At 42.5% G+C, this 60,948-nt stretch overlaps 1 protein-coding gene and 2 long non-coding RNA genes across 3 annotated transcripts; 1 reads left to right on the top strand and 2 right to left on the bottom strand.

Annotated features, from left to right (window-relative positions):
* Window positions 1-13,989: 13,989 nt before the first annotated feature.
* On the bottom strand, window positions 13,990-34,142 carry LOC121569143 (myosin-7). The gene is made up of 40 exons (XM_041879820.2): window positions 34,120-34,142; window positions 33,949-33,994; window positions 32,137-32,345; window positions 31,652-31,795; window positions 29,826-29,982; window positions 29,713-29,740; window positions 29,516-29,621; window positions 29,273-29,365; window positions 28,626-28,689; window positions 28,437-28,535; window positions 27,923-28,026; window positions 27,685-27,823; window positions 27,461-27,579; window positions 26,939-27,088; window positions 26,668-26,838; window positions 26,192-26,501; window positions 26,011-26,084; window positions 25,613-25,818; window positions 25,390-25,513; window positions 21,844-21,980; window positions 21,499-21,754; window positions 21,021-21,263; window positions 20,567-20,743; window positions 20,311-20,456; window positions 20,145-20,235; window positions 19,663-20,052; window positions 19,429-19,555; window positions 19,212-19,330; window positions 18,927-19,123; window positions 18,559-18,742; window positions 18,018-18,183; window positions 16,709-16,833; window positions 16,313-16,621; window positions 16,000-16,203; window positions 15,599-15,895; window positions 15,350-15,454; window positions 15,143-15,238; window positions 14,922-15,056; window positions 14,589-14,637; window positions 13,990-14,118 (listed from the first exon to the last, which is right to left on the bottom strand). Exons 3-39 carry the CDS (start codon window positions 32,335-32,337, stop codon window positions 14,617-14,619), a joined length of 5,814 nt encoding a protein of 1,937 aa, XP_041735754.1. The 5' UTR covers window positions 32,338-32,345; window positions 33,949-33,994; window positions 34,120-34,142; the 3' UTR covers window positions 13,990-14,118; window positions 14,589-14,616.
* LOC121569147 lies at window positions 25,691-37,792 on the top strand. Its single transcript, XR_006001334.1, has 3 exons — window positions 25,691-25,776; window positions 37,283-37,353; window positions 37,721-37,792. It is a non-coding gene; the product is annotated as an uncharacterized LOC121569147 (long non-coding RNA).
* A 3,335-nt stretch (window positions 37,793-41,127) lies between these two features.
* LOC121569148 lies at window positions 41,128-60,046 on the bottom strand. Its single transcript, XR_006001335.1, has 5 exons — window positions 59,978-60,046; window positions 59,798-59,830; window positions 41,750-41,872; window positions 41,384-41,452; window positions 41,128-41,232 (listed from the first exon to the last, which is right to left on the bottom strand). It is a non-coding gene; the product is annotated as an uncharacterized LOC121569148 (long non-coding RNA).
* Window positions 60,047-60,948: the final 902 nt, after the last annotated feature.

A 60,948-nucleotide genomic window follows, 5' to 3' on the forward strand; every position in this document is an offset into this window, starting at 1 on the left:
ACATCTGTGCACAGTGGGTATGTATGTATGTATGTACACTCCACTCTGTAGTTATTTGGACAGTGAAGCTAAAATGTGTAAAAAATAATAATACTCTTTGAGAAAACCAGCCACATGTAAATCTTAAGTTCAGCAAATTTCATATACATACATACACTCGTATTTATTTGGAGAGTGAAGCTAAAACTTTTAATTTGGCTCTTTACTCAAGCATTTTGGATTTGAGATCAAATGTTTTACATGAGGCGAAAGTACTGTCACCTTTTATTTGAGGGTATATTCATAGACATCTGTTTTAAAGCACTTTATGTATCAAGTCACCCCATTTGAATACCTTTTTTTTCATAAGTATTTGGACAAATTCAATTATACTGTAGTGTCTTAAAGTAGTCAAAAGTTGAGAATTTGGTCCCATATTCCTAGCACGCAATGACTACAACAAGCTTGTAACTCTACAAACTTGTTGGATGCGTTTGCAGTTTGTTTTGGTTATGTTTTGCCCAATAGGAACTGAATTGTGAATAATGTATTGTGTCATTTTGGAGTCACTTTTATTGTTAATAAGAATACAATATGTTTTCTGAACACTTGGATGGATAATAAATAATCATGAATAAATAGTGAATAATGATGAGTAAATAATGTATGATGTCATTTTGGAGTCAGTTTAATATTAAATAAGAATATAATGTTTCTGAATACTTCTACATTAATGTGGATGCTACCATGATTACAGATAATCATTCATGAATCGTGAATAATGATGAGTGAGAAAGTTACAGAGGCACAAAGATCATACCCCCCCCCCCAAAATGCCCCTGTTATTGGTAGTGGTGAGAGGTTAGCATGTCTTGGGGGTATGATCTTTGTTCCTCTGTAACTTTCTCACTCATCATTATTCACGATTAATTAATTATTATCTGTAATCATGGTAGCATCCACATTAATGTAGAAGTATTCAGAAACATTCTATTCTTATTTAATATTAAACGGACTCCAAAATGACAATATACATTATTTACCACTAATTTATATTGGGCACAACATAATCTGAAGCACAACCAAAACAAACTGTAAATGCATCCAACAAGTTTGTAGAGTCACAAGCTTGATGTTGTCACACCCTGACTCAAGGGACTCGTATATGTTGAGTCAGGGTGTGTATGTTCTAGGTTGTATATTTCTATGTTGATGTTCTAGTATGTCTATTTCTATGTTGGCCGGTGTGGTTCCCAATCAGAGGCAGCTGTCGCTCGTTGTCTCTGATTGGGTACCATACTTAGGCAGCCTTTTGGCACTAGTTAGTGGTGGGATCTTGTTCCGTGTTAAGGTATGTTGTGTTGCACTGCCTTGGACTTCACGTATCGTTTGTTTATTGTTTTGTCGTTGTGTTTATTCGTTAATAAACATGTATGCATATCACGCTGCGCCTTGGTCCGTCCCGTCTGTATACGACCATGACAGATGTAGTCATTGCGTACTAGGAATATGGGACCAAATTCTGAACTTTTGACTACTTCAATACACATATAAGTGAATTTGTTCAAATACTTATGACACCTTCAAATAGGGAGACTAGATACATAAAGTGCTTTAATTTCTAAACGGTAAAACAGACATGAATGAAAAACCGTCCAATAAAAAGTGAGATTCTGTACCGTCGCCTCATATGAAACATTTGATCTCAAATCCAAAATTCTAGAGTAAAGAGCCAAATAAATACGAGTGTATGTATGTATATGAAATTAGCTAAACTTCAGATTTACAGTGCTTTCGGAAAGTATTCAGACCCCTTGAATTTTCCCACATTTTGTTATGTTAAATTGTATTTTTTTGCTCAGTACTTTGTTGAAGCACCTTTGGCAGCGATTACAGCATCGACTCTTCTTGGGTATGACACTACAAGCTTGGAACACCTATATTTGTTGAGTTTCTCCCATTCTTCTCTGCAGATCCTTTCAAGCTCTGTCAGGTTGGATGGGGAGCATCGCTGCCCAGCTATTTTCCGGTCTCTCCAGAGATGTTCAATTGGGTTCAAATCCGGGCTCTGTCTGGGCCACTCAAGGACATTCAGAGACTTGTCCCGAAGCCACTCCTGCATTGTCTTGGCTGTGTGCTTAGGGTCGTTGTCCCATTGGAAGGTGAACCTTTGCCCCATTCTGAGGTCCTGAGCGCTCTGGAGCAGGTTTTCATCAAGGATCTCTCTGTACTTTGCTCCGTTCATCTTTCCCTCGATCCTGACTAGTCTCCCAGTCCCTGCCGCTGAAAAACATCCCCACAGCATGATGCTGCCACCACCATGCTTCACCGTAGGGATGGTGCCATGTTTCCTCCAGACGTGACGCTTGTCATTCAGGCCAAAGAGTTCAATCTTGGTTTCATCAGAACAGAGAATCTTGTTTCTCATGGTCTGAGAGTCTAGGTGCCTTTTGGCAAACTCCAAGCGGGCTGTCATGTGCCTTCGGTCTGGCCACTCTACCATAAATGCCTGATTGGTGGAGTGCTGCAGAGATGGTTGTCCTTCTGGAAGGTTCTCCCATCTCCACAGAGGAACTCTAGAGCTCTGTCAGAGTGACTATCGCGCCCTTCTCCCCCGATTGCTCAGTTTGGCCGGGCAGCCAGCTCTAGGAAGAGTCTTGGTGGTTCCAAACTTCTTCTATTTAAGAATGATGGAGACCAATATGTTCTTAGGGACCTTCAATGCTGAATAATTTTTTGTGCACCTTTCCCCAGGTCTTTGCCTCGACACAATCCTGTCTCTGAGCTCTACGGACAATTCCTTCGACCTCATGGCTTGGTTTTTGCTCTGACATGCACTGTCAACTGTGCGACCTTATATAGACAGGTGTGTGCCTTTCCAAATCATGTCCAATCAATTGAATTTACCACAGGTGGACTCCAAACAAATTGTAGAAACATCTCAAGGATGATCAATGGAAACAAGATGCACCTGAGCTCAATTTCGAGTCTCATAGCAAATGGTCTGAATACTTATGTAAATAAGGTATTTCTGTTTTTATTTTTAATACATTTGCAAAAATCTCTAAAAACCTCTTCACTTTGTCATTATGAGTTATTGTGCGTAGATGGCTGAGTATTTCTATTTATTTAATCCATTTTAGAATAAGGCTGTAACGTAACAAAATGTAGAAAAAGAAAAGGGGTCTGAATACTTGTGGCTGGTTTCTCACTGTTGACATGGTTTGTTGAATGCCAGGATTCTCAAAACAAACAATTCTCAAACGTAAGAAACAACAACTTTACAGTATTTTTTTTACATTATCAACCATATTTTGATAGTTGTACATTTTATTGTGTAAATAACAAAGGCAACCATGCATTATTGTTGTAATAATCTAATTTCAGTGTAAAGCACTAATATTAAATAATATTAAATACATCAACAACTTCAGGGCTTCAGGGCTGTATTTCGTTGTTCTCTGGAACCAGTTTTGGAATGCATAGTGTAAATTAGCTCTTGGATTATTCCTTAATACTTCACAAAATATACTGTACCATCCGTGGCATAATGGTCATAGCAGACCAATATAACTTTTAATACTTAAAGCTGAAATATGTAACCTTTTAGGCGACCCGACCAAATTCACATAGAAATGTGAGTTATAGATCTGTCATTATCATTGAAAGCAAGTCTAAAGCCCTATTCGGACGGGATAAGTTTTACCGGGGGAGCTCAGGTAATGTAATTATGTGCAAGAGCACAAATCACCACATCTGTAATTTTAGTTCCGTCCAAATCTGCCATGTCAGTAATTTTTACTTGGCAGGAAGGTTTTTATCCCAGCCCTAAAAACCTACTGTTTTTCGGCAAACTCCCAGGTCCTCTGATACTTATCCCATGCGAATCGTCATCCCTGTGTTTTGAGTGACATTACAGAGTTTAACAGGTGCTGCACCCAGTTTGGGTAAGAACATGGGAACAAATTGATGCTTAAAACAAAGTGCTATGCACGTAGCCTACAGATGAATGATCTGTTTTGTCACATATCAACTTTCCTAGTGCCATACTTCTCTTTTAAAAGATGAAGTGGACGATACTGTGCCAATGAATTGATGAATTGCCAAATACGTCAGTTAATTAAAAGTCTGCATGGGTTACAGCTCATGGTTCTTACTGATATGCATTATTATTGTAACTTTATCAGAACTGGCCATTTGGCCAATATTAGGCTATCCCTAGACATCTGAAATATCTTCACACCTGGAAGAGCCTCCAGGCTTCTGTCATAATGGTCAATTTTGAATGAGGAAAAAAATGAATTACAGGGGTAGTTTGGTAAAACTAATCCCGTCCGACTCGTCCACTGGAAAAACGGACATGCTGGGATAATAATAACATAACCAACGTTCTATAGTAATACTAGTCCCGTGCGAATAGGGCTTAAGAAGTGGCAGATCTGTTCTATTTGTGCTATTTCTATGCTTCCCTTTCTTAAGTTTCGTTTTTGCGCCTTTTACTTTCTGTTTTGTACACCAGCTTCAAACAGTTGAAAATACAATATTTTGGGTTATTGAAAATATATTTCACAGCGGTTTAGATGGTACATTGATTCTCTACACTGTACTTGCTTGTTTTGTCACATAAACGGAAATTAGGCGACCTATTAGAATTTTAGCAATCAGGAAATGGCGACGCGTTTTCTGCGTATTCCAACCATAATACTTTAAAAATATATATTATTAAAAACATTGGTCCCAAAAATGTTACCCCAAAGACCTAAATAAATGGTAGAATGTGATGTTAGTATTACTGTTTGTACAGTGGGATCCGAAATTATTGACACCTTTGATAAAGATTAGCAAAAATGACTGTATAAAATAAAATATTCAAATACTGAGCTATATTGTATGCTCAAAAAATTTGGATTTATTTTATAGTAATACAATTGCTCAGAGAAAGAGATTTATTTTAACAAGTAGTACTTTTTTTCTCCAAAAGGTACAGGGTAAAAATTATTGACACCCTGTTTTCAATATCTCACCTTGCGAGGCAAACGGCACTGAGCCTTTTTTTTTATATCATGAGTTGGAGAACACATTGGGAGGGATCTTAGACCATTCCTCCATACAGAATCCTTCCAGAGCCTTGATATCCTTCGTCTGTGCTTATGGACTGCCTTCTTCAATTCAAACCACAGGTTTTCAATAGGTTTCAAGTCTGAAGACTGAGATGGCTATTGCAAAATGTTGATTTTGTGGCCAATTAACCATTTGTTTGTGGATTTTGATGTATGCTTGGGGTTATTGTCTTGCTGGAAGGTCCGCTTGTGATCAAGTTTCATCCTCCTGGCAGAGGCAACCAGGTTTTTGGCTAAAATGTCCTTGTACTGGGTAAAGGTCATGATGCCGTTGACCTTAACAAGGGCCCCAGGACCAGTGGAAGCGAAATAGCCCCATAACATCAAAGATCCACCACCGTATTTTACAGTAGGTATGGGGTTATTTTCTGCTTATGCATTCTCATTTCGACGCCAAACCCACCACAGGTGTGTGTGGCTAAAGAGCTCTATTTTCATGTCATCTGGAGTTTGTTAAACGTCATTGGCACTTGGATTGAAAATAGAGCTCTGTGGCCACGCACACCAGTGGTGGGTTTGTCGTTGAAATGAGAATGCATAAGCAGCAAATAACTCCATACCTACTTTAAAATATTGTGGAGCATCTTTGGTGTTATGGGGCTATTTTTGCTTCCACTGGTCCTGGGGCCCTGGTTAAGGTCAACCGCATTATGAACTCTACCAGTACCAGGACATTTTAGCCAAAAACCTGGTTGCCTCTGCTAAGAGGCTGAAACTTGTCCGCAACTGGATCTTTCAGGAAAACAATAACCCCAAGCACACATCAAAATCCACAAACAAATGGTTAATTTGACACAAAATCAACATTTTACAATGCCCATCTCAGTATCTGGACTTGAACCCAATTGAAAACCTGTGATTTGAATTGAAAAGGGAAGTCCATAAGCACAGATGAAGGATATCAAGGATCTGGAAGGATTCTGTATGGAGGAATGGTGGAAGGTCCTCCCCAATGTGTTCTCCAACTCAATTTTAGAAAAAGGCTTTGTGCCATTCATACTGTCCCCTGTAGCTCAGTTGGTAGAACATGGCGCTTGCAATGCCAGGGTTGTGGGTTCGTTTCCCACGGGGGGCCAGTATGAAAATGTATGCACTCACTAACTGTAAGTCGCTCTGGATAAGAGTGTCTGCTAAATGACTAAAATGTAAGGTGAGGTATTTAAAAGTATTGAAATCAGGCGTGTCAATAATTTTGACCCCTTCATTTAAAAAAATAAATGTTTTACTTGTTAAACAAAATCTCTTTCTCTGAACAATTGTATTAGTAAAAAATATCATAATTTCCCCATTTTGTTTAGCATACTATATAGCTCAGTATTTAAATTATTTCTTTTATACAGTCATTTTTGCTCAACTTTATCAAGAGTGTCATTAATTTTGGACCCCACTGTATATACTGTATATGAGTAGTATACTGTACCAGCCATGGCATAATGGTCATGGCAGACCAATAAAGCTTTAAAATATAAGCAGAACACCAGTAGGCTACCAGATTTAGAGTCATAGATTATAAAGAGTTTATCAGAACAATATGAAGGTCAGCCAACCAATAGAACATTGGAAATAAACCAAAACATGTAAGGTTCACAGCAGACCAAAAGTAGCTAGGTCCACTGTAGCTGAAATATACCGCTTGTGTTAGTGATGACACTGACAACATGTATTTACTGTACAGGAAATATGTATTATGCAACATAAACAAGATGACTAGATTAATGAGTACAGACAACAAAATAAAACTATATGTATATATAAAAAATAAAAATAAAAGATTATTTTTGCATTAGTATACAAATTTGTCAAGCTGTTATAGTTTTCATGAAACACATTTAAAGACTTCACGCAAACCACTAGGAGGCGTGTTGTAGAACCTTAATTTTAGAAGATTATGATCCTTACCTGTTGGTCACCCCTTGGATACGTTTGGTGGAAAAGATCTCTACTGAAAATGAAACTGACATACAAATACCAATATCAGTCAACTGACCAGCTATGTGTGGTTATGAATATTGTTAGGTCCTGTAATGATTATCTTTGCCCTCCTCAGCAGACTGCCTCTATGTGCTTACCTTCAGGATGTCCGGTGCCTTGTGTCTCCCCCTGGTCTGTCTCCCCCTGGTCTCCATCACTCTTTATAAAGAGAGTTGCTCAGCCCTATATGGAGATGGGTCATGTCATGACATAAATTAGACTGATTATTTCAAAAGATCTGTATTTGGGGCTAGAGGTGTATACCTCTTTGACCTATCAGGCTCGTTATAACAACAGGCTATTCAAGGGCGGACAGAGGAGGGGAGAAATTGGCTGCATTGAAAGCCCACTTGATCAGACGGCGGTTTCAGGCACTGTAGTCATCTAAACATTACAAGCATGTATGTTTGACCAACGGGGATTCATCAAATGATGTATGTGACATGCAATGACAGAAAGTAAATTAGCTCCAAAAAAAGCTTGAAATATTGAAACCATTTTGTAAGTAGAGGTGTGTACCTCAGACCTATCAGGCTTGTTGTAACAACAGGCTATCAATGAGGAGGGAGGAGGGGAGCAAAAAAACAGGGTGCATGTAGAGCATCACCCTTTGCTATAATTCCTTTTTTGGAGTGTCACTTCATGAGATGAGGTGGCTACATGACGACATTATTACATTTCAGAGCCTATTTTAGCACCCTCCTTTATAGGGCAGTTTCAGGCTCCATGGACATCCAACAAATATCAATCTTGTAAGTTTGAGCATTGGAAATCCCTTGAATTGAGTATTTTTTTGCAATGTCTGTCATCAATGCCAGTAAGGGGGAGTTCTCGTACATTTTATGAAGGTTTGTTTTGAGTTTTGTGTTTTAGTAAATGTTTGGGAACAAACTAGGATGTCTTTGTGTTGTGATTGCTTAACGTAATTGAGATGACATGAGAAAGTCGTCTTACATGGTGTGAAATCATTGCAAGACAACTGCAGCTGTCCTCATTTGTTCACCAAGGCAAGGTCACTTTCCTTTCTATTGTCACCAAGAGTCCCAGCTACTGTAAGCATAACCCTAGGCCCCATCTTGTTGACGTGGCATTGTCTCCTTTTTATCATTGAGGACAAATATAAACCTGTGAAATTGTTATTGGATTCCTTCAACTGACCATGAGGCACTTCAATGTGCTTGAATGTCTGGGCCTCACCATCTGACATTGTAATAGCTGCAGCCTTCTCACATAAATAATTCCAGGCCACAAATGGAAGAATACCTTTAACAAGGGGGGACTCCATTTACCTCATGAGTTGTTAACTAAACTTTCACCCAGGCGTGTCATGCCTGAGTTGGAAACAGAAGATATTGTTAATTTAACACAAATATCCAATTTACTATCAGTGCTCCTTAAAAAAAAAGGGTACATGACGCTTATGTGCATCCAACATGTCAGATACTGGTAAAACTTTCAAAGACAATATGCTATTGAAACCTTGGTGAATAGCCTTTTGTTTTTTCTCCCTGCTATTTATTAGCGTCCTCTGTGTAAAGTTTGTATCAACTCAGTCTTATTACATTGTATTCACAAAAAAACATGCAGAACCCCTGTGTATTTCTCCATTAGACTGAGTGAATATCTGATGAGGTGCTGAGACAAGGGGCATGAGGTCTTGGATTTGTAAGTGTCACACTGTTAAAGATCAAGATAGCTGTCAGGGCATCATATGTACAATGTGGGGGAAGTGTGAAGCTGTTAACAAGGTGATGATGTACTGGTAACATACCTCCTTCAAGACCTGTGCATATGACCCCTGTATAGTATACTGTATATTGGAGCCCTTTTGACTCTTACATCTTCACACCTTGCACCTCGCTTCAGCCTTGAGGTTCTGCAATTAGCTTCCACAGCTGAACATACCATCCCCTGCCCTTCAATGACTCACTAAGGATCCCATTCCCAGCTGTCGTGTGTCGTGCTTGATGTACTTGAACACATGGATTCACCTTAACCTATTCTTCTGTCATCCTTTGTCTCCATAGATTGACAGACTGCCAGGCCATTTCCACTGCTCCCCCAGGCTAAGACCATATCTTCCCTCACCAAGGCACGTGGGCTCCTTGACAGGGTGTGAAAGAAAGATATAGGCTAGGTTAGTGATGCAGGAGTAGCCTCCACAAATCTTCCTCTAGCAACAGAATCAGCACTGACCAAGGTAAGTCATAATTACATTATCTTTAACTCCTACCGGACTGTCAGCATGCAATATTCAATGTGCAGGTGCAGGGATATTATCTTTTGAGAAATGAGTGTGGATATTATTTGTGTCATAGTCAGTATACGAAAGACTGAGAAAATAGCCTTGATTTTATAGGACCTCGCTTCAATCTCATTTTTGGTGTAGATCATTTGTTGTGAGTTCCCAGCTGGACAATGTGGGAAGTACAGTGTGCAGCCCAAGGGATCACATCACAGTCCTCCCTGTAGTTAACACAGATGGAATATTAGCGTGTTGTTTCTTAATGTATTAGTAGTTAAGTATAACACTTAAAAATCTTGCATACAAAATACATGTTACAATATTTCAGTCATAATGTGGTAACACTTCACAGTAAGGGTACATTAAATTAAAATCCCAATTGTGTCAGTTATTGATGTTGAGTGATCCAAAGGTAAGATGCACAAAATGTAAGCAATTAGGAAGACAACAGATTAGGCAAAATAGTTTTTTATGCAAATAAAATAAAATATAATAGTTTTTTATCCTTTTTCAGCTAGAAAGCATTGTCTAACGACCAGCTTAAATACCAAAAAACATGCAACAATTATATTACTCATAGTTACATTTTAATTGGTGTCTTTCCAAAGCCCAATGAAGAAAACTATTGAGAAGCACCAACAGTAGCCTATACATTAAGTAGAATACAAGACACGGTTGTGATTGAAATATAACCTAAATATGTGTAGGAGGTGTGAAAATCATACACATGAGCCTAGGGAATTTTGACTTGAAATCTACATTTTGGGGGTTTAGAACGGAGCAGAAGACATATGTAAATAGTTTACTGTAACGTACAATAAAGTTGTATTCTATTCTATTCTAATAAGTGGGGTGTAGCTGTTGCTGTCTCTCAAGTTGTTGGCTTGTGGGGTGTAACCTTACCTCCGTCTTGTTTATGCCACATTGTTTCCCTCCCTTTGTCCTTGAGTACAACTATAACCCAGTGAAATTCCTGCTGAGTGCCTTTCCTGTTTGAGATGGACAGCTTGTGAGGTACATTGATATCTAGTGGTCTATAAAAATATCTGTTCACTGAAATTTGGTCACACATAAAGCAATTTAAGATCATTATTATAATAATTAGAACAATGTTCGTCCTTGAACAGAAGCATCACTCCAATTAACTGGAGGGAATGTATTAATTAGTATAAGTTTACTATAACCAATGCATGATTGTGAAGGCCATAGAGAGGAAATATTTCTGAGAAGCATTCATTATGAGAACCAGTTGGTGTGTTTGTTTGAAACATAGTTGGTGATGGGAATGTGGATGCTAAGCTTGAAGGAAGGAGGCTTCAACAGCAAGCAATGGGTTAAGTTTTAGGTCAGGGGTTAATTGCTGCAACGCAACCTTCTTTTAACACCATCTCATGGAGGGACTGCTCCAAAGTACGTTGTTGAAGCCTGTTCACTGAGGAGTGGGTTGTGTTTTATGTTTGTGTTGTTTTGTATATTTCTTAGGGGTTTACAGCGAAGCTGTGAAACCTATTGTTATTCTCTGTATTCTTATAATTTTTTTCCTTCACATGGTCAAATAACTCAAGCATAGACCATGAGTAACTTGGTCAAAAATAATGGCACCGATTGGCCTATGGGTGGCGCTGTTACAAGCAGTCTCACTTAAATCCTCATATCTGTCGCCCCATTTGACCTAGAGATCTGTAAAAGTTTGTGAGGGTCTTATGGGTCAAGCCGAATTTCTTCAGCCTCCTGAGGTTGAAGAGGCGCTGTTGTGCCTACTTCACCACACTGTCTGTGTGGGTGGACCATTTTAGATTGTCAGTGATGTGTACGCCGAGGAACTTGAAGCTTTTCACCTTCTCCGCTGCGGTCCCGTCGATGTGGATGGTGGCGTGCTCCCTCTGCTGTCTCCTGAAGTCCACGATCAGTTCCTTCATTTTGTTGACGTTGAGGGAGAGGTTATTTTCCTGGCACTACTCTGCCAGGGCCCTCACCTCCTCCCTGTAGGCTGTCTTGTCATTGTTGGTAATCAGGCCTACTACTGTTGTGTCGTCTGCAAACTTGATGATTGAGTTGGAGGCATGCGTGGCCACGCGGTCATGGGTGAACAAGGAGTACAGGAGGGGACTCAGGAGGGGACTGAGCATGCACCCTTGTGGTGCCCCTGTGTTGAGGATCAGCGTAGTGGAGGTGTTGTTTCATACCTTCACCACCTTAGGGCGGCCCGTCAGGAAGTCCAGGACCCAGTTGCACAGGACGGGGTTCAGACCCAGGGCCCCAAGCTTAATGATGAGCTTGGAGGGTACTATGGTGTTGAAGGCTGAGCTGTAGTCAATGAACAGCATTCTTACATAGGTATTCCTCTTGTTCAGATGGCGATTACATCGTATGTGGATCTATTGGGGCCGTATGCAAATTTTAGTGGGTCTAGGGTGTCAGGTAAGGTGGAGGTGATATGATCCTTAACTAGCCTCTCAATGCACTTCATGATGACAGAAGTGAGTGCTACGGGGCGATAGTCATTTAGTTCAGTTACCTTTGCTTTCTTGGATACAGGAAGAATGGTGGACATCTTGAAGCAAGTGGGGACAGCAGACTGGGATAGGGAGAGATTTAAAATGTTCGTAAACACTCCAGCCAGCTGGTCTGCGCATGCTCTGAGGACACGGCTAGGGATGCCGTCTGGGCTGGGAGCCTTGTGGGGGTTAACATTCTTAAACATCTTAATCACGTCGGCCACGGACAACGGGAGCCCACAGTCCTCGGGAGCGGGCCGCGTTGGTGGCACTGTGTTATCCTCAAAGCGGGCGAAGAAGGTGTTTAGCTTGTCCAGGAGCAAGACATCGGTGTTCACGACGAGGCTGGTTTTCCCTTTGTAATCAGTGATTGTCTGGAGTCCCTGCCACATACATCTTGTGTCTGAGCCGTTGAATTGCGACTCCACTTTGTCTCTGTACTGACGTTTTGCCTGTTTGATTTCCTTACGGAGGGCATAACTGCACTGTTTGTATTTGACCATCTTCCCAGTCACCTTGCCATGGTTAAATGTGGTGGTTCACGCTTTCAGTTTTGCGCGAATGCTGCCATCTATCCACGGTTTTTGGTTTGGGTAAGTTTTAACAGTCACAGTGGGAACAATATCCCCTATACACTTCCTGATGAACTCAGTCACCGTGTCAGTGTATACGTCAATGTTATTGTCAGAGGCAACCCGGAACATATCCCAGTCCGCGTAATCATAACAATCTTGAAGGATGGATTCTGATTGGTCAGACCAGCATTGAATAGACCTTAGCAGAGGTTTCTGCCTATAGGAAGGGAGGAGCAGAATGGAGTCGTGATATGAGTTGCTGAAGGGCGGGAGGGGGAGGGCTTGTAGCCATCCTGGAAGGGAGAGTAACAATGGTTGAGAGTTTTTGAAGCCTGAGTACTACAGGCAATGTGTTGATAAAACTTTGGTAAGATAATCAACTTACAGCACTAGACTAAACTCCACTTTCATCATCCTTGTGGTATTGAGAGATAAACATGGTAATGCTTTCACTGATTGCACATAAAGGAAGCTAACTCCTACATAATAGAGCGCTTACTTGTTATCCAACTGATATTGTGTCCTTTCTGTCGTCATGTGAACCCCATTCATTGCTGCCATGGTTAAATGTGTTATTTGTGTGTTTCCTAGGCTCCTGCCTTGATTGTGTAATTGCTTGGTCTTGTAATGCAGGGCTCCCTTGAAAAAGAGACTGTGGTCTCAATGGGACTCCCCTGCCTAAAGCGGCACTCCAGTCTCCTTTTCACCTCATTTAACACCTGATTTACTTACATTTACATTTTAGTCATTTAGCAGACGCTCTTATCCCAAAAAAAATTAAAAAATCATACTGGCCCGCCGTGGGACTCGAACCCACAACCCTGGCGTTGCAAACGCCATGCTCTACCAACTGAGCTACATCCCTGCCGGCCATTCCCTCCCCTACCCTGGACAATGCTGGGCCAATTATGCGCCGCCCCATGGGTCTCCCGGTCGCGGCCGGCTACGACAGAGCCTGGATTCGAACCAGGATCTCTAGTGGCACAGCTAGCACTGCGATAACTAAAATTAATACCTGAATGACCACCAACACTGTCTGAATTCCATTGATTATTTGGCTCCACATCACACAATAGTCAAGGGTAGGTTTGTTAGCAGATAAAAACTATGGAAGTTTTTTGCTAATGTCACATTTTTGATTGAAAATTGCACTGTTGGAGCTAGGAACACAAGCATTTCGCAACACCCCCAATAACATCTGCTAAATATGTATATGTGATCAATAAAATCTGATTTGTAATGTTGATTCACTTGTGATCTAATAATAAACCATTTCTAATTAAACCACACAAATCCTTACTTTTATGCCAACAAAATATGATATTGCTCATGGGTGTGGGTAGGTGTTTCACACTCTGTCTAATTAAGTATTTCTGAACAATATTTCTGTTCATTTAGGGGACCCAATTTGGCTCAGAAGCATCTCCAGACGCAAAAGCGAGAGATGTTTGTTTATTTTAATGGTTCTCTGTGAGGTAAGTTATCAGTATATTCTATGAAAACCAGTGTTAACTTAATTTTGTTAAATAATAGTGAATTCCATTCTTCCAAAATCTAGTCTAGAATTCCTGTTTGTAATAGAATCAAGCAATACACAGAGGGGCTATTTGAATGTACTTTATTCTTTATTCTGCTCATGTTACATGGAGAATAGAGAAAAACTAAAGCACTACAGTCAGGAGATTTTCAGAAAGGTCCATCCGAGAGCTTCACTCTTCATCATGTCCTTTCTGTGACAGAAGATGAATGCAGGTTAAAATGTAATAAACCACTGTAAACACTAAAAACATTCTTACAATATTCTGTGTGTCGTCAACTACATATTAAACTTTGGGGCTCATTGTTTGAGTGAATAGAATACACTATAAACATCATGAATTACACCAACTGTGTCTACTAGTAAATGAAAGATTTGACAAAAATATTTCAAGAAGCAACGATGTCCAGCATTTATCACGATAAATCAAAATGTGTCGCTTGCCATCACACAGTAACTCACCACTGAAACCAAAATATATAAAGCTTTTGAAAAAATATTGTTTTACCCATAACAGGGAACAATATTCAAATGTATAGTTATATGAATGATAGTATGGTTATTGGACATCAAATGCTTAAAAAGCAAAAGGTTGGGGCTGTCGTCAAACATGACATGAGTTTGCAAATTATAACCAATATTATTCTGATTTATAGAACTGACCTGGGAGCCGGCATCACAACTCTATACCTCACTCCTCATCCTTTCCTTTCTGTGACAGAGAAGATAGATTGATTATTAGAACATTTTCATTTTACTGTATACAGAAAAACATTTTATACTGCCATATACCGTGTCCTCTGGTTGACATTTTACAATGGGGAACTTCAACAGGTATGTATAGTTACTTGGTAACAAATTATGCATTTATTACTTATTTTCTTCAGGAATACATGGGTGAATATCGAGAATCGAAATTACCATTAAACAGAGTCCCAGATCCCAGAAAGTTTAGGCTTTTGCCATACATTCAATTGAAACAGCAACTTCACTGACCTTGGAACCGGCATCACGACTCTTGGCTCTCATCTTGTTGACCTGAGACTCAGCAATATCAGCCCTCTCTTCTGCCTCATCCAGTTCATGCTGAATCTTACGGAACTTGCCCAAATTGGCATTGGCTTGTTCCTCCTGTGAATTAAAAAAAACATGATTTAAGTTTCTAGTAAACAAAACAATTTGAGAATTACAAATGCATCAGTTAGAAGGTTACTTACAGCCTCCTCTGAAGTTCTCTTGTAGGATTTGACCTTCAGCTGCAGTTTGTCCACCAGGTCCTGCAGACGGCTCAAATTCTTACGATCTTCCTCAGTCTGCACCCAAAAATAATGGAAAAAATAGCGTCATACTGAATACAGTATACATTTTACATTTGATTCTGAACATGTTAATAGTGCACTTTCAACTTAAAGTTTATGATGTACCTGGTATGTAAGCTCCTTGATGCGTCTCTCATATTTACGGACTCCTTTCACAGAATCACTGCTCCTCCTTTGCTCCATTTCCACTTCAGTCTCTAGCTCTCTCACCTAAAAATACATGATCGATGTTAACACACCATTTCCAATTATTTTGTTAGTTACCACTACTTTCAATATTGAAGATAGAAATATGTCTAGAAATATGAAATGTGACATTGAATTAATAGAAGAGAATGTAGCTTAGACACATACTCTGGCCTCCAGCTTCTGGATCTGCTTCTTGCCACCCTTCATGGCGATTTGTTCAGCTTCATCCAGGCGGTGCTGCAGGTCCTTGATAGTCTGCTCCATGTTCTTTTTCATGCGCTCCAGGTGAGCACTGGTGTCCTGCTCCTTCTTCAGCTCCTCTGCCATCATGGCAGCATCAGTAATGGCCTTCTTGGCCTTTTCCTCAGCATTTCTGCACTCCTGCACAGCCTCCTCCACTTCATTCTGAAGTTGGGATGTGTCGCCCTCTAGCTTCTTCTTCTGGCTCAGTAGGCTGGTGTTCTACACATACAGTATATATGACAAATGATTTGTATATTACCTCTACATACCTCAAGTAGCAGATATTTAAGGAGAACCCTAATTGTTCTATATTACTGTCTTACCTGTGAGTGCAGCAGCTGAACTCTCTCACTAACATCCAGCAGTTCCTGCTCAGCCAGTTTGCGGCCTCTCTCAGTCTGCTCCACCAGGGCTCTCAGCTCATCCAGTTCAGCCTGAATCAGGTTGTTGCGTCTCTCCACAATGGCAATGTTCTCCTTCAGGTCATCATTGCTACGAAGAGCATCATCCAGCTGCATTTGAGAATCCTGTAGAGAGAATAGATTTTACTATATTTATTGTATTGTTTCACAGTGTGGTTTGGCTTTTTCTGAATGCACAAGCAATGTTTTTAATTCAATGGTGTGGAAGTATTACCTTCAGATGGGAATGGAGACCCTTAAGTTGCTTCTGGGCCTCGGATGCCTGCCTGTTGGCCTGGCTGAGCTGGATCTCCATCTCATTGAGATCTCCCTCCATCTTCTTCTTCAGCCTGAGAGCTTCATTCCTGCTGCGAGTCTCTGACTCCAGGGAGCTTTGCAGGGTATCCACAACTCTCTGCTGGTTCCTCTTATTCATCTCCATTTCCTCATCCTTCTCCACCAGTTTCCGTTCAATGTCAGCTTTCACCTGATTAAACTCCAGCTGAGCTCTCATGATCTTGCCCTCCTCATGCTCCAGGGAGCCCTATGAGAACACAGCCACCCATAGTTTGTAAAATCTTAAAATTAAATGTTGGTACTTTCACAATCTGTAAATATTTTATATTCTCACCTCAGCTTCCTCTAGAGCAGACTGTATCTCAGCCTTCTCCTGCTCCAGCTGTTTACGGATCTTTTCCAGTTCGTGGATGCTCTTTCCCCCCTCACCAAGCTGCTCAGTCAGGTCAGAAATTTCCTCTGTGGAAAAATATAATTGTACATCGGAATCGTTTTGTGATAACTATTCTTGATTAGGGATCAGGCAAATGGGAAAAAAATGCTAACGTTTAGTCAGAGATTTTGTATCAGTTTTCCGTTAAAACGATAACAAAAATTCATACAATTCCACGTGAATTCACACTGCAGCTGTGTTGCTGCCAGCAACGGTTTGGGTCTCACAGTGCGTCCCTTTCAGATGGTTAAGCATTGCAGCAGTACTACCATTACTGTACCTCAATTCCAACTCGCACAGTTTGCATTTCACCACCTTCTCATTTAACTTGTCAAAGTATTACCATACAGGACTTCACTGCTGTCGCTTGCCTTTGTCATTTTTCAAACTGTTAATGACGATGACGTAGTGGAGGAGAGTCGACTCCAAAATAATTGATTCCTCGACTCGTTGCACTTCATCTCCCGGTGTCAACTCCCATTTCTGAGTGTGAAGATTAGATTCCGCGACTCCTCAACTCCTAAAATTCAGTATTTTTGGAAAGGAGGAGACTGATCAGTTACTGTACTTCCGAGAACACTAGCGAGCTAGCGAGGGACGGAGAGAGAGGGAAGTGGCACATTATAGGCAGGTCCGCCACTAGGCAGACAGTCAGAACCCTGCACTTGGCCTATCTATTGGGTAATCAAAAGCTGGATCTCTCAATGGAATGCTGTATCTCGCAATTTCTTGGCTTGCAATGTCTTGAAACTTCAGTAAAGCAGGGCCTATCAATGAATAGGCTAGGATATTCTACATGCAACAGACCGAAGACTGACACATTCGCAAAGAGAAACAGTAAGCGAGCCAGCGCGAGGGAGAGGACGGGGCAGGTAGAAATAACCTTTCTCATATGTCTTGGTAATCTGTAAATTGACCTAAAGTTTGCTTCTTCCTCTCTGGTTTTATTTAAATTACACAACGAACCCCAGGCCTTTTATAGCTTATTGTCTAGTTTGGCTATAACACGGCAAATAATATGTTTTGTGATAACTGCACTGTGATTTACATTTTGTGGAAAAAAACACAAACCTTGTTTTTCGTTTTTTTTTTTTCTTAACTTAACGTAAACGATCTCAATTCCGTTTTAAACATTCACATCCATAATCTCTATTACATATCGATCTTTCGTTGACTTAGTTATATAGGCTAATAATGCTCATGCTCTGACCTTGGAGGTTCTTGTTCTCCCTCTTCATGGTCTCCAGATGATCCAGAGACTCCTCATAAGAGTTCTTGAGTTTGAAGAGCTCAGTGCTGAGAGATCTGGCCTCTTTCTGGGAGCTCTCCAGCTCAGTCTGAGACTCCTCAAACTTCTGCTTCCAGTCAGCCAGGACCTGGAAGTTATACAGGTATTTTAGGTAGTTAGAATGCAGTATATGATTAAGATAAGATGTTCTTTATTGTCCATTAACTTAACGAGAACTCACAACCCAACCCCCCGAGACACACAGGGTCTGAAGCAATGGGTCAGCCGCAGTGCAGCTGGAGCAATTATAGGGGTTAAGTGCCTTGTTCAATTGCACAATGGCAGGCGATGGTAGTATGTAAGATGATGCCAGAAACATTCTGGTTGCTAGCTCACTCAACACCACATTTTCTCATCTGAGCTGGGATTCAGATGCTTCTTGAACCACTAGGCTACCTGTCGCCCCTCATGTACTATAATGAAGGCTAATAGGACTTGTGTATTACATATGTTTTTTTCTTACCTTGTCAAAGTTCCTTTGCTTCTTGTCCAGAGAGGCAGCAGCTGCATTGGATCTCTCCACATCCACCATGAGATCTTCAATCTCATTCTGGAGTCTGTGTTTAGTCTTTTCCAGGGATGAACATTTAGCATTAACAGCTTCCACAGCTTCCTCTGCATCCTGCAGACGCTGAGCCAGCTTCTTCCTAGATTGGCATAGATGAGAAACACATTTCAGAACAGCTACCTTTTTTCTGTCTGAAATAAAGTATAATGGTTGTTTAACAGATAATCAATGTATTATTTATTCATCATGTACATTTGTGTATCGCCCTATCAGCCAAGGTTCAATAGCCTGAAAAGTAAGAGAAAGTAAGAAAACTTCCTTACTTTGCGTCCTCAAGCTCTTCAGTCTTCTGGATGGCATCAGTTTCATACTTGGTTCTCCACTGAGCCACCTCAGCATTAGCCTTGGACATGCCACGCTGCAGCTCAGCCTTGGCCTCCTGCTCCTCCTCATACTGCTCCCTCAGCAGATCTGAGTCATGGCGAGCAGACTGCACTGCATGGGCAAGTGCGTTCTTTGCCTGGTAAGGACATTTGAGAAAGGATCTGTAATTATGCCTGAGGATAGATGAAGTTGGATAAAGGACACTGCATTCTTTGTATCAATACCTTGACTTCCTCCTCCAGTTGTCTCTTGAGGTCTTCAATCTGCTGAACGTTGGACTGCTTACCTCTGGTCAATTGGGAGACTAGAGAGTCCTTCTCCTCCAACTGTCTGGCAAATTCACCTGTTTTCATGCAATTCAAATTATTTTAAATTATATTACTTAATCTGGTTATTTATTGTGGCTTTTCATGTGAATGTCCAGGTTTGTTTTTAATATACCATTCTCAGTTTGAAGCTTTGCTTTCTGCATGGTGAAATCATTGATGGATCGCTGTCCTTCCTCAGCTTTCGTCCTGTATTCACTCATCTGGTCCTCTAGAGTGCGGCACATTTTCTCCAAGTTTGTCTAAAAACAGATTTGGTTTTGAATGACAGAACAGCGTCACTAGATTGCATCTTTAAAAAGCATGTATAGAAAACATTTTATTTAGATTTACCAATGATACCACATACTTTGGACTTGACAATCTGCTCCATGTTGGAGACCACATCATCCAGCTCCAGCCTGAGCTCACTCTTCTCTTTCTCCAGCTTCTGCTTCACTCTCTGAAGGTTGTCAATCTGTTCTCCCAGGTCAGCTACACTGTCAGCATTTTTCTTCCTCAGAGTTGCAGCTGTAGCCTCATGCTGCAGAGTAGCTTCTTCAAGGTCTCTGCGCACCTTCTGGAACTCAGCCTCCCTCTTCTTGTTCATCTCAATCTGGGCAGCAGTAGCACCACCAGCCTCCTCCAACCTCTCACTGATCTCTTCTAGCTCTCTGGACAAATCTGCCCTCTGTTTCTCCACCTTGGCACGGGCAGCCCTCTCAGCCTCCAGCTCTTCCTCCAGCTCCTCAATGCGGGCCTGAAATGGTAGGAATTCAAATTTTCTGGTAAGATCAGAACATAAACAGTTGTAACAGAAATATTCCCTTTTCAACAATGCTATTGAAATACCTGCAGCTCCTTCAGTTTCTTCTGAAGCTGGGCACTCATGGCCTGCTCATCCTCAATCTTGCTGTTGAGTTGGCTCATCTCAAAGTCCTTCCTGATAAGTAAAGCAAACATTTTAGCACTTTCTGTACAATAACTATTCATGAGATTTTGTGGGTTGTGATCTTACTTCTTCATTCTCTCCTCCAGCTGCTGCTTGTCATTCTCCAGGTCCATTAGGCTCTCCTGGGTCAACTTCAAGTCTCCCTCCAGCTTTCTCTTGGCTCTCTCAAGGTCCATTCTCACCTTCTTCTCTTGCTCCAGAGACCCTTCAAGCTGATAAAGGATATATTAAACAATATTCTGAGTAAGCAATTTACTGTAGTCTATATTTAGGATATTACTAATTTTGTTGTAATTTTTATGAATTACTATTTGATACTCACATCATCAACTTGCTGTTCCAGTTTGGCTTTGGCCTTGGTCAGCGTGTTGACTTTGTCCTCCTCACTTTGCAAGTCATCCAGCGTTTGCTGATGAGCCTCCTGCAGAGCCTTCTTCTCCTTGGTCAGTTTGGCAATGATTTCATCCAGAGCTGCCATTTCCTCAGTCAGGTTTTTAACCTAAGGAAACAGAACAGTGTCCTTACACTTTCCTCCAAGCCACTTAATTCGATTTTTATTTTTAGGAGATAAGAAATCCGATCTTACGTATTTGAGTGTTTATTGACAGGACAGATATAAATACAGAGTGAGAGATAGACATAGAGAGGGGTGCAGAAAGTTAAGGGCAAAGACAGTTGACCAAGCTGGGGCTCGAACCAAGGGGGCATGTGTGGTCCGGATCTTAAACCGCTACACCAGACTCTGTAACAACACAATAATAAAGATAAACGTTTACCTTGTTCTCTGTGGCATGCTTTTCCTTCTCCACTTTAGCCAGAGTGAGCTCCAGGTCATCAATGTCCTTCTTGAGTTCTGAGCACTCATCCTCCAGCTTCCTCTTCTTAGCAGTTAGCTCAGAATTCATCTCCTCCTCATCCTCCAGTCTTTCTGTCAGCTCTTTGGCTTTGGCCTCAAGCTGGATTTTGCTCTTGATCAGACCCTCACATCTCTCTTCAGCATCACCAATAGTGTCTTCTGACTGTCAATGTGTCATATATTGTAAGTACATAAAATTCTCCAAAGCTCCAAAGTTAGTTTGGTGGCAAAATATTTGGACACTACAAATGATCGACAAATGCTGATTGTACGTATCTATTTAGCAAATCATGTCTCTTCTTTTTCAATTTCTCTAGTTAGCTAAAAAGCTAACTAGGAAAGGCCATTTTGACAAAGGATGTGAATGCACCAACTGCAATGCAGTTAAAGTTACTCACAGTTTGGACAGCGAGCTGCAGGTCATTCTTCTCTTGGAGAAGGGACACCATCTTTTCTTCCAGCTCCTTTCTACGGGTTTCACTTTTAGCATAAGCCTCTTTAAGCTTCAGGAATTCTTCCTTCATGTTGGCCATCTCCTTCTCAGTCTCTGCTGACTTCAGCAGAGGTTTGATCTTGAAGAACATCTTCATCCAGGGCCAATTCTTGACACCCATGAAGGCACGAATGTTCCATTGGATCACAAGCAAGGCATCCCTGTGAAATTGAATATAATTAGCTTGTTATACAACCTTTTCCACCTTCACCATATTGTCTGCAGAAGTTTTGTTTATTCTTATTCCAACCTGCGGTCAACCATTTTCTGGAACTCAATTCTGGCAATTAGACCACGTGATCGGGCCTGGAGGCCAGTGATGATAAGAGCAAGACGATCGTCTCTCATCTCCTCAAGTAGACCCAGGAGACCAGCCTTGAAGAACACCTAAAGATACACAAAGGCCATAATGTGGTGCTTGGATTGTCTCGTATTTGGTAGGATTGTATTTTTCTTTTTTTTTTTACCTTTATTTAACTAGGCAAGTCAGTTAAGAACAAATTCTTATTTACAATGACGGCCTACACCGGCCAAACCCTGACGACGCTGGGCCAATTGTGCGCCGCCCAAAGGGACTCCCAATCACGGCCGGTTGTGATACAGCCTGGAATCGAACCAGGGTGTTTGTAGTGACGCCTCAAGCACTGAGATGCAGTGTCTTAGACCGCTGCACCACTCAGTTGACCATAAATAACTTGAATGTGGAATCCCCCAGATTTACAAAACTTGGTAGTCATGTTTAGATTGCTGATTTCTTGTCTCTGTACAAAAATGTCACAAATTGACCACAAGTTGGCCCTGTCATGTGCAATTGATTTTATAACTTCAGTCCCATTATGTTGACCCGAGAGTTACAAAATTTGGCAAGGTCTTTGAAAACATGTACAGAAAGTCTAACCGTGTTCATTTCTGTTAACAATAACTATGACAAAAAATATTTGTCAATTACCTATTTTCCCTGAAGAAAACAAAGGACGATAAAACTGTAACAAATGAGGATTCATTTTAGTTGAAAATGTGACGAGACTTGAATTTCACGTGAGACTAATGGGCATTAAATTTGCGCGGTCTGATTGTGCGGTCTGATTGAGCTAATCTGCCCGGCTCTCCCACACAGCTCTCGGCAGTCATTTCAGTCACTCCTCAATCTTTTGAACTGATAGACTGCGACGACACTTCAATTGTAACTAACCTAAACTAGAAACAATAATGTTTAACCTCTCTTACTTTCATGAAGGCTGTGCACTCATAAACATCTGTGTTGCCGCTCTTGCTTTCCGCAAATGTGAGTGTAGTTTTTTAAATTTTTTATTAGAAATATTAGTCCTATTTGCTGAATATTAGCAGTGCAGTAATATTTCTGGCATTGTTGGAAAGTAAAGATTTTTCCCCTTTTTATAGGAATCACTGTTACTTCACTACCATCCTAAATGTATTATGGGAAGAAAATATCTGTATACCTATCTTGTTTAATGTAGCCAAGGCTTTGTAGCCTAGGCTATATGGTAAATCATGGCTGGCATTGGTTACAATCTGCCACAATAACAATGTGCCAGCTGCAGTGTCTTGCAAAAGTATTCATCCCCCTTGGAGTTTTTCCATTTTGTTGCATTACAACCTGTAATTTAAATTGATTTTTATTTAGATTTCATGTAATGGACATACACAAAATAGTCCAAATTGGTGAAGTGAAATGAAAAAAATTACTTGTTAAAAAAATTCTAAAAAAATAAATAAAGGAAAAGTGGTGCGTGCATATGTATTCACCCCCTTTGCTATGAAGCCCCTAAATAAGATCTGGTGCAACCAATTACTTTCAGAAGTCACATAGTTAGATTGCACACAGGTGGACTTTATTTACCTAAGTGTCACATGATCTGTCACATGATCTCAGTATATATAAACCTGTTCTGAAAGGCCCCAGAGTCTGCAACACCACTAAGCAAGGGGCACCACCAAGCAAGAGGCACCATGAAGAACAAGATGCTCTCCAAACAGGTCATGGACAAAGTTGTGGAGAAGTACAGATCAGGGTTGGGTTAAAAAAATATATCTGAAACTTTGAACATCCTACGGAGCACCATTAACTCCATTATTAACAAATGGAAATAATATGGCACCACAACAAACCTGCCAAGAGAGGGCCGCCAACCAAAACTCACGGACCAGGCAAGGAGGGCATTAATCAGAGAGGCAACAAAGAGACCAAAGATAACCCTGAAGGAGCTGCAAAGCTCCACAGCGGAGATTGGAGTATCTGTCCATAGGACCACTTTAAGCCGTGCACTCCACAGAGCTGGGCTTTACGGAAGAGTGGCCAGAAAAAAGCCTTTGCTTAAAGAAAAAAAATAAGCAAACATGTTTGGTGTTCGCCAAAAGCCATGTGGGAGACTCCCCAAACATATGGAAGAAGGTACTCTGGTCAGATGAGACTAAAATTGAGCTTTTTGGCCATCAAGGAAAACGCTATGTCTGGCGCAAACCCAACACCTCTCATCACCCCGAGAACACCATCCCCACAGTGAATCATGGTGGTGGCAGCATCATGCTGTGGGGATGTTTTTCATCGGCAGGGACTGGGAACTGGTCAGAATTGAAGAAATGCTGGATGGCACTAAATACAGGGAAATTCTTGAGGGGAAACTTGTTTCAGTCTTCCAGAGATTTGAGACTGGGACGGAGGTTCACCTTCCAGCAGGACAATGACCCTAAGCATACTGCTAAAGCAACACTTGAGTGGTTTAAGGGGAAACATTTAAATGTCTTGGAATGGCCTAGTCAAATCCCAGACCTCAATCCAATTGAGAATCTGTGGTATGACTTAAAGATTGCTGTACACCAGTGGAACCCATCCAACTTGTACAAGTTGGAGCAGTTTTGCATTGAAGAATGGGCAAAAATCCCAGTGGCTAGATTTGCCAAGCTTATAGAGACATACTCCAAGAGACTTGCAGCTGTAATTGCTGCAAAACGTGGCTCTACAAAATATTGACTTTGGGGGGGTGAATAGTTATGCACGCTCAAGTTTTCAGTTTTTTTGTCTTATTTTTTGTTTGTTTCACAATAACAAATATTTTGCATCTTCAAAGTGGTAGGCATGTTGTGTAAATCAAATGATACAACCCCCCAAAAAATCAATTTTAATTCCAGGTTTTAAGGCAACAAAATAGGAAAAATGCCAAAGGGGGTGAATACTTTGGCAAGCCACTGTATATGATGGGATAGTAGGACTAGTTGGACAAGGCTATCTGAATTTGCATGTGATGGAAGTTAGAGGTAAATATTCATTATTTCATGGAAAAAGAATGCACTGAATAATATGTGACTTAAATGACTGTGACTAAGAAAAAAATTGTCCAGAATTTTAGTCGACTGATAATAACTAAAACTAAGAAGGGTGAAATTACTAAAATGTGACTAAGACTAAAACGTATTTTAGTCATAAAAACTAAGACTAAAACTAAATTAAAAAATAGGGGACAAAATTAACACTGAAGTCTATCTCAAACATCATGGCCACTAGGCTTTTAATTGCTACTGTAGATCTGGATCTACTACATGGTGGCGCTATACCAAGTATAAATGTGTATATGTTGACTTGACCCATTTGCCCTAGAGACAGATGACATGAGATAAGCATGATCAGTCATATAGCAGCAATTCTTTCAAGAGGCATTGCTCAGGTTGGCTGGATGGTGGTGTATTGGTAATATACTGCTTGGCCCCGATAATTGCTGCTATTTTTCCATCCTGGTCCAACAGGTCTTATTGCTTTTCATCTATTTAAATAACTTACCTTAGTGTGTCCTAATCTGTACTGGGTGTGGTCAATGTCCAGAGAGCCCAGGAGTTTTTCAGCTGCCTTCATATTGTCAATGAATTGACCCTCAGGGATAGCATTTGGATTGAGGATGCGGTATCTGAATTTAAATCAGAAAGCAATTATCTTCAATAATGGAAGACCTGAATAGGTAAACAGTTGAATTTATTTTGGAAAGGAAATTAATAATTATTTTTACCTTTGTTTGAAGTCAGCATACAGGATTCTGTTGGGGAAGCCCTTTCTGCAGATCCTGATGCCTTCCAGAACACCGTTACAGCGCAGCTGGTGCATGACCAGAGGATTCTCCATGGCCCCAGGAGTCTTGGTCTCGTTGGGGATGATGCAACGTACAAAGTGAGGGTGAGTAGACCTCAAGTTGGTCATGAGTTTACCCAAGTTCTCCTGTGAGTATGACAAATGTAGAATTTTCCATCAGTGAATGAGTTTCCAATCACCTCACGAGTCATAACGGCATTTAATGCTAACATGCCAATCCACCACATGTTATCTAAAATTTTGCGCAAATATAATACATTTGTTAATAATCTTCCATGTGAAAACATCCTAAATATATTGATCTAAGCTCAGATTTACCCTGTGCAATGCAGACACAGTCTGGAAGGAAGAGCCTTTCTTCTTTTTTCCTCCAGCCGCTTTTTCTTCAGCAGCTGTATGATAATAAAATAACAATTCAAATATACTATTATTGCTACTATCATATACTGTGGATTGCTATTTATTTTAGGGATTTTTTGCAGATAGAAACACATAGTACCTGCTTCTGCACCAGCATAGGTTGCAAAGAGGTTGGCCAGGAACTTAAGACCTGACTTCTGATACAGTCCGACCACAGTCTCATTCAGTGGGTCCTTGTTCTTCACCAGCCAGTTACCAATGTTGTAGTCAACAATGCCAGCATAGTGAACCAGGGAGAAATGGGCCTCTGGCCTACCCTTAATCATTCTAGGCTTCTGGAAGCATGCATTTTTGCCCAGATGGTTTTCATACAGCTTAGCTTTGAATGTAGAATCACTGGCCTTGGGGAACATGCACTCCTCTTCAAGGATGGACATGATACCCATGGGCTAGTGGAAGGAATGAATGAAAATAAATTAATACTAAGGGAAAAGCATAGTGAATAAATATCAGAATAATTTGTCATGGAAGCACATTTTATAAAGATTGCCTTTAAAATCTCAAAGAATACTCTGTACACATCATATAAACTACTGCACAACTGAAGACACCAACCCTTTCAATGAGGTCAATGCAGGCAGCCAAGTCCATGCCAAAGTCAATGAACTCCCAGACGATGCCCTCTTTCTTATACTCTTCCTGCTCCAGCACAAACATGTGGTGGTTGAAGAACTGCTGCAGCTTCTCATTAGTGAAGTTGATGCACAGCTGCTCAAAGGTGTTGAACTGAAATAGAAGTTCACAGGTACTTTATTTTGTCAGCTGTGATGTTTTAGATAAATCATTTTATGATGTCCTTTTTATCAAATATACATCAAACACTCACATCAAAGATCTCAAAGCCAGCAATGTCCAGCACACCAATGTAGTGCTGACGAGCGTTCTTAGTGTCCAGAGTAAGGTTGATTCTTATCACCATCCAGAGGAACATGTTCTCGTAAATTTTCTTTGCCAGTGCACCAACAGAGTAGTACACCTACAAAATATTGAGAAAATATATTAAGGAGTACCTGGAATAGTATAAAGTAATCCTTCTTCCCCCACCCCCAATAAACATATATATTTTTTTTTAAGTGGTTGTCCCACTGGCTATCATAAGTTGAATGCACCAATTTGTAAGTCGCTCTGGATAAGAGTGTCTGCTAAATGATGTAAATGTAAATGTAAAATAAAATACCAAAACATAGCCTCAACATAAACACATAGGGACAGTTTCCTAGACACAGATTAGGCCTAGTCCTGGACTACAAAGCATGCTCAATGGGGAATGACACGTAGGAACATCTTAGCTAGCAACTTTATAGACACGTTTTATGCTTAATATTATTTTAAAAAATTGTAGACTCACCTGGTTGACATTCTGACCTTTGGTGACCCACTCATTTCCAACTTTGACCCTTGGGTTACACAGCCCCTTGACCACGTCAGCAGAGTTCAGGCACATCAGATATGCAGCTTTGTCAATATCTGGAAAGGCAACGTTTTATGATTGGAAGAGGCACTCTGATTGATTGTCAGATTTTTAAAAGATGACTGTATATTGAAGGGAGGTTTTAAATCCTCAGCACTCACCCTCAGTGCCATCTGCCTCTGCTTGCTCCTCCCGCTGCTTATTCTTGAACTTCAGGTTGCCGTAGTGCATGATGGCACCAGTCAACTTATAAATGCCATTAATCTCTTCTTGGGCAAAGCCAAGCACATTAAAGGCATCCTAGTTCCGAAACAAAAGGCCATTGATTTGTATTGGAGAGAGAGTTGGATACAAGTGAAATGTTATTGCATATACAGTATATGTACATATTTTACTCACATCAGTAGCCATTAGTTCATCTGCATCATTAATGGAAGTTACAGCAATCTCTCCTTGGGAGATGAAGGCATAGTCATAGGGATTGCTAGTGATGAGTAGCATCTCTGAAAAGAATTGAACAGCACACTTTAATCTGTGTTCGTGCTGTGGTATAGGTCATAACATAATCTACTCAGTATTAGGGTTGGGGTCAATTAAAAATGATTTGTGCAATAAGAAAACAGTAATATTATAAATAGACAGGATCGTTTAAAATAAACTGTTGGAGATTGTTATACAGTTTTAGTGTTGTGTGCTTAAATGACTTTTTAATAATTGCAACTTTTTATGGACAAAGGAAATGTTCCAACATAAATCACGCTATATTGTGTTGTGAGTTTTACAGTGGAGGGATGGGGGTAGCACACTGCCTGGGCTGGCTACATCATAAGAATTTAATTTGATTTCATCAGAAATCTTCAGTTTAATCCAGAATTGACCTCAACCCTACTCAGTTTGATGATTCAATACTCACCCAGCAGTTCTGGTTTCTTTTGGGACAGGATCTGGTAGAAGATGTGATAGTCTCTCTCAGCCTTGAGCTGGAAAGTTACACGTGACTTCTCCAGAAGATCTGATAAGTATGGAAAAGTTATTTTGGTATTAATGTGTTTCCTGTCAAATAGATCTGTTCAAGCCTGAACAAATTGAGTATTGTACTCACAAGTCTCAATGTCAGCAGACGAAAGCTTCCCAGTGACTCCAAAATGAATTCGGATGAATTTACCCTGTAAATGATTGTTAAAGCAGAAATTACTGAGCACACCAGATCTTGGTTCAAGTAGTATTTGTTTTCTTTTTGAATACTTTAGGTGCACTTGATTGAGCTTGCATGGTGTAATGCAGGGATGGACAACTTTGATGGGGATGGAGGCCAGTCACTCTCACTCAAATATCATATTAAAAACTGCAAACATTTCTCTCCACCCTATGGCAAAATGTGTAGAATTGCAGGATATTAGCTGTTAAAACTGAAAATTAGTTATGAAATGGCTCAATCTTCCAAAATGTGTAGATTGGCAGCAAACTTGCTTTAAAACTGCAACCTTTTCTCTACACAATTTTGAAATTGCACCTTGTGTATTATACTGTAAATAGGCTCATTCAAGTGCATTGCTACTAGCATTAGTGTAATGAAATGCTAGCTGTTCCCAGTCATTGAGCTAATGACTTTCCATTTAAAAGCGTGTCTCGGCAGAAATATATATATATTAAATTACATATTTTTTACAGTGGTGGTCCATATATGGGAAACACTGAACATGTATAATAAGATTTAAATGATATTTGACAAACAAAGACCAAACGTACAAATCGGGAGGAGTTGTCATTCCTGATGGTCTTGGCATTACCAAAAGCCTCCAGGGCAGGATTGGCCTGGATGATTTGATCCTCCAGGGTCCCCTACAAACCAACAACCATACAGTATTAAAATGCTGCAACGAAAATCAATACTCTATGAATAAAATTACATTTTGTCAACAAATGTTCATCCAGCCATGAAGAATGTTTAATTTAGGATCGATAATAATGAACATTTGCATTCTACTTGACCTTTTTTTCTTCTGCTGCACTTTTCTTTCCGGCAACAGCAGCAATGCTGGCGAAGTACTGGATGACTCTCTTGGTGTTAACAGTCTTTCCAGCACCGGATTCTCCACTGGGATTGAAAATACAAATGTTGATATCTCAGAATTCCTCTTAATCTGAAATAGCCTCAAATGGATATAACCTTTTGTTGATGTACTTACGTGATAAGGACAGACTGATTTTCCCTGTCTGTTGGAAGAGAAGTATCAGTAAATGTGTAATTATCCAAATATCATTTGATTTCTGTAGATGAAAAGGAAATGTTATATTTTACCTGACAACATGTACTGGTAGGCATTGTCAGAGATGGAGAAAATGTGAGGAGGAGCTTCTGTCCTCTTCTTGCCTCTGTATGCATTGACAACAGACTGATCGTACACTGGCAGCCACTTGTATGGGTTGACAGTAACACAGAACAGCCCTGAGTAGGTCTGTCGACGACAAGGGGGAAGCATATTTACAGTGGGGAAAAAAAGTATTTAGTCAGCCACCAATTGTGCAAGTTCTCCCACTTAAAAAGATGAGAGAGGCCTGTAATTTTCATCATAGGTACACGTCAACTATGACAGACAAATTGAGAAAAAAAATTGTTGGATTTTTTATGAATTTATTTGCAAATTATGGTGGAAAATAAGTATTTGGTCACCTACAAACTAGCAAGATTTCTGGCTCTCACAGACCTGTAACTTCTTCTTTAAGAGGCTCCTCTGTCCTCCACTCGTTACCTGTATTAATGGCACCTGTTTGAACTTGTTATCAGTATAAAAGACACCTGTCCACAACCTCAAACAGTCACACTCCAAACTCCACTATGGCCAAGACCAAAGAGCTGTCAAAGGACACCAGAAACAAAATTGTAGACCTGCACCAGGCTGGGAAGACTGAATCTGCAATAGGTAAGCAGCTTGGTTTGAAGAAATCAACTGTGGGAGCAATTATTAGGAAATGGAAGACATACAAGACCACTGATAATCTCCCTCAATCTGGGGCTCCACGCAAGATCTCACCCCGTGGGGTCAAAATGATCACAAGAACGGTGAGCAAAAATCCCAGAACCACACGGGGGGACCTAGTGAATGACCTGCAGAGAGCTGGGACCAAAGTAACAAAGCCTACCATCAGTAACACACTACGCCGCCAGGGACTCAAATCCTGTCCCCCTGCTTAAGCCAGTACATGTCCAGGCCCGTCTGAAGTTTGCTAGAGTGCATTTGGATGATCCAGAAGAGGATTGGGAGAATGTCATATGGTCAGATGAAACCAAAATAGAACTTTTTGGTAAAAACTCAACTCGTCGTGTTTGGAGGACAAAGAATGCTGAGTTGCATCCAAAGAACACCATACCTACTGTGAAGCATGGGGGTGGAAACATCATGCTTTGGGGCTGTTTTTCTGCAAAGGGACCAGGACGACTGATCCGTGTAAAGGAAAGAATGAATGGGGCCATGTATTGTGAGATTTTGAGTGAAAACCTCCTTCCATCAGCAAGGGCATTGAAGATTAAACGTGGCTGGGTCTTTCAGCATGACAATGATCCCAAACACACCGCCCGGGCAACGAAGGAGTGGCTTCGTAAGAAGCATTTCAAGGTCCTGGAGTGGCCTAGCCAGTCTCCAGATCTCAACCCCATATAAAATCTTTGGAGGGGAGTTGAAAGTCTGTGTTGCCCAGCGACAGCCCCAAAACATCACTGCTCTAGAGGAGATCTGCATGGAGGAATGGGCCAAAATACCAGCAACAGTGTGTGAAAACCTTGTGAAGACTTACAGAAAACATTTGACCTGTGTCATTGCCAACAAAGAGTATATAACAAAGTATTGAGAAACTTTTGTTATTGACCAAATACTTATTTTCCACCATAATTTGCAAATAAATTCATAAAAAATCCTACAATGTGATTTTCTGGAAAAGAAAATCTCAATTTGTCTGTCATAGTTGACGTGTACCTATGATGAAAATTACAGGCCTCTCTCATCTTTTTAAGTGGGAGAACTTGCACAATTGGTGGCTGACTAAATACTTTTTTTCCCCACTGTAGTTTAATTCATTTGAATGAATGATTGATTTAATGGAGATATTAGCAGACAGGTCATTACTTACGTAGATCATCCAGGCTGCGTAACGCTCTTTGAGGTTAAACAGCACAGCGGGCTCGTGCAGGAAGGTGAACATCGCCATGTCCTCAATTTTATCAAACTTTGGCGGGTTCTGGGGGTGGACGTCATCCTCCTTCACAGTAACAGTCTGAAAGAAGAGCAAATTAAATTGTTTTGTGTAATTTTCAAGGTGCAGAGCTATTCAGTTTGAGACAAACCCTAATTTGAGATTACACACAACATAGAATTTTCACAAATCACCCATTAATATGTAATGTCTAATTTACATGAAAGTTAAAGATTTAAAGGATTCTGCTTTAGTATCTCTTGTAAGATAAAAAAAAAAATACAAAACAGTAAAGTGCATAACTCAATTCAGTTTATAAATCATTGTCCATCAATCATAGAGTTATCTTAGTAGAAACATTTCTTATTTTATGATTTTCCAGGTCATATATTTTTAGAAATGCTTTTCAACAAAATATTTACCTTTCCAAACTCAGTATCAGCGGTGACTTTAGCCCCATCTCTGCTGGTGATTATGGCCTTGACGTACTCAACCTCAGGGTCAGGCACATAGCACTGTCTCTTTATGTCAAAGGGTCTAGTCTGGCATTCCATGCGCTCCTTGTCAGATTTACGCAGAAAGGAAGCTGCACCGCCAAACTCTGCCATCAATGCGTCCCCCATTCTTAAACCTGTAAAGGCAGGATCAGAGCATTGAATACAAATTACATACAGCACCAGGTTTGAGTTGGAATAATACCATGTATTTGTTGTTGTGGAAAGTGTATGTATGTACTGTATAGTGTCTGTCTGTCTGTCTGTCTGTCTGTCTGTCTGTCAATTATTAGGTTCAATTTGCTAAACTTCAGATTGACATGTGGCTGTCTTCTCACTGATGCCATGGTTTGTTGTATCCCAGGATTCTCATAACAAACATTTCTCAAACTTAAGAAACTACAACCATTTAGATATTCATACTTTACAGGATTTTTTTACAATATCAACCATATTTTGACAGTTTTACATTTTATTCTGTTAATGACAAAGGGAACCATGCATAGGTAATAATCTAATATCAGTGTAAAGCACTAATATTAAATAATATTAAATACATAAACAACTTTAGGGCTCCTGGGCTGTATTTTGCTGTTCTCTGCAGCCAGTTTTGGAATGCAGTGTAACTTTGTCCTGATTTTGCCTTAATACAACAAAAATAATGGTTCCATAAATATTACCCTGAAGACCTAAATGAATTGGAACATTAGATATTAGTATGAATGTATGTACAGGTAACTGCCAAAATAAAGGACACACTTAATAGTCTTAATAGGGCGTTGGGCCACCACAAGCCAGAACAGCTTCAATGCACCTTGGCATAGATTCTACAAGTGTCTGGAACTCTATTGGAAGGATACGACACCATTATTCTATGCGAAATTACATAATTTTGTGTTTTGTTGATGGTGGTGGAAAATGCTGTCTCAGGCGCCACTCCAGAATCTCCCATAAGTGTTCAATTGGGTTGAGATCCGGTGACTGAGACAGCCATGGCATATGGTTTACATCGTTTTCATGCTCATCAAACCATTCAGTGACCACTCGTGCCCTGCAAATGGGGGCATAGCCATGGTAGCCAAAATAATGGCCTGCCCATTATTTTTATACATGACACTAAGCATGATGGGATGTTAATGACTTAACTCAGGAACCATACCTGTGTGGAAGCACCTGCTTTCAATACACTTTATATCCCTTATTTACTCAAGTGTTTCCATTATTTTGGCAGTTACCTGTATATACTGTATATGAGTAGTATACTGTACCAGCCATGGCATAATGGTCATGGCAGACCAATAAAGCTTTAAAATATAAGCAGAACACCAGTAGGCTACCAGATTTAGAGTCATAGATTAATAAGAGTTTATCTGAACAATATGAAGGTCAGTAAACCAAAAGCACATTGAATATAAACCAAAACAAATAAGGTTCACAGCAGACCACAAGTAGCTGGGTCCACTGTAGCTGAAATATACAGCTTATGTTAGTGATGACACTGACAACATGTAATTACTATATAGGAAAGATGTATAATGCAACATAAACAAGTTGACTAGATTAATGAGTACAGACAAGAAAATAAAACTATATATATATATATATATATATCTTTCTTTTTGCATTAGTATACAAATTTGGCAAGCTGTTATACTTTTTATGAAACACATTTAAAGACTTCACGCAAACCACTAGGAGGCGTGTTGTAGAACCTCTATTTTAGAAGATTATGATTCTTACCTGTTGTTGATCACCCCTTGGATACGTTTGGTGGAAAAGATCTCTACTGAGAATGAAATAGACAAATACAAAGACAAATATCAATGGAGTGGCCAGTTTTATGCGGTAATGACAGTTATCAGGTCCAGAATGATTATCTTTGGCCTCAGCAGACTGCCTCTATATGCTTACCTTCAGGATGTCCGGTGCCTTCTGTCTCCCCTGGTCTGACTCCCCTGGTCTCCATCACTCTTTATAAAGAGAGTTGCTCAGCCCTATATGGAGATGGGTCATGTCATGACATAAATTACACTGATTATTTCAAAAGATCTGTATTTGGGGCTAGAGGTGTATACCTCTTTGACCTATCAGGCTCGTTATAACAACAGGCTATTCCAGGGCGGACAGAGGAGGGGAGAAATTGGCTGCATTGAAAGCCCACTTGATCAAAGGGCAGTCTCAGGCACTGTAGTCATCTAAAAATGACAAGCATGTATGTTTGACCAATGGGAATTCATCAAATTATGTATTTTAATGTGCAATGACACAAAGTAAGTTAGCTCCAAAAACAGTTTGAAGTAATAAATGTCAATTTTTGTTAAGATTTATACCTGACATGAGAAAGTGTTGTTGTTGTGTAAATTAATTGCATGATAGAGTTCTTATGATGTAGACAAGTGCAGCTGTCTTTTGTTCACCAAGACAAGGTCACTCACACATCTATTGTCACCAAGAGTAACAGCTATTGTAAGTATAACACTAGACCTCATCTTGTTGACGTGGCATTGTTTCCTTCCCTTTGTCCTTGAGGACAAAAATAACCCTGTGAAATTGTTCTTTTGGTGTACAGTATATGAAGTGCACATAAGTAAATGAATTAAAGCCACACATGGAGTAATACATGTCATTTTCCTCAAGAAAGTCACGCTAGAGGGACTCAATGTATGTTAGGAATATTCCTGTTTTAAAATTAAAGGTTAAGAAAAAAACACTTATATTATAAATGTTAGGATGTCACTTCTACCTTCAACCTTTTTTTGTTATAATAACCTGTGTAAGGTGCTGGCTAATCAGGTTAGAAAAGCCTGGGTAAAATACTATATATAGGTGCTGACCCAAGGGGCATCAGGTCTTTGATTTGTAGTAACACGCTGTAAAAGGTCAAGATAGCTGTCAATGCATTAGTGTGAAGCTGTCTACAAGCTGTCTACAAGGTGACAATATAGTGGTTGTCATCGCCAGAGAGAGTTCCCTCCTTAGACATAGACATAGAGGAGGACCTTTGACTCCTACAGCTTTCACACCTTGGGCTTTCAGCCTCAAGGTTTCCTAATTAGCTTCCACATGCTACTCCTCAATGACACTGTTAGGTGTCCAATTCCCAGCTGCCGAGAAATGAATTCCTGTCACTACAGGAGGAAATGCATACTGATCATGACTCTACAAACTTGTTGGATGCATTCGCAGTTCGTTTTGTTCGTGTTTCAGATTATTATGTGACCAATAGAAATGAATGGTAAATAATGTATTGTGTCATTTTGGAGTCACTTTTATAAATAACAATAAAATATTTTTCTAAACACTTTTATATTAATGTGGAAACTACCATGATTACCGATAATCCTGAATGAATCGGGAATAATGATGAGTGAGAAAGTTACAGAGGGTCAAAGGTCATACCCCCAAGACATGCTAACCTCTCACCACTACCAATAACAGGGGAGGTTAGCATGTCTTGGGGGTATGATCTTTGACCCTCTGTAACTTTATCACTAATCATTATTCACGATTCATTCAGGATTATCCGTAATCATGGTATAAATGATCCGTAATCATGGTAGAATCGTTTTAGTATAAAATAATATATTTTTTTGGAGCATACAATATAGCTCCGGATTTGATTTAGACATTTTGTACAGTCATTAATGTTCATCTTTATCAAGCGTGTCAATCATTTCGGACCCCGCTGTACATGTCACACCCCCCACCCATCAGCCAATATATTTCAAGCCTCTAAAATCTGCCATGATCCACAACATATTGACATTAGTATTTGTATTCACTTGTATTTTGCATTAGTGCCTCTTACATACTATTGCCCAATGCTCTATTATTTAACTTAAAAAAAAAAAAAAAAAAAATTACATTGCACTGTTGAGGAAGCTTGCAAGGAAGCATTTCATTGCACTGTTTGATTTGACCCTCAAATGTTCTACCCCCCCCCCATTAAGCTCCTTACTTAGTCTCAATATTTGAACAGTCTATTCTTGGCTCGACCTTCCTTTTTACGCCTCATACTCAGCTGTCCAGTCTGCTTGTGTTATGAGAACTGTCTGTCAGACTGAAGGAATGATGGCTGGACACCTTACCACTGTTCTGCTGTTGAAACGTGTAACCTGACCCTCCTTTGTATTTCAAAGACTGCACTATAATTAGGATGTCCATGCGTCTGTTGTGACTCAAAGGTCATGGAGAACTCGCCTCACTTCTCAGTGTTGTCTTTGTCCTTGCATTGCCGTTCACACTCTGATGCTATGACTTGTGTTATTCACATACTGTAGATACGTTAACATAAAACTGTCATCGAAATGTGTTGGACTCAATGTAACTAACTGATGGTCGGTGTTGGTTTTATCATTATTTTGAAAGTTGAGCTTAAAGGGCCAATCTGCAGTTGCTACATTCTTTTTGGACTTATACATTAATTATATGTACCCATTGATTCTTGAAGATTTTAAATGCCTCATAAGCTTAGTTAAACTGTCGTACCCCATCAGAACCCAAAATATAAGTGTGTTTTACTCCAATGTTTGTAAACAAAGTAAATGTAAACACACACTACAGTATATAGCCTCAAAACATGGTTAAAACCATAATTTGGATATCATGGATGTACAGTCCTTGCATCCATAGCTCTATCTATGAATTTGGGAGTGGTTACATTTCTCCAGCCCCATCCCTTAGCTTTTTACTGAAACGGAGGCGGGGACAACACTTTGTTATTGTTTCAACTGCTGATTTCTGCATTTGTTAATTGACAGGCAAAAATGTTTACTCTGTCACGCTGATATCCGCAGATACTGGATATTAGACAGTTATGCCGAATTTTGTCACACTGTGTTAGTTTAGTGGGGAAACAAACATGCAATCTACTTTAAGAATATTTTTATTTGTGGGGTAACTGAAAAATATTTTTGCTCTCCCTATGGAGTTACTGGCTGTTGGAAAACGCTGCACTATGGCTTACTAACAATTAACAGGATGACAGAAGTGTTCTGTTTGGACGCAGGCAGTTACTGTGTGGTATTTACCTTATTTGTATCAATCATCAATCTCCCCTGCATGTGAATCACAGATGCAGGTCCAGCCTCTTGCATTGGGAGAATTCCTGTCAGGCACAGCAAGCATGACCACACACAAGAGATGGTACGAAGTGAACTGTATTTGTTAGCATTAGATTAAACACTATTATAGTGTCCATTGTTTTATTTACTTCTAATTAGATTTGTTATGTCTTTAATTTCTGTCTTTTGATACCATGAACAGATGTGTTGGTTAACAAGTTACCTTTTTTGCTTGTGTCACGCTTCGGCAGCAAGCACAATTGCACGTTTTATTTTCATATAAAGTTGCAAGCTAGTTTTGAATTTTTTTAATAGAATTGACCGTAGAACGCCAGATATTTATTGAATTAGCATCGGGACAAAGGGTAACTTTTAAACCAGCAGATCTGTATGATTCCCTTAGCTTTTTTCTCCATTTTATCTTACATTTCAATTTTCTTCTCTTTCAGTTGATTCCTTTTGCTTTCAACTTCCTTCTTCCCTCAACATCTGCACATCAGCCCCAACCAGGAGGCTCCAACCAACAAATAATACAAAAATGCGGGGGTTGTGGTACGCCAGTGTACACTTGTAGATCACCTTCAATGTAGTCTCTGGATAGTGTTTTCTTTCCACAGGGACCACAGAAGCATCTGAGCAGGATAACATAACAGGTGATGTATCTTCATTCTGAAAGGTATATTTTAGCTCACTTGAAAAATATTTCAAGAATCAAATCATTAAGAAGGAAGACAATCTGATACTTTTCACTTTGATGGCCAATTCACTATTCTAGGTCATTCTTGGAGTTGCCCCAACCTCCAGTCAATAACAGATTCTGCACCCAGCTCTTTACTGTGTAGAATTTTTGCATTGAATGGACTTCTTGTTACATGGTTTTAAGGCCAAAACATCAAAATGCACTTTTATTTGATATAGAAAAACATTTAGTCTCTAGTGTAGCATTGCTAAGCAAGTGCACCTCTTGTTCTGAATGTACACTGCCTTCACTATATTATTATTATTATTATTATTATTATTACTATTATTATTATTATTATTATTGAGTTCTCTGACTGGTTAACATTACTCAAATGGATTTCAACAGAATATTGTCATATAATGATGCTGCCATATGTATTCAAGGCTGTTAACAAGACACTGTTTGAATACAGTGGTCTAAAATGTATGTACATTTCGGATGATGCAGATATGGAGGCTACATTGTAATGACACAAAAAGGGCTACTGTTCAAGACAATGTATAGATACGGTCAGACCTTTACCATTGTTGATGGTAAGCATACGGATTTTCTCTCCCTCATATTCATAGTGTCATCTTTGTTTTGTATATAAAATTGGTAAATAACCCAATTTAGATTTGAGACATACTGTAACTATTACTCACAATTTTATCAAAACTTGAGAGAGGGGTTAAATGTTTGTCTTTTTCTATGATACCATTTACGTAACTTATCGGTATTTTTTTATTAAAACCAGTGTTTTTTATATAATTGTGTAAAATAATAGTGCATTTTATTCTTCCAAAATGTCTAGAATTCCTATTCATAATGGCATCAACGCCAACCCTGATGTCTATACCAGACATGAAAAATCCTTTGGCACAAAAGGTAACATATTACAAGCAATACACAGAGATGCAATTTAAATGTACTTTATTATTTATTCTGCTCAGTAACATGGAGAAAAACTAAAGTAATACAGTCAGGAGATTTTCAGAAAGATCCATCTGAGAGCTTCACTCTTTGTGTCCTTTCTGTGACAGAAGATGGATAAAGGTTGCGATTAACTACTGTATATTCTGAGAAAACATGTATTATACAGTGCCTTCGGAAAGTATTAAGACCCCTTTACTTTTTCCACATTTTGTTATGTTACAGCCTTATTCTAAAATTGATTAAATTGTTTTTTCCCCTCATCAACCTACAAACAATACCCCATAATGACAAAGCAAAAACTGAAATATGACATTTACATAAGTATTCAGACCCTTTACTCAGTACTTTGTTGAAGCAGCTTTGGTAGCGCTTACAGTAAAATACTTCAGAATACTTGTCTGAATACTTTCCGAATGCACTGTATACTGTGGATTTTCACATTTTAATGGGGCAACTCCAATAAGTGTTTATTACGAATTATAATCCTGAATGCTGATTGGTTAAAACCTCATTCCAGCCGGTGTCTATTCCACAAGTTACCACCAGCTAAATCTATGACATTAAAATGACTATTTACTTTGTTCCAACTGACCATGCAATTCACTGTCTCATCAGCCCAGCCAGGCAATTTATAAACTTGATCTCTACTATAAAAAGCATCTAGACATTATCTCACATTTCTTTTAGACTAACAATTTTCAACAGCAGAGATTTGTATAAACCTTGCTGTCTGGCTCAACGACATTTGCAACATTGTTTCAATATAAAAATTAGATCTCCAGCTGTCCCATAGTAAATTACATGTCGGGATGAGAGACAGGCAGGCAGCTTTTCTCAATCCTGTCGAAATCATGAATCGGCATCATTTTTATGGATATATACGAATAACTATCAATGGAAAATGGGTACAAAGAAACGAAATGCAGCTAGTTTGCAGTCTTTCCAGCTTCCGTTTAAAGTGATTGCGTTAGCTGTGCTGTTGGCTAGATCTCGAACAACAGTGTCCTGACGAGAGAGCACATTTTCTATGCCAGGTGAAATCGCGCATCATTAGCTCATTGTTATGGATGTATCCAAATAAATGTCACTAGAAAACAGCTTTTAAAAAATGCAAATGCAGCTACTCTGTTGGTATTCTGGCTACACTATTTGACGTGACTGTTAGTTGGCTAGCTGGCAAGCAAAGGATAAGAACGTTGCCAGCCAGCATGGCAATGGAACATTTAGAACTAACGACTGGGTCGCGTCCATAGATACAGAACAAAAAGACTTAACGACTGGGTCGTGTCTCTGTCATCCGAACCGATAGAACGAACGACCAGCCGGCTTGGGTATGAACCCTAGATTTGTATCGGGACTATATCTTGTAGAAGGATGAAATAGTATGAATAAATTAATCATTCAAAAATGTGTTTATCATTATTTGAATATGTTGGTAACCCGTTGTATAAAAGTGATAATGCCCTCAAAGCCGGTGTTTGGAGGATATATTGGCACGGTTTGCCGGCACGTGACGAAAAACACCCGTGCCAATATATCCTCCAAACACCGGCTTCTCTGGCATTATCACTTAAATGGGCAATTACCCTGTGTCTGTGACATCCTAAGCTGTAGTGCTTTGCTACGGGGGAAATTAATACTAAAGGCCATGGTAGACACAAGGTTGAAAATATTGAAGTTCTCTTAATTTGAACTTGTTTATCCAACTAATGAATATAAAATAAAATAAACTGTAACAGGTATAAGTATACACTTTTACTTAGTTGTATTACACTCTACCTTCTTATTAAACTACCGTGTAAATACATTTAATGTAAAGTGGGATCTTTTTTAGTGAGAAAATGTATCCTGTTTTGTATAGTTTAAGAACACAATGGGTGCTAGCAAAATAATTAATATAACGATATTATGGCTGTTGGATATCATATGCCTTAAAAGTTTTCAACGATAAGTCTTCAGCTATACATTACATGGGGGATTCTACTAATTATAATTAATAGAAAATTGAAACAGCAACTACTGACCTTGGAACCGGCATCATCTTGGCTCTCATCTTGTTGACCCGAGACAGTGATATCAGCCCTCTGCTCTGCCTCATCCAGTTCATCCTTTAGTCCTCCTGTAGCTCAGTTGGTAGAGCATGGCGCTTGCAACGCCAGGGTTGTGGGTTCGCTTCCCACGGGGTGCCAGTATGAAAAATGTATGCACTCACTAACTGTAAGTCGCTCTGGATAAGAGTGTCTGCTAAATGACTAAAAATGTAAAATGCTGAATCTTGCCCAAATTGGAATTGGCTTGTTCCTCCTGTGAAAAAATATTGATATTTTTTACCCCTCAAATCAAGGGAACCACTGAGTTATATGATGGAAGGTTTTCGAATCAATGTTTGATTTAATGGCGATATCAGCAGTAAGGTAATTACTTACGTAGATCTTTCAGGTTGTGTAACACTCACCATGTCCTCAATTTTATAAAACTGTGGCAGATTCTGGGGGTGGCAGTCAATCTCCTTCACCGTAACAGCCTAAAACAAGAGTAAAATAAGTTTTCACAGTTTATGTTGGCTCTGGCTGGAGCAGCCTACTATTTTAATTTATTAGATAAATGAAATCAATGAATCAGTGTTTTGTTTCAAAGTACAGGGGTATTTTATTCAATATCAGTAAAAGGAAAAGTGCATAATTCATTATATCGAGTTGTACATTTTGTTTCCATTGTATATCCATGTTAAAACCTTTTATTAAAATATTTACCTTCCCAAACTCAGTGTCAACAGTGACTTGATCCCTATTTTTTGTTGGTGATTGAGGCCTTGACTTACATAGCACATAGCACTCCTTCTTTATGTCAAAGGCTCGAGTCTGGGCTTCCATACGCTCCTTGTCTGATTTACGCAGAAAGGAAGCTGCCGCCCCAAACTCAATGTGCCCCCCCATCCTGAAATCTGTGCAGGGAGGAACAGGGAATATCTACACATACAGTACATCTACAGTTTCATTCAAAATATCACTTTCTGACATAAGTGAGTAAATCTGAAAATGTTCTGTAGAACCTCAAGTGAAAACAGGGTTTCATCGACACTGTTTAAATAATATTTATCCTGTGCAGTCGGAAATGATAAGCAGTTTGATGTTCCATTCATTTTGTTTCACATTGAATGCATTGTTTGTTGAGTACATGAATCAAAATAAGTTACTTTTTACTTCATGGGAATTGGACATTCAGTCTTAGAATCATTAGGTTATAATTAATACTGAAAAAGCTAATTGAATTAGCTTAACTTCAGATTTATATGAGCTGTCTTTTCACAGATGCTTCCATGGTTTGTTTTGTGGTAACACATTAGGATGTACAGTTATCATGTATTATTACTTGCTATAAAGCATGTAGGCGCAATTACAGCCCTTTTATAAATAAATGTATAACTTTTATGTTATGTCTTTCTATGTGATAATTTTTCAATAGGCTCCAAATGACTGATAATAACTCTGGCTTATTGTAAAATGATACTTACTCATTGTAAGCAGTTCATAGTCACTTATGACAACTCTTATAATGCATTATGATCACGTTAAGTGTTACCCTATAGTCTAGGATTCTCAATTGGTGTTCTGAATAACAAGTTGGTCTCAAGCTAGAGAGACTGCAATCTCCAATGCTCAACACATGCCCTCACAATACTTTCCAACCTGGACTCGGGTAGACGTAACATAGTAAATGAAAATCCGGGACACTCAAATTAGTATGATATGTTAAGTTTGGTATGGTATGTATTAATTTGTGCATGTCCATCATCCATTTCATATGATATGTAACGAATTACAATTTGTTGTGGCTAACGTTAGCTAGGTGGCTAACGTTAGCTAGGCTAAGGGTTAAGGTTAGGGTTAGGAGTTAGGTTAAAGGGTTAGGGGAAGGGTTAGCTAACATGCTAAGTAGTTGCAAAGTAACTAAAAGTAGTAAGTAGTTGCAAAGTCGCTAATTAGCTAAAGTTGTCCGTGATGAGATTCAAACACGCAACCTTTGGGTTGCTAGACGCTCGTGTTATACGCCCACCCACCTCAACCAACCACCCTCCTTTAATTTTTGCCTTAAAGATGTACTATGCAGAAATTGCCCCGTCATTTCCTGGTTGCAGAAATTCTAATAGTTCGCCTAATTTCAGTTTGTGACAAAACAAGCAAACATAGTGTAGAGAATCATTGTACCATCTAAACCGCTGTGAAATATATTTTCCATAACCAAAAATATTGTATTTTCAGCTGTTTGAAACCGAAAGTAAAAGACACAAAAACGACACTTAAGCACGGGAAGCATTGAAATAGTGCACATTGAACAGATATACCGCTTCTTAGACTAGCTTTCAATGAGAATGACAGATCTAGAACTCAAATTTCTATGTGAATTTGGTCAGGTCGCCCAAAAAGTTACATATTGCAGCTTTAAGTAACCTTCTGTCTTATGTAGTCTTACCAAACGTAACATATCATACAAATTTGAGTGTCCCGGATTTTAATTTACTATAGATGCGGTAAAGAGGTCAATGGAATGCAGACCGTGGGGTATAGAAGAAGGATGCCAGATTGATGCACATTCAACAAATCTGTCTAACAAAGTGAATATTCGTCAAATCCATCATGATTGATGTATTGTAACAGGCCCACAATGTGGTTGCTAAAGTCTGATTTGGATACATTTGTCTATTTTCGCTGCATAACATTTTGAAGTTGTTCCTTTTCAGGTTTAGAAAAAGTGACTGTTAAAAGCTAACTCATGTTCGTATAAGCTGGTGGCATAGCTAGCATACAGAAATTGGTGGTGGTAGTCAAAGTTGTTTTTAACTGCAATGAAGATGATTGGTGACGACGACATCAACATGTGTTGGGGTTGTCATCCATACAAGCATTATACTCTGATATTTACCTCAACATAGTGTGAAATACACATATAAACAATAGCCTAAATGTAGGATAATTTTGCTGGGCGACAATGAGGAGATTCAGGATCTTTCCCCCACGGCATCTTTCCCCCATGCGTTTCTATGGCATTTCCATTGTTTGTGTCGAGGTTCATCCCAACAGGGGACGTCCTGAGGACATTTGGCGACTTTCCCATTAGGTCCCTTAAGGATTTCGGCAGTACGTTATCCCACTGACATTCTGAGAACGTTTTAAGAATGTTGTGTGATGGTCCCAAGGGAACGTTCTCTGGGGGACCTTTGCCTGGTTCCCTGTAAATTCCCAGAATGTCACTGAGGGACCATGTCAGGACCTTTTTAGAACGTTCTCAGGACTTTCATTTTACTAGTCCTTAGGACGATGTGTGATGGTCCTAAGGGAACGTTCTCTTGGGGACCTTTTTCTAGTTCCCTGTAAGTTCCCAGGACGTCACTGAGGACCATGTCAGGACCTTTTTAGGACGTTCATTTTACTAGTCCTTAGGATGTCGCGTGATGGTCCCAAGGGAACGTTCTCTGGGGGTACCTTTTTACAGTTCCCAGTTTGTCTCAGGGACTTTTGTAAGACGTTCTTCGGACGCTGTGTCATGGTCTCCTGAAGGTCCCCTGAATGTTCTTGGGATGTTGTGTCATGGTCCCCTAGAGGTTTTGTCTAGTTCCCGGTTTGTCCCGGAGACGTCCCCAAGGTCGTTTTTAGGATGTTCTTGGGACGTTGTGTCATGGTCCCCTGAACGTTCTTGGGACTTTGTGTCATGATCCCCTGAAGGTTTTGTCTAGTTCCCTGTTTGTCTTGTTGATGTCCCCGAGGAAGTTTTTAGGATGTTCTTGGCATGTTGTGTCATGGTCCCCTGAAGGTCCCCTGTACATTCTTGGGACATTATGTCTTGGTCCCCTGGAGGTTTTTGTCACATGATGGTCCCAGGTATCCCAAACCATTATAAGTAAAGAAATTAAATGGTATGGGGGTTTTAAGGTAAGTTGTACGCTGTTCAGCTAAAGTAATGTAAAAATAATTAATCAATGACAATATGATTACATTTGACATGATCACTTATCACTTAAGGGCGGGCCAGTAACCGAAAAGTCACTGGTTTGAATACCCGAGCTGACAAGGTGACAAATGTGTTGATGTGCACTTGAGCAGTAAAACCCTTATTTGCTCCAGGGCCGCTGTACTACTATGGCTGACCCTGCAAAATGACACATTTCACTGCACCTATCTGATGTATATGACAATAAAACATCTTATTTTTCAACATGACCCCATCTGGGATTTGAATTCACAACCTCTGGATTTGGGCTATGCTGATCGTTCTGCTGTACCACAAAGTCTGTAGATTTCAGAAGTCCCCTACACATTATCTATAATACATCTCTGACTTAGCAAAAGAGTGCCATCTACACTGCTATTTTAGTTATCAGTTAATCTGAATATTCTCTCATTGATTTAATTTACTTATTTCAGCTATTTCGTAACGAAGACGCTGTGAGTCGAGAAGCAGGTGCAATGTTTAATAAAACAACAAACATGGAACGAGACAACATAGCAGTCTATGCATAACCACAGGAATAATACTGACTGGGGAAAGAACCTAAGGGAGTGCCAGATATAGGGGAGGTAATAAGTGAGATAATGGAGTCCAGATGTGCCTCATGATGACGTGCTGGGGCGCGTAATGACTGATGCCAGGTATGCATAATGATGGATCCCAGGACCGGTGGTTAGTATATCGACGACGTCGAACGCCGGAGGGGAGGAGCGGGAGTAGACGTGACAGTACCCCCCCCCAGCTCTAGCCGCAGGGCGGCCCCGAGGACGAGGAGTGGGCCGGTCCAGGCGGCGAAGGTGGAAATCACGGATGATGGGCCATACCGGTCCACCAGGTACTGGAGCCGACTCCCACAACGTCGGGAGTCCAGTAGAGATCTGACGGCATAGGCGAGTGGCGCAGTGGTCTAAGGCACTGTATCGCAGTGCTAACTGTGCCACTAGAGATCCTGGTTCGAATCCAGGCTCTGTCGTAGCCGGCCGCGACCGGGAGACCCATGGGGCGGCGCACAATTCGTCCAGGGTAGGGGAGGGAATGGCCGGCAGGGATGGCGTTTGCAATGCCAGGGTTGTGGGTTCGATTCCCATGGGGGGCCAGTATGAAAAAATAAATAAAATAATGTATGCACTCACTAACTGTAAGTCGCTCTGGATAAGAGCGTCTGCTAAATGACTAAAATGTAAATGTAATAGGCCCGAGGGGTGTCGTGGGGGACAGCATCAGCTAGGTGACCAGGAACCACCGGCCTGAGAAGGGAGACATGAAAAGAAGGTGAGATACGGTAGTCATTGGGAAGCTGTAACCTATACGTCACCTTGTTGACCCTCCGGATAACTTTGAACAGCCCCACAAACCGGGGACTCCGCTTCTTGCAGGGCAGGCGGAGTGGGTGGTTCCTGGTAGAGAGCCAGACATGATCCCCAGGGTGGTACACGGGGGTCACACTGCGGTTGTGGTCTGCCAGCTCCTTTTGGCGGTGGACGGAGCGCTGGAGTCTCACATGGGCATCGCTCCACACTTCTTCTGTTGCCTAAACCACTCATCAACCACAGGAGCTTTGGTCTGGCCTGGGGTCCACGGAGCCAGGGCCGGCTGAAAACCCAGAACACACTGGAAGGGGGTCAACCCAGTGGAGGAGTGACGTAACGAGTTCTGTGTGTACTCCGCCCATGGAAGGAATCGAGCCCACTCTCCCTGCCGGTCCTGACAGTGACTCCTCAGGAAGCTCCCCAGCTCCTGGGTCATCCTCTCCACCTGCCCGTTGGACTGAGGCCTATACCCGGAAGTGAGACTGACCGTGATCCCGAGCATCTCCATAAAGGCTCTCCATACCCGTGATGTGAATTAGGGGGCCACGGTTAGAGATGATGTCCTCCGGAAGGCCATAATGCCGGAAGACCTGCTGGAATAGTGCCTCAGCGACCTGGAGAGCAGTAGGGAGACCAGAAAGAGGGATTAAACGACAGGATTTTGAAAATCTATCCACAACCACCAAAATGGTGGTGAAACCGTCAGAGGAGGGGAGATCAGTAACAAAGTAAATGGATAGATGGGACCAGGGACGCTGAGGTACGGGAAGAGGAAGGAGTTTCCCTGCTGGAGCGTTCCGGGGGGATTTGGTTTGGGCACATACGGAACAGGAGTTGACATAGCGAATGACATCCTGCGCCAAGGTGGGCCACCAGTACTTCTCAGAGATGGATTGGGTAGTGCGAGAAATACCTGGATGTCCAGCGACGACAGCTGTGTGTGCCCAGGTCAGCAGCCGATCCCTTATCCCTTTGGGAACGTAGATGCGGTCGGGAGGACAGTTAGTGGGTGCGGGCTCCCTCTTCAGAACCTGGCGAATGTCCACATCTACGTACAAGACCACAGGAGCTACGACTCGGGAGGATGGGATTATAGGTGCACTTAGGACAGGACCCTCTCCCGAATCGTTGAGACAGGACAGGGCATCGGCCTTGGTGTTCTTTGAACGTGGGCGATAGGTCAGCGTGAAGTCGAACCTTGTGAAGAAAAGGGCCCACCTTGCTTTGCACGGATTCAGCCTCCTCGCTGTCCGTATGTACTCCAGGTTCCGATGGTCGGTGAGGATGACGAATGTTTCCTTGGCGCCCTCCAGCCAGTGTCTCCACTACTCTGATGCCAACTTCACCGCCAGGAGCTCTCGATCACCGACGTCGTAATTCAGTTTCTTAGAGTAATATGCACACGAATACAATTTCTGTAGATTACCCTGTCGTTGAGACAGAACTGCCCCCACACCCACCTCTGAAGCGTCCACCTCCACCACAAAGGATATTGTGGGATCTGGGTGTTTGAGCAAAGGGGCGGAGGTGAAACGTCCCTTCAGTAGGCGGAATGCCTCGTCGGCTGCTGGGCTCCACACCAACCTACGGGGAACACCCTTGAGGAGAGAGGTGAGAGGGGCGGCGACAGAGCTGAAGTTCCTGATGAAACGGTAGTAGAAGTTGGAAAACCCCAAAAACCATTGTAACCCATTTATGGTGGTCGGGACTGGCCATGACCTGACTGCATCTACCTTCTTGTCGTCCATCCTCACTCCCTGTGGGCTGATTTGGTAGCCTAAGAAGGAAACAGCCTTCTGATGAAATCGGCACTTCTCAGCCTTGACGAACAGGTGGTTAGCCAGGAACCGTTCCAGGACTGCTCGAACGTGAGTGATGTGATCCTCCAGGGTAGCCGAGTAGACCAGGATGTCATCGATATACACGACCACTTGGTGTCCAAGCATGTCCCTGAACACGTAGTTAACGAATGCCTGGAACACTGACGGAGCATTGGCTAAACCAAAAGGCATCACCAAGTACTCGTAGTGACCAGACATCGTGCTAAACACAGTCTTCCACTCATCCCATGCGGATGAGATTGTATGCACTCCGCAGGTCCAGTTTGGTAAAGAACCGGGCCCCGCGGAGCTGTTCGATGGCTGCCGGCACCTTCGGGAGAGGGTAACGGTACTTCATGGTGATTTCATTGAGTCCTCTGTAATCAATACATGGACGTAACCCTCCATCCTTCTTGGCCACGAAGAAGAAACCAGCCGATGCAGGAGAAGTGGATGTGCGGATGAAACCTTGTTGGAGCGCCTCTTGGATGTAATCCTCCATGGCCTGGGTCTCAGCCACTGACAGAGGGTAGATGCGTCTGCGTGGCGGAGCAGACCCTGCCAGCAGGTTGATGGCACAGTCCCAGGGGCGATGAGGAGGAAGACAGGTGGCGCGGGTCTTGGAGAATACCTCCAGTAGGTCCTAGTATACCTCCGGGATGTTGGGCTGAAGGGCAACCACAGGACTCTCAACCGACGTGGAACCACAGGGGATGGGGAAGCAGGTCCTCCGGCATTCTGGTGACCAGTCTGTGATTCTCATCCTCGGCCATGAGATGGTGGGATTATGGCGTTGAAGCCAAGGGAGGCCGAGGATGATCTTGTGACCTGGTGCACTGGTGATGAAAAGGGGATGTTCTCCTGATGAACGGACTCCACGTGAGGGTGAGTGGTTGGGTGATGTGTGTGATGGTTCCCGAGCCTAGTTGCCGATTATCGAGGGCTTGAACCGGGAAAGGAGAGGAGAGCGGGTATGAGATGAGGTTAAGAGAGGAGGCAAGTGTCTGGTCAATAAAGTTCCCAGCGGCACCAGAATCCACTAACGCTGTAGATACAGTACATGAGGGACAGTAAACTAGTGTGATGGACACCAAAAAGAGTTTAGCAGAAAGTGATGAAGATGGAATACTCACTCCTGCCCTAGGAGGTGGAAGATCACGTGATCGTCCTTCTGCTTTTGTGGATCCCGGATTAGGAAGTGCTTGACACAGCTGGAGCTGGTGCCTTCCTTGACCACAATACAGACAGAGCCCCAGCTGTCTGCGTCGTTCCGCCTCGGGGAGGCGTGTGACCCCTACCTCCATGGGTTCAGGCTCTGATCCAGAGTGTTCACTGAGGGAGGGAGAGAAGCGATGAGAGTACCGACGCTCCCGAAGTAGGTTATCCAGATGGATGGCCATCGCAATGAGTGCGTCCAAGGAGAGGTTGTCATCTTGACAGGCCAATTCCGTCTGGACCTCCTCTCGCAGACCTCTTCTGAATAGTGTACGAAGCACCGGCTTGTTCCATCCGCTGGATGCTGCTACTGTCCGGAAGGTGAGCGCGTACTCGGCAGCTGTCTTGTCCCCCTGCCGTAATTGTAGGAAGCGCTCACCCCCCTCTCTGCCCTCCGGGGGATGATCGAAGATGCATTTGAACAGAGCCATGAACCCCTCATATGAATCATATGAAGCAGGAAGATTGGAATGCTGTGAACCAAGGGGTTGTGAGTTCAAATCCCAGATGAGGACATGTTCAATAATAATTACTGTATGAATAAACATACACAACGTAAACATATATGTCAAAGTGTGTCAAGTATGTTAAAAGCACTGTTTGTGTGTGGGTATCCCTAGCATTGCTAAAAGACAAAGAGCTGTGACTGGATCAGTGGTTCACCAATCAGGGCCTTAATGGGCTTGGCATTGAAACTAGGGTGCGTGTGCCCTGGGGTGTGATAACAGTTATTTGCGACCATCGGGTAATCTCCCCGGAACAAACCAGGAACTAGACAAAAACCTCCAGGGGACCATGACACATCATCCTGATGACGTCCCAATGACTCATTATTGTTTGCAGTGATTGACCTCTTTACCGTATGTTACTTCTAGTCTATGAGACCAGCCTGTACTTTCGGTCAGACTTTTGATGTCCCAAATTCAATTAATTGCAGAAAATAAGTGACATATACAGTGAGCTCCATAATTCACTGGACAGTGACCATTCTTTTGTTATTTTGGTTCTGTACTCTAGCACTTTGAGTTTGAAAGGATACAATGACAATGAGGGTGAAGTGCAGACTGTCAGCTTTAATTTGAGGGTATTTTCATACATATCGGATGAACCGTTTACGAATTATAGAAGCTTTTGTACATGGTCCCCCCCATTTTCGGGCATCAAAAATCATTGGACAGTTTAACATAATGTAGAATAAAGTAATCATTGTTAATATTTGGTCGCATATCCTTTGCATGCAATGACTGCTTGAAGTCTGCGATGCATCGCCATCACCAGACGCTGGGTATCTTCCCTGGTGATGCTCTGCCAGGCCTGTACTGCAGCCATCTTCAGTTCCTGCTTGTTTCGGGGACTTATTGCCTTAAGTCTCCTCTTCAGCATGTAAAATGCATGTTCAATTGGATTCAGATCTGGTGATTGACTCGGCCAGTCAAGGTTTTTCCACTTTTTGGCCATCAAAAACCCCTTTGTTGCTCTAGCAGTATGTTTAGGGTCATTGTCTTGTTGCGTGATTAAGTGCCGTCCAATGAGTTTGGAGGCATTTGGTTTTATCTGAGCAGATAAAATATTTCTGTAGACTTCAGAATTCATTGTTCTACTTCTGTCTGCAGTCACATCATCGATGAAGACAAGTGAGCCTGTTCCACTGGCAGCCATACAGGCCCAAGCCATAACACCCCCTCCACCATGTTTCATGGATGAGGTGGTATGCTTTGGATCATGGGCATTTCTTTTTTCTCAACACTTTTGTCTTTCCATCACTCTGGTACATGTTAATCTTTGTCTCATCTGTCCACAATATTTTTTTCCAGAACTCTTGGGGTTCTTTTAGGTGCTTTTTAGCAAACTGTAATCTTGCCTTTCTGTTCTTCAGGCTTATCAGTGGTTTGCATCTTGTAGTGTACCCTCTGTAGTCCTGCTGGTGTAGTCTTCTGCGTATGGTAGACTTTGACACATCTACACCTGCATCCAGGAGAGTGTTTTTGATCTGTTGGGCTGTTATCAGGGGTTTTTTCTTCACCATAGAGAGTATTCTCCGGTCATCCACTACAGTGGTCTTCCTCTGTCTACCGGGTCTTTTGACATAATTGAGTTAAGTTTTTCTTGTTAATGATGAACAAAACTGTTGACTTGGGCATGGCCAGGGTTTTTGCAATGTTCCTGAATGATTGATTTTCATTTCTGAGCCTTATGACGGCCAACTTCATTTGCATCGACACTGCTGTCTTCCTCATGTTGTCACACACCAATAACAACCTCCAAAGGCAATAGCAACATCTAGAATCATTACTATTCATCAACAGCTCTCCTGCATTCACTAACGACACAAATGAATACACCTGCCTAACGACACACATCTGTGAAGCCAATTTAACAAATACTTGTAGTACCTTAAAATGGGGGACCATGTACCAAAAGGTGCTGTCATTTCTAAACGGTTCATCCGATATGTATGAAAATACCCTCAAATTAAAGCTGACAGTCTGCACTTCACGCTCATTGTCATTGTATCCTTTCAAACTCAAAGTGCTAGAGTACAGAACCAAAATAACAAAACAATGGTCACTGTCCAATGAATTATGGAGCTCACACTGTAGGTATGTGATATACACTGAGTATACCAAACATTAGGAACGCCTTCCCAATATTGAGTTGCACCCCCACCCTTTTGCCCCCAGAACAGCCTCAAGTCATCGGGGCATGGACTCTACAAGGTGTCGAAAGCGTTCCAAAGGGATGATGACTGTCATGAGCACTCTCTCTCCCTGGTAGCAACATTAATTGCATTCAATTATCTTCCACTCTGCTCACCTCCCTCTCTCTACTCAGCCTAACTAGCTCCACCTGCCCTGCTCTGCTCTTGTTACCTGGCCAGCTGCACTGCATTTCCCACTCACCATCCTCACCTTGCCTCACTCTGTTCTAATTACTCTGCCAGCTGAACTGCATTTCCCCACTACCTCTCCCAGTATATCAAGCCCTGTTTTTCAGCCAAGCCCTGTCAGATCGTCTTCAAACCCGGACCAGTAACCTGCCTGTCTGCGCTCTGACTCCTGTTTGTGATACCGATCCTTTCTTGACTGCCTCCTTGTTCTACTGCCCCGTCTATCCCAACCTGCCTTCTGGACCTCGACTACTCTCCGATCTTCAGCCCCTCCGGTAACTCGTTTCTGCCTTCTGTCTCTCACCACGATATTTGCCCAGCCCTGTTCTGTACTTCTGCCTGCCATTCATATTGCTGTTGTGTGTGTGTTCCCCCAGGTCTCCGACCACCAGATGAGCGTGCCCAGACGTTTCACCACCCTCAGCCCGATACGCCGCTCCATCACTGGGAACACACACACTAAGCACTTGGACTGGACACCCCCGGACATTTGGTGACCCCCGGAGCACAGGTACCCACAGGAGGACCCTGAAAGACCCCTGACACCCCTGGGACTCCTCTTCCCGCCTGTAACCTTGAATAAAGAACTCTGAATTTGAACTTGCGCTCTTGGGTCCTCTTCTGTTCGTGACAGAACGATCTGACCATCATGGACCCAGCGCACTCCCTGACCACGATGGAGGAAGAGCCAGAGAGGACTGCCCTACAGCGACTGGAACGCTCTGAGGGAGACATAAATCGGATGGCTGGCGACATCGCTTCCCTTCTCCAGCTATTCAACCAGCAGCAACAACAGTTCCAACTGCAGCAACAACAGCTAGCCCAAGCCCTGCAACTACTCTCAAGCCCGGCTACTCCACCTGCACCCCCCTGGTCCTTTTGTTCCTGTACCACCGATACTCCTTCATCCCTCCGCTGGAGGTCCCAATGCTGCAGGCCCGGCAGTGCTGCCACCAGATCCCCACGCTCCTGAACCAAGGATTGGGAACCCGGAACGTTTTGATGGCAACCAGAAGCAAGTAAGACCATTCTTGAGCAGCTGCCGAATCCAGTTTGCACTACAGCCCAGGACTTTCTCAACAGAGGGAGCCAAGGTGGGGTATGTCATCACACATCTCACCGGTCGAGCTCGGTTGTGGGGAACGGCGGAATTCGACCGGCAAACCCCAGCCTGTGCCTCCTTCAGTGCCTTTGAGGAGGAGATGTTAAAGGTCTTTGACCTAGGCTCGCCAACAGCCGAAGCGTCACAAGCTCTGCTCACCATCCGTCAGGGCAATCGGACAGTGGCAGACTTCTCCATTGACTTTCGTACCCTGGCCAGTCAAAGCTCGTTTAACCCAGAGGCACTGGTGCAAGCCTTCCTCCATAGCCTGGCGGACTATATCAAGGACGAGCTTGTTTCCCATGACCCGCCCTCAACGCTTGATGCCGCCATTGACCTTGCCGTTCGCATTGACCGCCGTATACAGACCCGGAGGAGGGAGAAGGGCCGTCTCAGTCAACCTGCCATCCGTACTCGGGTCGATACCGCTTCTGTCCAGCCCCTGCCTGTCAAGTCCCATAGCCAACTCAATCAGCCTGAGCCCATGGAGATTGGCCGTGCCTCTCTGACTCCCGAGGAGCGTCGGCGCCGTCTAAGCTCCAACCTTTGCCTCTACTGTGGTGGCGAGAATCACCGTGTCGCTACTTGTCCGGCAAAAGCCGCAGCTCACCAGGTGTAGGGGAGATCCGGGTGAGCTCAACAAGCCTTCAGTCTCCCTCCATCCGAAAGACCCTGCTTCATCTCCGCCTTCAGCTTTCTGACAAGACTCATACATTGGCCGCCCTTGTGGATTCCGGGCCGAAGCAAACATCATGGACCCTGAGCTTGCACAGCAACTGGGCGTGAACCATCATCAACTGACACAACCCATTCCTGCACGAGCCCTGGATGGGCATCATCTTGGCACTGTCACTCATATCTCCGCCCCTGTGACAATCCTGCTGTCAGGAAACCACCAGGAGTCCATCCAGTTTCACCTCCTACACTCACCTGGCCAACCACTCATTCTTGGATACCCGTGGCTCCGTCAGCACAACCCCCACATCGACTGGGAGACAGGAACAGTCCGTGAGTGGGGAAGGAGTTGTCACCAGACCTGTTTAAGGGGGGCCACCCTGCCCGTTTACCGGGAAGGATCTAGCGCTACCTCCGACATATCCAATGTTCCGGCCTGTTACCACAGCCTGAAAGAGGTGTTCAACAAATCCAAGGCGACATCTCTACCCCCCACACAGACCCTATGACTGCGCGATTGATCTCCTGCCTGGCACAGCACCTCCCAAGGGGTCGTCTGTATTCACTGTCAGCCCCGGAAAGAAAGGCCATGGAGGACTACATTAATGACTCTCTTGCCTCCGGGATAATTAGACCGTCGTCTTCCCCGCAGGAGCGGGATTCTTCTTTGTCGGCAAGAAGGACGGTTCTCTTCGTCCATGCATAGATTACCGGGGTCTGAACGACATCACGGTTAAGAATCGCTACCCACTGCCCTTACTTTCGTCTGCCTTCGAACTGCTGCAGGGAGCCACTGTATTCACTAAGCTGGACCTTCGCAATGCCTACCATCTGGTGCGGATGAGGGAGGAGACGAATGGAAGACAGCGTTCAACACACCAACCGGCCACTATGAATATCTCGTCATGCCCTTCGGCCTCACCAATGCCCCAGCAGTTTTTCAAGCCCTAGTGAATGATATCCTCAGGGACATGCTAAATACGTTCGTATTTGTGTACCTTGACGATATTTTAATATTCTCAAAGACTCTGTCAGAACACACGCACCACGTCCGGTTGGTCCTGCGCCGCCTGCTGGAGAACTCTCTTTTCGTGAAGGCAGAGAAGTGCGAGTTCCATGCCAAGACCGTTTCATTCCTGGGGTATGTGGTGACCGAGGGCAGCATTCAGATGGATCTCACGAAGGTGTCGGCTGTCACTTCCTGGCCAGTTCCTGAGTCTCGGAAGAAGTTGCAACAGTTCCTGGGCTTTGCCAACTTTTATAGGAGATTCATCAGAAACTATAGCACAGTGGCTGCACCCCTCACGGCGCTAACCAGCACTAAACAACCGTACCAATGGACATCAGCTGCTGATAAGGCCTTCAATATCCTCAAGACATGTTTCACTTCTGCTCCCATCCTCCAGATGCCAGATGCAGCAAGGCAGTTTGTGGTGGAGGTAGATGCTTCGGACGTGGGAGTGGGTGCAGTGCTTTCTCAAAGAGCAGCTGAGGATGGCAAGATGCATCCCTGTGCCTTCTACTCCCGTCGGCTAACCCCTGCCGAATGCAACTACGAGCATTGGGAACCGCGAGCTGTTGGCTGTCAAGCTCGCCCTTGAAGAATGGCGGCACTGGTTAGAGGGGTCAAAGGAACCATTCGTAGTGTGGACAGACCACAAGAACCTGGAGTATATCCAAACAGCCAGGAGGCTGAACTCCCGTCAACAGCGGTGGTCTCTGTTCTTTACGCGCTTCAATTTCACGCTCTCCTACCGCCCGGGATCTCGCAACATCAAACCTGATGCTCTTTCCCGGATGTTTCAGAAGGACGAGACCACCGCCATGACAGCTCCCATTCTTCCCAGCCACTTGGTCGTAGCGGCCCTCACCTGGGAGATCGAGAAGCAGGTCATGGAGGCTCTTCGGGACCAGCCAGGTCCAAGCACCAGCGCCCCCAACCGTCTGTTTGTTCCAGCAAATCTCAGGTCACCTGTGATTCAGTGGGGGCACGAATCCCGTCTGGCCTGTCATCCCGGCATCACTCGCACCCTTCATCTGGTCCGCCAGCGGTTCTGGTGGCGGGGGATGAGACGGGATGTCCGAGAATTCATCCGAGCTTGTCCCACTTGTAACCGAAACAAGACTCCCAACCAGCCTCCTGCTGGGTTGCTGCAACCCCTACTCATACCCAAGAGGCCCTGGTCCCACGTTTCACTGGACTTTGTTACGGGCCTTCCGCCCTCTGACGGACACACAGTCATCCTTACCATTGTTGACCGCTTTAGTAAGATGACCCACTTCGTGCCCCCTTCCCAAACTACCCTCTGCTAAAGAGACCTCCCAGGTGGTCCTGGAACATGTGTTTCGTATCCATGGCCTACCCCAGGATATAGTGTCAGACCGGGGCCCGCAATTCTCAGCAACCTTTTGGAAGGAGTTCTGTCGTCTCCTTGGGGCCACCGCCAGCCTATCGTCTGGATTCCACCCGCAGTCAAACGGCCAGACTGAACGCATGAACCAGGAGCTGGAGAAGGCACTGAGGGTGTGGCTTCCCAAAATCCCCGGGCCTGGGCTCAACACCTGCTCTGGGTGGAATATGCCCATAATTCACTCACCAGTTCCTCCACCGGGCTCTCCCCCTTTCAGTGTGTCTACGGGTATCAACCTCCACTGTTTGCCAGCCAGGAGGCGGATGCCACCTGTCCGTCTGCTCTTGCGTATGCCCGCCGCTGCCGCCGCACTTGGGCCCAGGCTCGCACTGTGCTCCTGAAGTCTGGAACCAGCTACGCCGTCGGTGCCAACCGACGGAGGACCCCAGCACCTACTTACCGGGTTGGTCAGAAGGTCTGGCTGTCTGCCCGGGATCTGCCGCTGCGGGTTGTATCACGAAAGCTGGCCCCTCGCTTCATTGGTCCTTTTCCTGTGCAGAGAGTCATCAGTCCAACGGCGGTCCGACTTCAGTTGCCCGCTTCCATGCGGGTCCACCCCACCTTCCACGTCTCCAAGGTCAAGCCGGTCCATGAAAGTCCCCTGGTCCCTGCAGCTCCGGCGCCACCTCCTCCGCGCCTCGTAGATGGCGGTCCTGTCTTCACCGTCCGGCGGCTGCTCCGCTCTAGGCGAAGGGGTAGGGGTCTCCAGTACCTCGTTGATTGGGAGGGATATGGTCCAGAGGAGAGGACCTGGATCCCGGCCAGGAGGATAGTGGACCGGACCCTTATCACTGACTTCCACCGACTACATCCTGATCAGCCTGCAATCCGTAGGGGCCGTCCAAGAGGGGTTCCTAGCCGTCCGGCCCGCCCTGCTCCTGTCTCAGTGCCTGTCCTGTCTCCCGACCGTGACCCTCCAGCTCCTTCTGAGGATGAGGAGATTCACTCGGACCGCTCGGAGGAGTTCTGACCCGCCGCCTGCTCCCCTCCACCCTCCCGGCATGATGTTGTTCTTGGGACTTCTGGGGCCGTCCCTTGGAGGGGGGGTCCTGTCATGAGCACTCTCTCTCCCTGGTAGCAACATTAATTGCATTCAATTATCTTCCACTCTGCTCACCTCCCTCTCTCTACTCAGCCTAACTAGCTCCACCTGCCCTGCTCTGCTCTTGTTACCTGGCCAGCTGCACTGCATTTCCCACTCACCATCCTCACCTTGCCTCACTCTGTTCTAATTACTCTGCCAGCTGAACTGCATTTCCCCACTACCTCTCCCAGTATATCAAGCCCTGTTTTTCAGCCAAGCCCTGTCAGATCGTCTTCAAACCCGGACCAGTAACCTGCCTGTCTGCGCTCTGACTCCTGTTTGTGATACCGATCCTTTCTTGACTGCCTCCTTGTTCTACTGCCCCGTCTATCCCAACCTGCCTTCTGGACCTCGACTACTCTCCGATCTTCAGCCCCTCCGGTAACTCGTTTCTGCCTTCTGTCTCTCACCACGATATTTGCCCAGCCCTGTTCTGTACTTCTGCCTGCCATTCATATTGCTGTTGTGTGTGTGTGTTCCCCCAGGTCTCCGACCACCAGATGAGCGTGCCCAGACGTTTCACCACCCTCAGCCCGATACGCCGCTCCATCACTGGGGAACACACACACTAAGCACTTGGACTGGACACCCCCGGACATTTGGTGACCCCCGGAGCACAGGTACCCACAGGAGGACCCTGAAAGACCCCTGACACCCCTGGGACTCCTCTTCCCGCCTGTAACCTTGAATAAAGAACTCTGAATTTGAACTTGCGCTCTTGGGTCCTCTTCTGTTCGTGACAGATGACGCATGTTGATTCCAATACTTCCCACAGTTGTGTCAAGTTGGCTGGATGTCCTTTGGGTGGTGAACCATTCTTGATACACACGGGAAACTGTTGAGCGTTAAAAAAACACCAGCGTTGCAAGTCTTGACACAAACCGGTGCGCCTGGCACCTACTACCATACCCCGTTCAAAGGCACTTAAATCTTTTGTCTTGCCCATTCACCCTCTGAATAGCACCAATCCATGTCTCAAGGCTTAAAAATCCTTCTTTAACCTGTCTCTACACATCTACATTGATTGAAGTGGATTTAACAAGTGACATCAATAAAGGATCATAGCTTTCACCTGGATTCACCTGGTCAGTCTATGTGATGGCAAGAGCAGGTGTCCTTAATGTTTTGTAACATTTATTTTTCTATGATTTAAAGCTATAGTGGTCCTAGTTTCTATGATAATGTGAGGCAGTTGTACAACATTTTATTGAAGTACAAAAATGTCATATTCTTCTAAATCAAGGGATATATTTCACAGTGTTGGGGAGTAGTGAAATACATGTAGTTCAACTAGTAATTAAAACCGCATTTTGCAGTAGCTTGGTGGTAGTTGAACTAAATTCAAATCTTGGTAGTGTTTTCAGTAGTTAATTGCTTTTTTGCCATGTAGCAGTATAGCTAACTACTGGAACCACACACTGCTTTTTAGGCAAAAAGAGAAAAGAATATGGGGGAAATAGGCAATCATTTCCTTTATTATTCAGCATCAGACCTGCCTAATTCTCACTTGAAACATGCTTTTTGTGCTTAATAAGTTACACATTCTGTTAACACCTGACCCAGAGTGATCTGATCCAATTTGTAGTCTATGACATTTCAGATTTAGATATGATAATTCTTCCCAAAGTAGCTTGGATGTAATGAACTACTTTTCAAAGTAGCTTTAGTTAAGTAAATTATATTTTCTTAACGGTAGCTTTAGTGTAGCTTAACTTCTAGTGTGAAGTAATTGGTAGTTTGGTAAACTATGATTTCAGAGTAGGTTCCCCAACACTGATATTTCATTAGTTGAAATGACTACATTTTACTGGCTTTAAGGTCAGGTGCAGTTTCACATCAATATCCAATTACAATGGGTTGTAATCATTTTAGCTCTCACCCAATGTCCATGAGAGAAATAGCTTGAGGGGTGTGTCAGTTTTAGCCTGGTTAACACCTAGACAGCATAAACATTATGAAGGAACTTGCAGTGTGTTTTTCCTTTACTGCAGTGTGTGCTTCCTTTACTGCAGTGTGTGCTTCCTTTACTGCAGTGTGTTCTTCCTTTACTGCAGTGTGTTCTTCCTTTACTGCAGTGTGTGCTTCCTTTACTGCATTGTGTCCTTCCTTTACTGCAGTGTGTGCTTCCTTTACTGCATTGTGTGCTTCCTTTACTGCAGTGTGTGCTTCCTTTACTGCATTGTGTGCTTCCTTTACTGCAGTGTGTGCTTCCTTTACTGCATTGTGAGCTTCCTTTACTGCAGTGTGTTCTTCCTTTACTGCATTGTGTGCTTCCTTTGCAAATATATTGAATTGGGACTTTTCTCAAGAGTGTGTGCCTACACTCTACAACCTTAGTGTAGAAGTTTACGATTCTTACCTGTTGTTGGTCACCCCTTGGAAAGGCTCTCTACTGAGAATAAAATAGACAAACACAAAGACAAATATCAGTCAACTGACCAGCTATGTATTTACTGATTTGTGCCTAGTGATGTGGCAATCATAGTTGTTAGGTCCTTGAATTATTATCTTCCTCTACAGACTGCCTCTATGTGCTTACCTTCAGGTGTCCGGTGCCTTGTCTCGCTTCAGGCCTGTATCCCTCTTTATAAAGAGTGTTGTTCAGCCCTATATGGAGAGCCCATAAAACATTTTGTCATTATTCCTTCCCTTTATCCTTGAGGACAAATATAAACCTGTGAAATTGTTATTGGATTCCTTCTACTGACCAAGACGCACTTCAATGTGCTTGAATGTCTGGGCCTCACCATCTGACATTGTAATAGCTGCAGCCTTCTCACATAAATAATTCCAGGCCATACATGAAAGAACACATACCTTCCTCAAGCAACTCATGTTAGGCTTCAAAAAAGGGGGACTTCCACCCAGGGCGTCATGGAAAAATACAATATATTGTTTATTTTACACATAATTAAGTAACATTTATCGAATTTCAGTGCCTCATTTAAAATAAATAGGTGCATTACGCCTCTGCTTCCACCATGACAGATGCCATTCACCTTCAAAGACAATATCCGATTGAAACCTTGGTAGGAGGTAACTTTCTTTCCAGCTATGTGAACCACTACAGTCGTGGTGAAAAGTTTTGAGAATGACACAAGTATTGGTTTTCACAAAGTTCGCCGCTTCTGAGTTATGAGATATTTTTGTCAGATGTTACTATGGTATACTGAAGTATAATTACAAGCATTCCATAAGTGTCAAAGGCTTTTATTGACAATTACATTACGTTTATGCAAAGAGTCAATATTTGCAGTGATGACCCTTCTTTTTCAAGACCTCTGCAATCCGCCTTGGCAAGCTGTCAATTAACTTCTGGGCCACATCCTGACTGATGGCAGCCCATTCTTGCATAATCAATGCTTGGAGTTTGTCAGAATTTGTGGGTTTTTGATTGTCCACCCACCTCTTGAGGATCGACCACAAGTTCTCAATGGGATTAAGGTCTGGGGAGTTTCCTGGCCATGGACCCAAAATGTCGATGTTTTGTTCCCCGAGCCACTTAGTTAT

The sequence above is a fragment of the Coregonus clupeaformis genome, chromosome 7, assembly GCF_020615455.1.
Source record: "Coregonus clupeaformis isolate EN_2021a chromosome 7, ASM2061545v1, whole genome shotgun sequence".
In the NCBI taxonomy this organism is placed as follows: domain Eukaryota; kingdom Metazoa; phylum Chordata; class Actinopteri; order Salmoniformes; family Salmonidae; genus Coregonus; species Coregonus clupeaformis.

Excerpts from the sequence above, each read along its gene's own strand:
- LOC121569143 (XM_041879820.2), bottom strand. The coding sequence starts at position 32,337 with ATGGGGGACGCATTGATGGCAGAGTTTGGCGGTGCAGCTTCCTTTCTG. Across the intron at positions 31,796-32,136 it reads CTGATACTGAGTTTGGAAAG|ACTGTTACTGTGAAGGAGGA; the intron begins GTAAATATTTTG and ends CTCTTCTTTCAG. Across the intron at positions 20,236-20,310 it reads CTGGAGGAGAGAATGAAGAA|GAAGGACTTTGAGATGAGCC; the intron begins GTAAGATCACAA and ends TTTACTTATCAG.